The 68,475-nt window shown below is 47.1% G+C and overlaps 3 protein-coding genes, 1 long non-coding RNA gene and 1 pseudogene across 7 annotated transcripts in view; 3 read left to right on the top strand and 2 right to left on the bottom strand.

Annotated features, from left to right (window-relative positions):
- Positions 1 to 5,115, top strand: part of LOC132214780 (pulmonary surfactant-associated protein D-like) — an 8,944-nt gene extending 3,829 nt beyond the window's left edge. Inside the window, exons 3-8 of the mRNA XM_059662215.1 lie at positions 1 to 93; positions 334 to 450; positions 726 to 842; positions 1,225 to 1,341; positions 1,918 to 2,001; positions 4,555 to 5,115. The exon at positions 1 to 93 is cut by the window's left edge and continues 24 nt beyond it. Coding sequence (XP_059518198.1) covers positions 1 to 93; positions 334 to 450; positions 726 to 842; positions 1,225 to 1,341; positions 1,918 to 2,001; positions 4,555 to 4,934 — 908 coding nt within the window. The 3' untranslated portion in view covers positions 4,935 to 5,115. The remainder of the gene's footprint in view (positions 94 to 333; positions 451 to 725; positions 843 to 1,224; positions 1,342 to 1,917; positions 2,002 to 4,554) is intronic.
- A 14,639-nt stretch (positions 5,116 to 19,754) lies between these two features.
- On the bottom strand, positions 19,755 to 22,306 carry LOC132214779 (mannose-binding protein A-like; annotated as a pseudogene).
- Positions 20,025 to 20,987, top strand: LOC132214782 (uncharacterized). The gene is made up of 2 exons (XR_009448350.1): positions 20,025 to 20,124; positions 20,763 to 20,987. It is a non-coding gene; the product is annotated as an uncharacterized LOC132214782 (long non-coding RNA).
- A 6,239-nt stretch (positions 22,307 to 28,545) lies between the features above and the next one.
- Positions 28,546 to 30,106, bottom strand: LOC132214773 (keratin, type II cytoskeletal 7-like). The gene is given in 2 exon segments (XM_059662198.1): positions 28,546 to 30,015; positions 30,017 to 30,106. Coding segments are annotated over 2 exon segments (1,419 nt in total). The 3' UTR covers positions 28,546 to 28,686.
- A 27,484-nt stretch (positions 30,107 to 57,590) lies between these two features.
- Positions 57,591 to 68,475, top strand: part of LOC132214774 (pulmonary surfactant-associated protein D-like) — a 79,981-nt gene continuing 69,096 nt past the window's right edge. Inside the window, exons 1-7 of one of the 4 annotated variants that reach the window (XM_059662202.1) lie at positions 57,608 to 57,973; positions 60,014 to 60,212; positions 62,926 to 63,042; positions 63,761 to 63,877; positions 64,638 to 64,754; positions 65,355 to 65,417; positions 67,194 to 67,747. In XM_059662202.1, coding sequence (XP_059518185.1) covers positions 57,971 to 57,973; positions 60,014 to 60,212; positions 62,926 to 63,042; positions 63,761 to 63,877; positions 64,638 to 64,754; positions 65,355 to 65,417; positions 67,194 to 67,573 — 996 coding nt within the window. In that variant the 5' untranslated portion in view covers positions 57,608 to 57,970 and the 3' untranslated portion in view covers positions 67,574 to 67,747. Of the gene's footprint in view, positions 57,974 to 60,013; positions 60,213 to 62,925; positions 63,043 to 63,760; positions 63,878 to 64,637; positions 64,755 to 65,354; positions 65,418 to 67,193; positions 67,748 to 68,475 lie in introns of those variants that run through there. The other 3 variants (XM_059662201.1, XM_059662200.1, XM_059662199.1) reach the window with 3 other exon arrangements.

The following is a 68,475-nucleotide window of genomic DNA, read 5'->3' as shown; positions in this document are numbered from 1 at the left end:
TGGGGATGCCTGGACCTGCTGGCCCAGTTGGGCCCAAAGGGGACAATGGATCTGCTGAAGAACCTGGACCGAAGGGAGACTCAGGGCCACGTGGTGAGCAGTGGGTGTGGACTGCAATGCCTGCCACTAGGCCATGCAGGAGGATGCACATACCCATCCCAGGAAGGAGGGTGCCCTGCGGGTGGTGCTGTGTTCACGCAGGGAAGGCAGTAATACTGCTGGGCGGCGTCTGTAGGATGGTGCTGTTCTCTGACCTCTATGACTGCTCTCACCTTCTCACGCTCTCTCCCTTCCAACAAGACTCCGTGCACTGACTGGCTGGTCCTTTCGCAGGACCTCTGGGACCTTCAGGTGTGCCCGGGGTGGCTGGAGCAGCGGGTCTATCAGGAATGCAGGGGAATGTGGGACCACAAGGTGAGCCAGGCCCCAAAGGAGAGCCTAGGCCCCAAGGTAGGAGGTTGGTGTGTGGATGTCCGGAAGGGAGAGGGAGGAATGACAGTGGCAACCTATGATGTGACCTGAGGATGCTCAGCGTTCCAGGGAAGCCAGGCCACCTCCACTGGCAGGCCTTGCTGTGATCCCTGCCCCCCGAACCCCCACATCTGGAGGATCCCAGACAGTGGAGTGCACAGCCCCCCAGTTCTCCTTTTCCACATAGAGCCAAGGAAATGATCCAGGCTGCACACACTCTCAGCAGCCTTTGTCCCAATCTCTTCCTTCCTCAGGAGAAGTGGGTGCCTCAGGCGTGCAGGGCTCTGCAGGGACAAGAGGGCCCCCAGGTTTCAGAGGAGAAAATGGTGCCCCTGGTGAGCGTGGAGCCCCTGGGATTGCAGGGCCAGCAGGTGAGTGATGGGAAAAGCTGGGCGGGCCTTCGGGCCTCCTGTGTCCACCTGAAGCTGCGGAGGCCTGTCCCTCCCCCATCACCCGCCAGCTCTGAGCTGCAGCACTGGGCCTTGGAGAGTCTGTGCAAGGAGGTGCCTTGCTGGGCTTGAGCTCTGTAACTGGAGAGAGTGCGGTGTGAGAAGCAGGGACAGTCTGCATCTTGGGAAGGCCGGGTGCGGGGTGATGGGTCAGTACTCTACAGAGAGTGTGCGTGGCTGGCTATGGGACAGACTGTATGTGGGAGGGTGTATTGCTGGACAATAGCACAGCCCATATGCTGGGAGGGGGAAAATGGGGGAAAATGTGTGCTGAGCTCACCCTCCTCTTCTTGTCTGATCTCAGGGCCTGCAGGACGTTCGGACCCACAGGGACCTACAGGCACCAGGGGCCCCCCAGGACTGAAGTGGTATAGAGGTGCTTCTCGGGAGAGAAGAGAAAAGGGAGAGCGTGGGCTTCCAGGTAAGGTCACCTCCCCTGGATCTGGGCGCCCCACTAAATTGCAGAGGGAGGAGGCCCTCTGCTCAGTGATCAGCCCATTTTATGGGGGGTGTGAAACTGGGAAAGGCTGTCAGGCTGAAGACAGGAAGATGAGGCTCTGGATAGACCCTGTGCTCAGGGACGGGCCAGCCTCAGCAGCTTCCCACCTGATCACTGGGACAGCTCAGCTCTCTCCCAGTTCATGAGAGAGCTGTGAGCACCAAATAACCCAGGGATGCGGAGTACCTGAGGGTTGTGCAATCCACCCCCCTTTCAGGAATGTGCTCTCAGACTCACAGAATGTGCTGTGAAATGCCATCTGGATCAGAGTTAGTCGGGTGCCAGCACCTGCTCAGGGCACAGTGTGCTCACTACAGAGCCTCAGGGACCTGTGGGCAGCAGGGGCAGCTGTGTCAGTGGCTGTGGACTTCCTGGGGTCCAGCCCCTTACCCTCCCCCAAGAAAGCCTGTCACTGAGCACCCTTACCTAGGGACCCTGACTCTGAGATGATCCCTGACTGTTAGGGACTGGTCTTCACTGAGCCTCTCTCTCCTGCAGACAACGCTGATCTGAGGCGGCAAGTGAAGGCCTTGCAGGGGCTGGTAGGACGCCTGCTGGGAGCCTTCCTTCAGTATAAGAAAGGTGAGTTCCTGGACCTGGACCTGAGCCAGTCGCCAAGGGCAGGCCCCAGGCGGGGTCTGTGTTTGGGTTTGGAGTTGGCCGGGCCTGAGGCAGGCCTGGTTCTAGGATTGGGGGCTCTAGGGTGGTAGTGGGTTTGGATGATGGGCTGGACCTGGGACTGGGGCAAGACCTGGGGCTAAGGTAAGTGTGGGGCAGAGCAGGGCAGCCACATGGTCCAGGAGCTGGAAGCAGATGCCAGGGACACGGAGCAGGGTGTGGCCCCTACACCAGCTCAGTGGGCTGGCGCCAGCATGGTCAAGGCTACCAGCTCCAGCCCCCACCATCACAGGCACCTGTGACCCGAGCCAGATCAATGCCGCAAGCCCAGTGCAGTTCAGACCTTCCCTCCCGCCATCCTGTGCTGGTCCCTGGACACCCCACTACCCAGGATGCATTTCTTATCTCTATGGGGCTAGTTGTGCAAACCCTTCAAGATGTTGCTGCCTAGCCCACAGCAGGAGCAACTGCAGACACTGTCCTGAGAGTTGGGGCTGGGATGCTGTGCTTGCATTCAAGGCTGTGAAGGCCTGACCTTGGCATGTGGCCACTGAGAGTCTCACCTGAGACAGGCCCTGGGTCCGGCAGGGGGCAGGCTGCCTCTGGACTCTGCCCAGTGCTGGGCTCTCCCACTCCGCCCTGGGTGTTCATAGTGGAGACTCTTCCCTACTTGAATGCTGAGGAGTCAGAGGCTCCAGCAGCACAGCCCAGTGCCTGTGCCTGTGGGCATCTCCACCTCAGTCCCTAATTTGCCCTCCTCCTCTCCGCTTTCCCCATGTCAGCTTTGAGCTCAAATCATTCAGCAAATCTCATTGATCCAAAGAGGAGTTTCTGAAGGAGGAGAGCACACAGGGGTGAGACAGAGGGTTGGCTCCTACCTACCTAAGGCCACTGAGTACCCACATACCAAGGGTGAGGTTTCAAGCATTTGGTATGTCTCCCTCTCTCCACAAACATGCATGTGCACTCCCTCCCTCACATGCACACTGATGCACAAGAGAATTCATGATGACCTGCCACACATATGTGTATTACACACATGCCATCACTCATCTCACGACATCTACACCCACAAGCATACACACATATTCACACACACCAGGTGGGCCTTCAGTGCTCCCATGTGCCTTCAGATGGACATGTGGCCATATTCGTGTATGCACACACAGACCCACCTGGGTGCATGTAGTGAATGGCAGATGAACTCCTGTCCAGGGCTGCTCTGGGCGCCCTCCTGAGCCTGTGAAGAGTCTGCCCCCTGACACTGGTGGAAGGGTCACAGTGGGTCGGGGTGCAGCCTGGGCTCCTCATCAGCCCTTTGGAGCTGGAGCACAGCCCTCTCAGCAGCCCTGAAGGCTTCTATGCATGAAACCAGAAGAAAAGGAGATGGAAAATGAGCCCGGCCAGCGTGAACCAGTGGTTGAGCATTGGCCTATGAACCAGGAGATAATGGTTCGATCCCTGGTCAGGGCATGACCCCCAGTAGGGGGTGTGCAGGAGGCAGCCAATCAGTGATTCTATGTCATCATTGATGTTTCCTTCTCCCTCTCCCTCTCCCTTCCTCTCTGAAATCAATAAAAATTTATTAAACCGCACACACACACACACACACACACACACACACACACACACACAGTTAAAGGGATGGAAAATGAGATGGACTGAAAAGCGGTGTTGAATGTCACACAGGTGTGCTTTTATAAATTGTATTCTCATCTTAGAGATGAGGAACTGGAAACCCCGAAAAAGGAAGTGATTTTACCTTGTCCACCTGGACAGTCATGGCCAAGGCGGGGCTGAATGCCTGGCCCTTTGACTCCCAGACAGGCCTCTCTCCAGCACTGACTCTCTCCTGCCCCTGACGCCCATGCACACCTCTCAGCTGTCCTTGTCCTTTCTCCCAGCTCTCCAGCCTCCCCCACATGCACACCTGGAGGCCAGCACTGGGCGCACACAGTGCAGAGATTAGCACAGCGCTGCCCTCAGATGGCCCACCTTCTCCTCTTCTTTCCCACATCCACACCCGGCACGGACCTCCCTGTCAATGCCACATGCCCTGCTGTTGTTCAGGGTCCACAGTGAGATCAGAGGGAGCTGCTTCCTTGTTTCCAGCACTCAGAGGCCGCGGTGCCATTTCGCTGCACGACGCCAAAGCTTCCCAGTCCCACCCAGTACCTGGGAAACCGATTCAGCCATGCAACATGGGTGCAATAGAAAGAGCACATCTCAGCTCTAGTGTGAGATCAGATAAGGGTGACCCCCAACTCTACATGTGATGGTCACAAGAAGTTGAGCCTCTTACTTAACCTCTCTGAGCCCAGTGTTCTCACCTGTAACTAGACAGGCAGATCCACCTCCCAGAGCGCACCGCAGAACCAGGGTCTCACCTTTGTCCTCCCTGGTGCTCTGAGGCCCTATATGGGAGGCCTGGGGCTCTGGTTGGAGCACAAAGGTCTCAGAGCCATGGAGCTTTGGCAGGGGCCCCCAGATCCCAACCTGACTGTGCTCTCCTCCTAGTGGAGCTCTTCCCCCACGGCCAAGATGTTGGCCAGAAGGTCTTCAAGTCAGCAGGCTTTCTGAAAACTTTTTATGAAGCATGGCAAGTGTGCGCACAGGCCGGGGGGCAGCTGCCCTCCCCACGTTCTGCAGCTGAGAACCATGCCTTGCAACTGCTGCTCGAGGCTGAGGACAAAGGTGCTGCGTTCCTGAGCATGACTGACTTCAAGAAAAAGGGCTGGTTCACCTACCCAGGAGGGAAACCCCTGGTCTATTCCAACTGGAACCCCGGGGAGCCCAACAACGATGGAGGCAAGGAGCACTGTGTGGAGATGTACACCACCGGCAAGTGGAATGACAAGGTCTGTGGAGTGAAGCGCCTTGTGATCTGCGAGTTCTGAGCCCTCGGGGTGGGTGGGGCATCTTTGGTCCAGGAACCTGGCCCAGACACGTGTGCTGCCCACATGACAAGGAAGAGCTGACAGCTCTGTGACCGGGCTTCTGCACAGAGCCCTGGGATGAGGCCAGCCAAGGGCTCCCATGGAACTCCTCTCTCAGAATAAAATACGAAACTGGCTTCACTGGCTGCTCTGTCAGAGGAAGAAGGGTGATCCTGCTTTCCCAGTTGCAAGGGATAAAATTAGGCTCCAAAATCCAAAGGCTCCTCCTCAGCCCTCTGCCTCCTCAAACTGTCAACCCAGCTAGTCACTCCCTGCTCTGCCACTCCCTCCTCCGCCACTCCCTCCTCTGTCACTCCCTCCTCTGCCACTCCCTCCTCTGTCACTCCCTCCTCTGCCACTCCCTCCTCTGCCACTCCCTCCTCTGTCACTCCCTCCTCTGCCACTCCCTCCTCTGTCACTCCCTCCTCTATCACTCCCTCCTCTGCCACTCCCTCCTCTGCCACTCCCTCCTCTGTTACTCCCTCCTCTGTCACTCCCTCCTCTGCCACTCCCTCCTCTATCACTCCCTCCTCTGCCACTCCCTCCTCTGCCACTCCCTCCTCTGTCACTCCCTCCTCTGTTACTCCCTCCTCTGCCACTCCCTCCTCTATCACTCCCTCCTCTGCCACTCCCTCCTCTATCACTCCCTCCTCTGCCACTCCCTCCTCTGCCACTCCCTCCTCTGTTACTCCCTCCTCTGTCACTCCCTCCTCTGCCACTCCCTCCTCTGCCACTCCCTCCTCTTTCACTCCCCAGTCTGTAACTCCCTCCCCTGACACTCCCTCCTCTGTCACTCCCTCCCCTGACACACCCTCCTCTGTCACTCCCTCCTCTTGCTGTGGTGTCCCCTTATACCAGTTCCTTGTCTTCCTCTTTTGCTAGGCCCTCCTCCTCTTGATCACTTAATGGTGACCTGCTCAAGACTTAGCTCTCCATTCTCTCCTCTCCGCACCCTCACTTGAGGGATGAGCTCATTCTGTCCAGGGCTCAGATCCCTGGCACCCACATTACATGCCTGCTCAGGACCTCCCGGAGCCCCGGACCCCTTGGCCAATGCCAGCTGGAGCCCCAGGGCTGGGCGGTTCCAGTGGCTGCTCCTTGTTTCAAGGCCTGAGCCCCGGAAGGTGCACAGCGCCATGGGCTGACCTGGCAGGCCATCTGCCTCCCTGGCTGGACTGTGTGGCTCAGTTGAGTAGCCTCCTCCACATCCCTGCACACCAGGACCTCATTCTACCCTGTCATTGTGACTGCCTGTCGGCTCATGGGAGGGAGTCCCACCTGTACATCCCCATTCCAGCTGAGATCTCAGGCACAGAGGGTCCAGCCACGCTCAGGCTCACCCCAAGCCCTGCCCTGGCCTCATTCCAGGAGGTTCTTCCCCAAGTTGCCTCAGGGACAGCTGGCCAGTTCCTGCTCCTCATCCCACAGAAGGGGTAGGGCGAGGGGGTGGGGGGTGGGGGGCGTTGCCTTGCTCAAGGCCCCAGGTGTGTCAGGGCTACAACTTGGTCATGTGAAGGGTCATCTGACCCAAACCTTATATTTGTGGCCTGTCAACTTTTAGACCAAAGGCCACTGTATACCAGATGATTTTAATGACACTTGTTTTTAAGAAATTGGAAGGACACCTGGATGAAGCCCAGGCTCATAGGAGAGGCAACAAGACAGGAAAGCAGCCCTCCTTTGTTCCAGGGACAAGAGGCCACACCCCTCTTCCCACCACTCAGCAGCCAAACCTCAGATGTAGGACAGCAGGTCTGAAAGCAAAAAGCCACACGTAATAACCATGGTGTCAGATGGGGTCGAGATTGGTCAGGATGATCACTTAGTAAGTTATGTAATGACTATCCACTGGGATGTACACCTGAAGTTAATATAATACAGTATGTCACCTACAATTTAAAAATGGAAAATAATTTAAATAAAGTGATTATTGACAGGTTTAAAAAAAGAAAAAAAGGAAAAGAACAACCACAGCACACAGCTCAGTCTCTCTGCTAAGACCTTTTTCCTGTTACTGAAAAAAAAAAAACCCCAAGTCCTGGCAGCTTCTGAAATATGTCAGTTATGCAACAGGGAGCAAATAATCTTCAATTCAGGAGTCAGACCTGGACACCAATCCACCAGGAAGCTTAGAAAGGCATTTCATTGCAAATAGAAAGGAAAAAGCAGTGGGTATGGTTTAAGCCCAGGGAGGCATTTTTTGTAAGAATGAAGAGTTCTGAGGTGGCTCAAGGACTCGGTGCACAAGCAGCGCTGTGCGGTCTCCCTGCTTCTGCCTCTGCATCCGCGCCTCTCTTCCTCCTTCTCCCACCACCTTCTTCTGCTTCAGGCTCTGAGCTGCCCAAGCACAGAGTCATGTGTCACACAGAGATCAGAAACGCTTGCTTGATATCAGGTCAAAATTCCTGTGGAAGTGGATCTGCCTGTCTCAGATGCCCGCCTTCTGGCCCAATGGACTAGGCCTGAGGGTGGATCACACAGCACAGTATGGCCATTGGGACCCATGGAAGGTCATGGTGGTCTGGCAGTCCCTCTAAAAGTGACCACTTCCTATCCCAGCTCGGAAGGCAACCTATTTCTTTCACAAGAGTGGAGGGAAATGCCATAACTGACTCAATAGGGAGAAACGATGTGTCCTGTGGGGTTGAAGGCCAGGATTGTTGAGACCCCGGGCCCTAGGAGAAACTTTAGATCCACCTCAGCATGGGTTCTGGTTCGCTCTCCAGCGCAGAGAAGGAGTAAGGAGGGTCATTTGAGTTCTGTAGACACAGTGCATTCCAATGAAAGCCAAGGACTAAGGTAAGTATTTCAGAAAAAAACAGGTTTTAACCCTTTCTTGGCACAGAGACCTCTCCTACACTCACATTCATGGGCAGAGGTGAACACGGGCATTAAACATCATTAGCCCTGCCCCACCCATAGTAGCCTTGGTCCCTAGTGAAGTAGCCTGGGTGCCAAGTGAAGCCAGGAATGCGTGACTCTGACCTCTCAGGAGATGCTATGACCCCCACAGTGCCACGTGATATCCTGGGAGCAGCCTGGGGTCCTTCCACGTGTGGAGGGTGACAACCACAGCAGCTCCATGGATAAGCCCCTGCTCAGTTCAATGGTATATTCTCAGATCACCTCCTGGTTCTCAACCCTCTTGCTACTCAACCAACCCACTTCCCATTATGAACGGACAGTGGGGTGCACTCTGATGTTTGCTGGTGTTAGGATCTTTTATTTTTGTTCTGAATTCCCTCGATAAAAAACACCGAGAACTGAGTTGCTTAAGTTCGGGGCAGTCTCAATCACTCTTGTCTTCGGATATCCTTAACTCAAGGTTAATGGTGTGCTTGACCTTTTCAAGCTACCGGTGTTTATATATTAGAGCCAACAACCCAGGCATCTACTAGAGGGGACAACATATTTATAAGCTAAATATCTATCCAGGCCCCTCGTCATACCCTCATAGATGCTATAAGCCCTGAACAGCCCTGATGTGAGGGATAAGCTGAAGAACTGTGTTCCTGCACACAATAGGGGTGCTCAACAGGAAGATTTGAAATGAGTGGATGATAGTAAAACCTTTTAACCAGGAGAACAGAGAGTCATGACTTTGTACGATCACCAAGCTACTGAGAGACCAAGACACTTCTTATTGTCCACACCGTGTCTATTAGGCCCCCTGATGGCCAATAGCAGGTGTCTTCTCAATGGCTTTACCGTTTTTGCTTTTGTGTGTCTGTGAATATTTCAATCTGAGAGACCTTATGAAGGCTGGCCTGTGACCTCTGTCGCTTCTGGGTAGAAGCAGATAAGGGCAGTTGCACTGTCTGAAATGCCCTTTTCTCTGCTGTCATGGTGGGTGCAGCAGCATTGGTGCTTGTAACATGTTGTGTAACCCGGCATTCCCGAAACCTGAGCAAATGCAGGGAAAACAGCTGCTCTTGAAGATCACTTGGATGGATCTACCTGGACCTTGAGTGAGATTTGGAGGTTGTCACTGCAGCATACGTACCCCATGTTTACTGCATAAATTTTGAATATTAACCTACTTGACTTTCAGTTACCTAAGCAATATAGTCTCTCACAGGCTGCCTGACTCAAACAAACTTGAGCCACAGAGGGACTCACAAGGGCCCTCCTACCTGAGCAAAACGGTACTTTTCATATTTGTTCATAAGAAGACAGTGAAAAAATGAAAGAGTTGAATGAATGAAATCCTGAATTCCTATTTGTAAGCCTGTTTGTACAGTTGAATAAAGTGTTTTCAAGACATTTCTAGGCCCATTGACCTTAGGAAATAGCACAGTGACCCCACTGCCAGCCTCCCTGCACTTTTATTAATTCCCTGAATGCTTCATTTCATATGCAAGTGGCTGGGGTCAGGACAAGGTCAAGGTCATATGACAACTTCAGGCCAAGGGAGTGCATTCTGTGATCAGAGGGCTGGATCAGGGCAGGAAGGGGAGTGTACAAACGCTGTTGGGGTTTGAGCAAGCCCAGGACGCCTGGCCTTGGCCACAGAGGCCTGAGAGGATAGGAAGAGGATGAGAGGGATTTAAGTTCTCCAAAGACTCAGTTTCTAAAAAGAGTGAGGCTGGGAGGACCTCATCAGGAGGTCTTATGATGGAATAAACAACTTAGAACAGTCAGAAAAATTACTTAAAGTACAATGAGAATGGCGTTGGTTACTTTATGTCAAAAGGTTTTATAAAACTAACATAATTGTGATAGTGTGTTACTAACACAGGAACAGATGGGCCAACTGTAAAGGCCACCAAAACCAGGCCCTAGTATGTCTATACATATACGTCCTATATGCATGTTAAGAATAGATTACCAAGCTGAAACCGGTTTTGCTCAGTGGATAGAGCGTCAGCCTGCGGACTGAAGGGTCCCAGGTTCGATTCCGGTGAAGGGCATGTACCTGGGTTGCAGGCACATCCCCAGGAGGAGATGTGCAGGAGGCAGCTGATCGATGTTTCTCTCTCATCTCTCTCCCTTCCTCTCTGTAAAAAATCAATAAAATATATTTAAAAAAAAGAATAGATTACCAAGATTATAGGGAAATAATGAATGGTTCAATTAATAATTCTCAGTTAAATGGTTAAGCATTTAGAGGAAAAATGAAATCAGATTTTTTTATTTACATATAAAATTCTAAATCGGAATTAAAATTTAAAACTTCTCTGCCAAAAAGTAAAGCAATGTAAGATTAAAATTGAAATGCTCATTTATTTTCAAAGTATATAACAGATAAATCAACAAGAAAATGATGAGTATCAAAACAGGAATGAGAACAGAAATATCTAAGAATGAGGAGAGAAAATTCATGAAATAAGATATACTGATGGCCAATAGTAATGAAACATGAAAAATGTACATTCTTAGTAGTAATTAAAGAAACTCAAATTAAACAGCAATAATCATCTAAAAATTTATGGACTAGTGTTCACGCTATACTCAGAGGAAAATGTACTTTACTTCCATTATTAAAAATGACAAAATAAACGCATGGACATTGAGTGTGGTGTTATTTCAGAGTAATTTAAAATTGGCTAATTGAAAGAAGTGAATATCCAAGAACTTAATTGTACCGGGCAGGAAACCGTTCCTGAAACATTAACTAACTTTTTATTGATAGTTCATCTCATAGTAAAATTGCTTAACATACAATGAAATCCAGTACAGTCATATTTCTGAACAGAAAAATTAAAAGTTATCAAGACTGCATTGTAAAATTTTCAAAAGCCTCATAATATTTAAATAAAAAAGGGGTGGGGGATAGTGGAATAATGCCCTGTAAGTAAAAGCCTTAATTGCTTTGAAATTTTTTACTTTGAAAATTATTTTTCATTTGTAATGCTAATAATAAGACACCCATAAAAACACACATGGTGGAGAAACTAAGATGGCAGCATAGATAAACACCGGGAAATTGCTGCTTCCCACAACAATTGATAAATGCATCAAAAACACAAGGCGGACATCATCCAGAACTACAGGAGGGCTGGCTGAGTGTAAATTCTACAACTAGAAGGAAAGAAAAGCACACTGAGAGCCAGAGGAGCTGCGGAGGTGGAGTGCAGAGGTACGGCGGCTTGCGCGTGCACGGAAAGGGTCTGGCACCTGAGGACGCGGCTGTCTTTTTGAATCCGGAGGGAGACACAAGCTCCCGATGGCTCTGAAATCCCGTTCCGGGAAGTCTCTGGGGACCCAGGACTCATACGGGGAGAAACTGGACTGTCTGGCAGCGGGCGAGCTTGAGGTCGGCTTTCCCTCAGAGGTGCTTGCAGCCATTGTCGGGACACTGGGACTCATGACTCCTTAGGGCGGGGCTGAGGCTCTGCCATAGCTGCTTGCTCCGCCCTTTGATTCCTTGAGACCCCGCCCCGCCCAGGCTGTGGCAGAGGCTTTTGCATATGAATGCCCCAGCCATTTGCAACCTGTAATTACCTAACGCAGCCCGGCAAGATAGACCCAAAGCTTCTAAGAGAAGGCCCAAGGCCCCACAGCGGCTTGCATTGCTACACAGCTGAGCATCATCAGGGCACTTCCAAACTCCAAAAAAAGGAAGGGGAATCTGCAGTTCTCTTCGTAGTTCCTGCCGTGTAACCTCAGGCAGAGGCTAAATTAGCACCTCCTTAGATCCAAGAGCCACTGTACCCAGTGGTCAGAGGGGGACCATCCAGATCACAACTCCTCAGATCCATAAGAGACACACTCAGGGGGCAGTCTCAGTGAGCACCAAAGCCCCACTGAAGCAAGTCTTGCCCCAGAAGGGTGTCTCCAGCACAGAAGTTCTCCCACTGCAGACACAGCTGATTCTCACTGCCAATTGGCCTGGAGGTCAATTCCTCCCAGTGATCCTACAACAACCAAGGCATAGCTACAACAAGACTGTGCACAAAGCCCACAAGGGGGTGCACCAAGAGTGTCCACCTCAGGTAACTGGGGAGGCTGAGCCACTGGGCCCTACAGGACACCTAGCACACAAAGCCACTCTATCAACACAGGGAAGCAGCCAAAATGCGGAGACAAAGAAACAGGTCACAAATGGCAGAAATGGAGGAAAGCAAACGACTGGATATAGAGTACAAGGCCACGTTTATAAGGTTTTTCAAGAATTTTATGGAAACCGCCGATAAATTTAATGAGTCCCTCAATAAGTATAGTGAGACCATGGAGGACATGAAAAAGGACCAACTAGAAATTAAGCATACACTGACTGAAATAAATTTAAGAATAATTTACAGAGATCCAGCAGCAGACAAGAGGATCCCAAGAATCAAGTCAAAGATTTGAAATACAAAGAAACAAAAAATACCCAACTGAAAAAGAAAAAAGAAAAGAGATTCCAAAAATATGAAGATAGTGTAAGGAGCCTCTGGGACAACTTCAAGCGTACCAACATCAGAATTATAGGGGTACCAGAAGAAGAGAGAGGGCAAGATATTGAAAACCTATTTGAAGAAATAATGACAGAAAACTTCCCCTACCTGGTGAAAGAAATAGACTTACAAGTCCAGGAAGTGCAGAGAACCCCAAACAAAAGGAATCCGAAGAGGACCACACCAAGACACATCATAATTAAAATGCCAAGAGCAAAAGACAAAGAGAGAATCTTAAAAGCAGCAAGAGAAAGAAACTCAGTTACCTACAAGGGAGTACCCATAAGACTGTCAGCTGATTTCTCGACAGAAACCATGCAGGCCAGAAGGGAGTGGCAAGAAATATTCAAAGTGATGAATGCCAAGAATCTACAACCAAGATTACTTTATCCAGCAAAGCTCTCATTCAGAATAGAAGGTCAGATAAAGAGCTTCACGGATAAGAAAAAGCTAAAGGAGTTCATCACCACCAAACCAGCATTATATGAAATGCTGAAAGGGATTCTTTAAGAAGAGGAAGAAGAAAAAGGAACTCTTACCATTTGCCACAGCATGGATGGAACTGGAGAGCGGATAAATACCACATGATCTCACTCATTTGTGGAATATAATGAACAACATAAACTGATGAACAAGGACTGATCCAGAGACGGAGAGGCATTGATTGGACTGTCGGGCTTTGGAGGGAAGTTAGGGGAGGGTGGGGGTAAGGGGGAAAGATCAACCAAAGGACTTACATGCAGGCATATAGGCCTAACCAATGGACACGGACAACGGGGGGGGGGGGGGTAGAGGGTAACGTGGGGACAAGGACACATATGTAATATCTTAATCAATAAAAATATATTAAGAAAAACACACATGGTGTCAAAATAAGCTAAAGGAAAATCATTTGGGCAACAATCAAAAGGATCCCAAGTCCAATTTATAAAAGATTCCTTTATTAACCTTTGGTCGAGAATGTTTGTATATTTCCAGAAAACTCCTCCAAGCCCATGTGGATTCTTGCAACAACGGAATCTGAGAGAGGAACCGACAGGACTGCTTCAGCCACAAAATAGCAGTGGCCCCAGAACAACAGAAGAGAAACAGTCCAGAAATGAAGATAGTGAAGATGTCTTGCCATACCAGCAGTTAGCAGCTCTGCGTCGCTGCAGGTTGCCCAGGACCAAACCAGAGAAGGTCGGGTACAGTTCAAAGGAACTAATAGTAGCAGGTTACTAGAGGCTTAATATTGTTGCAGAGGCTTGTCTCTCACCTGGAGATTACTCATGGAAGCATTTTATCTGTATCTGTGCTGATATTGGACCAGTCTACATTCAGGGAATGGTATTAGCTGCTGCATTAAAAGAGCTGTTATACCTCAGGCATTAACCAATTTTACAGATGGATTCAATTCTGGAAAGTCTGGATCTACTGCAGCAGGGGAGCAAAGTTCCTTCAAACCCTTTATATTTCAGCACAATGAGTAAAAATACAGCTCTTATTTATGCCTTGACAGATTTTGCTACGGAGCCCATCAACCTATAGTGATAGTACTTATGTGGTAAGTATGGCCAAAATTAATGAAACAGGTACTATAGAGCACACTAATTCGGAGGAACTCTTTCATTTAATTTTCAGCCTTCAAAAGGTTATTTGAGAACAACAATTTCCATGTTTCATTGGCCATATTAGATCCCATCTGGCCTTCCAGGTCCCTTGGCTACAGGTAATGAGGAAGTAGATCGCCTCATTGCCTCAGTAGAGAAGGTCACTCCATTTTCCATGGCACAGGCCTCTCATGCCCGTCATTGTCAAAATGCCTCTGCCTTGCGCAGGGAACTCCATATTTCCTGAGAGCAGGTTCGCCAAGTTGTTGAGCAATGCCCTCAGTGTGTGTTATCCACATCCCTGTGCCAGCATTAGGGGTAAACCCCTGAGTACTTAAACCTAATCAAATCTGGCAAATGGATGTCACTCAATAGTGGAAAGAGCCAAACATACTCTTATGCAATGACTAAAACAAAAAGGGGAGACGGATGTTATGTGTCACCTCAAAACAAACTCAGTCATGCTCTTTATATTTTAAATTTTTTGAATTGGGATGCAGAGGGTTGTACAGCAGCCAAAAGGCATCAAGCCTCTTGTACAATAGCCTCCACCAAGTTAGCTTGGTGGGAGGAAGCACAAACAAGGTAAGAGTTTTACCAGATCCAGTAATGATGTGGGGAAGAGACCATGTTTGTATCTTTCCAGAAGGTGCTTCTAACCCCATCTGGGTGCCAGAGCGAGCAGTGTGTTGCGACCATGGACCTGGGAGGACAGCTCATCCCGCCGTTCAAGAAGCTGAAGATCACACCTCTGGTGATGATGCCAGCTCAGCCACTGGCCCCAAAGAAGGAGAAAAGCAGAAGGCAGCTGGCCAAGGCCAACCAAGAAGCTAGTGTCCCCACATGGGGTCAACTGAAGAAGCTGACCACTGATGCTCAGCAAGTGGTGAAAGAACAGGGGGTTCAGGTAACCTCCTCCAACCTTTTTGTTGCTATGCTGGTGCTTGTCAGCTGCCAGGTAGGTATGGCTGAAGCAGAAACTTACTGGACTTATGTTCCAGACCCCACTTTGGTCAATCCAGGCACCTGGACTGGGGAACCAGTGCCCGTATTTACTAACAACACTAATATGGTCGGGGGTAGCTCTGACAAGCATATAACTTCTTCTTCCAAGGTGATTATACTTATAATGGCTTCAGTGTGGAGCTCCCTATTTGTTTATCTAAAAGGGGGACTTCAGGATGTTTGCAGCTTGGCCAAGAAAATAAGAGGGGAAAACCAAGATGGCGGCATTGGTAAACACCGGAGATTGCTGCTTAGCACAATCACTTCAAGAATACAACTAAAAGACCAAACAGACATCATCCAGAACCACAGGAAGGCTGGCTGAGTGGAAATTCTACATCTAGAAGGAAAGAGAAAAGCATACCGAGACTCAGAGGAGGTGCGGTGTGGAAGTAAAGTACAGAGGTATGGAGGCGCATGCGGAGAGGGCTGGCAGCTGAGGACACGGTTGTCTTTCAATCGGGAGGGAGTGTCAAGCTCTGAGCTCCAGTTCTGGGCAAGTCTCTGGGCACCCAGACTCATACGGGAGATACTGGACTGTCTGGCATCGGTCGGAACTCGAGGGCAGCTTTCTCTCGGAGGTGCTTGCAGCAATAGCCAGGACACTGAGAAGCGGTGCCTCTGAGGGCAGCCATAGCTGCTTGCTCTGCACTATTGATCCCCTGGGATCCTGCCCTGCCCAAGCCACACACGGAGGCTTTTGCATATGAAAGGCCTGGCTATTTGCAATCTGAAAATTATCTAACAAACTGCAGCTGGCCCAAGGCCCCACGACAACTCGAATTGCTTCACAGCTGGCTCCTGCTGGATAGCCTCAGGCACAGGCTAGATTTCACCTCCTTAGAGATTCAGGAGCCAGTGTGCCCTGGGGTCAGAGTGGGACCATCCAGATTGCAGCTCCTCGGATCCATAAAGGACACACTCAAGGGGAAGACTCAGTGAGCACCAAAGCCCCACTGAAGCAAGTCTTGCCCCGGAGGGGTGTCTCCAGCACAGATGTTCTCCCACTTCAGACACAGCTGATTCTCACAGCCAAATTGGCCTGGAGGTAAATTCCTCCCAGTGAAAAATACAACAATCAAGGCTTAACTACAACAAGACTGTGCACAAAGCCCATAAAGGGGTGCACTAAGAGTGTCCACCTCAAGTAATTGGGGAGGCTGAGCCACTGGGCCTTATAGGACACCTAGCACAGAAAGCCATTCTATCAACACAGGGAAGCATAAAAAATGTGGAGACAAAGAAACAGGGCACAAATGGCAGAAATGGAGGAAAGCAAACGACTGGATATAGAGTTCAAAATCACACTTTTAAGGTTTTTCAAGAACTTTCTAGAAACTGCCGATAAATTTAGTAAGACCCTCAAAAAGTCTGGTGAGACCACCGATAAATGTAGTGAGACCCTCAAGAAATCTAGTGAGATCCTTGAGGTTTGAAAAAGGACCAACTAGAAATCAAGCATACACTGACTTAAATAAAGGATATTATGCAGAGTTCCAACAGCAGACTAGAGGATCACAAGAATCAAGTCAAAGATTTGAAATACGAAGAAGCAAAAAACACCCAACCAGAAAAGCAAAATGAAAAAAGAATCCAAAAATACAAAGATAGTGTAAGGAGCCTCTGGGACAACTTCAAGCGTACCAACACCCGAATTATAGGGGTGCCAGAATAAGAGAGAGGGCAAGATATTGAAAACCTATTTGAAGAAATAATGACAGAAAACTTCCCCTACCTGGTGAAAGAAATAGACTTACAAGTCCAGGAAGTGCAGAGAACCCCAAACAAAAGGAATCCGAAGAGGACCACACCAAGACACATCATAATTAAAATGCCAAGAGCAAAAGACAAAGAGAGAATCTTAAAAGCAGCAAGAGAAAGAAACTCAGTTACCTACAAGGGAGTACCCATAAGACTGTCAGCTGATTTCTCGACAGAAACTTTGCAGGCCAGAAGGGAGTGGCAAGAAATATTCAAAGTGATGAATGCCAAGAACCTACAACCAAGATTACTTTATCCAGCAAAGCTCTCATTCAGAATAGAAGGTCAGATAAAGAGCTTCACAGATAAGAAAAAGCTAAAGGAGTTCATCACCACCAAACCAGTATTATATGAAATGCTGAAAGGTATCGTTTAAGAAGAGGAAGAAGAAGAAAAAGGTAAAGATACAAATTATGAACAACAAATACACATCTCTCAACAAGTGAATCTTAAAATAAAGTGAATAAATAATCTGATGAACAGAATAAACTGGTGATTATAATAGAATCAGGGGCATAGAAAGGGACTGACTATTCTTGGGGGGGGGAAAGGGGTACGGGGGGTGCGGGAAGAGACTGTACAAAAATTGTGCACCTATGGATGAGGACAGTGGCGGGGGGGGGGCTGAAGGCGGAGGGTGGCGTGGGAACCGGGTGGAGGGGAGCTATGGGGGGAAAAAAGAAGAACAACTGTAATAATCTGAACAATAAAGATTTAATTTAAAAAAAAAGAAAATAAGACGCCCTATGGAGGCGCAAACATTGCTAACATTGCAGGCTCTTGGGATATGGGAAAATATATTCAGACAGTTACTAAACGGGGTTTCCTAAGGCCACCTGATGGCTGTCTGATAAGCATCCCCCGCTCCGCTCCTGCCCTAATAGCACCACTACTGAGTTGGGAGCTTTTCCTCAATGGCAAGATTGCGCCAATCCTGTACCAGTGAGACATAATATTTCTGGCTCTGACTTGTATGTATTGGATTGGTCCCACAGGCTTGATGCTAAATATCCCTATCATGAGCCTATGTCACCAGGAGGTTTTTGTAGGTAACACCCTGACCACGAAAACAGGAAATTTACAGAAAGATCTGACATTTAGCCACTGCCCTTGACTTTCTTAATTTTACTGGCTCTTTCTTAGCTACTACTAAAGGAGCATGTTCATTGAGCCCTTGCTATGGCTCATGAGCCTGTGTCCAGGCCCCATATGTATTGGTAACTGGAAATGTGAACATCACCAGATTGGACACCCATTATGCTGTCCAATGCCATTACTATAACCTTACCAGCGGAGTTTCAAGACATAACCTGATGAAGATATATTAATTTTAAAGCAGCCTTCTTTTATTATGCTTCCTACCAACATAACAGGAAAATGGTATCATGATGTGGGCCTTCAGGCATTGCAGGAATTACACAATCAGCTGTACCGGGAAAAGGGTGCTTTGGGACTTATTATTTTTGGTATTGTTACCCTAGTTACTGTTATTGCATCTGCTGTAACTGCTTCTCTTGCATGGACCCAAAGCATCTAGAACACAAAGTTTGTCAATGAATTGGCTCAGAACACCTCAACTACATTTCATGATCAAGAAGATATAGACAAAAAGCTAGAAACAAAGCTAAATGCTTTGGAAACTACAGTGATAGGACTAGGTAATCAATGAGAAAGTATCAAGATTAGACAGCAGCTGCAATGCCATGCTGCTTTTACATGTATTTGTGTGATTTCAGCCTGCTATAACAGTTCTCTATGGGATTGGAATAAAATCAAGATGCACCTACAGGGAATATGGCATCATAATAATATCAGTATAGACTTAGTGTCGCTACACAAACATGTGGAAGCCATTCAGAATAGTCATGATGAAATTATATCTCCAGCAAAACTGGCAAAAGAATTGCTGGATGATTTAAAAGAATTTAATCCATGGAATGTGTTAAAAAACACCGCTTGGTACCTAATTGGATTCTTTTGTGTACTACTAATCTTATCCTGCTTTTTTTCAGTCATCAGCAAGCTCCTGCGATCTGAAGTCCAAAGGCTCCAACTATATGTCCACAAGATACGTTTAAAAATGAAAACGGGTGAGATGTAGAGGGCCCCCTGGGAAGGCACATGGGCATTTTTCCTTAATAATTGTCAGCTGAACCCAAGGCGACTGGCAGAGCCCCGTCTTGGATACACATCTTACCAAAAAGGCAGGAGTGTTCTCAGTTTTGACTTTCATCTTTGCCCAGGTGTCTGGGAGTGGGTTTTATTATGTAAATCCAGCCACTCACCAGGAATGAGTAGGACTCAGGCCCTCCCAGAAATGATGTAACTTCCTGGTATTTGGGGTATAAATTAAACATGCGGTTCCAGTACTGGGTCCCTGTCCATGACTCTGTCTCTCCGTCAGAAGTGGATGGCGGTCCCACCCGGTCCCAGCTTTTTCCTTGTCTCTTTCTTCCATTTCTCAAACCCGCCAGCCGCTTCTACTCAAATAACCAGATCACTCTCTTTCCGCACTGGACGGGGAAAAGACAGACCCCGCCATAGTCAGGTATTACAGTAGGTGAAGGGTTTTCTGGTGTAGCACATGAGCAACTAAAGACATATCCATGTCACAGATAGCACTGGGCTAGCCATGGGGAAGAATCGAGAGCATCAAGTGGTGGCAGCACTTGGACAAAAGGAACTGGATCTCTTGGAGGCTGATCCACTGCTGACTGACACAGGTGTGGCCCTCCATGGGTCCCTGTGATGGGCCGCAGTGTCCTCACTGAGAAAGGACAGGGCTAGACTGGGCCCTTTCCATGGTTTGACTGTGTCCCAGTGCTATGCTCTTAGGCAAGACAGTGGGTGTCCTCTGCCATGAAATGGACCAGAAACCCTCATGTCAGCCTCTTTTCACTCCCTAATCCCATAATCAAATCCATTTTCCTTGCATCCCCACCAAAGAATGAGTCAACACTGGGCATGAGAAAAATATCACGGAATTTTCTTGTAGGGCAGCAGAGAGCTCAGCAGAGCCGATGAGGGGTTGAGGGACCACCTCTTCAGGCTGGGAATTCACAGACAGCCACCAAGGAGGCAGAGCAGGAGACGTCATTCCAGACAGAGCCCATCCTCTTGAAGGCACACACAGTTCCCCCCTGAACCAAAGTCATTAGGCTCATCCTTCTTCCAGTTGCTATAGGTCAGCCTCCCTCCTGTCACATACACAAACTGACCTTGGTCATGTCATCTGTGATGCCCAGGAAGGCATGGTCATTGGCCACGTCCATGATGGCTTTGTTCTCCTCAGCGTTCTTGGGGGTGGCCACGATGGCTTGGAACTCAGCGCACAGAGCCTTCAGTTTGGAAAAAGGCATCCTTTCACCGTTGGTCACAGAGAGCTTCTTTCCAGATCTCTTGCCCAAGGAGAAGGTTAGCACTGAAATCACAAAGGATGGGTGGGGTTGACTTGGCCTGGAGCTCAGGCCAGTAGGTGACCACGCCCTTGTTGGGGAGTCAGGACTCTGAAAAGGAGCCCATGTGCAAGCCCCTCAGGTCAGGTCCTAGTGAGGAGGAGCTCCTCAGCGTAGGGGAGGCCCTAGCAGAGCCCCTCCTCTCCTGGGGGCGCCTGTCCTGGAGACAGTCCCCCAGCACAAACTGCCCCAGTGCAGGTGGACAGGGAAATAGGCATGGGCCCCGCTGCCAGGCTTGGATGCCAGGATAGAAAGGGGCAGGGACAGCCATCTGAGAACAGTGGGTGCTGAGGTAGGAGCAAGGATTTGGAGGCAGCAGACCTCCATGCGAGCTTTTCTTTGCTGCTTCCCACCTGGGTGATGGTGAATGAATTACCTACAACTTCTGGACCTATTTTCTCTCACTTGTAAATTAAATAAGTGTAATGCTTACAAACAGCAGTGATGAGAGGACAGAACGAAACCATGTTATGAGAAAATGCCAACCTAGCACAGGCCCTGGTATATAATCCGTGTTCACAATTGTTAGTTCTATTCCACCTCCTGAAAGCCCAGAGCAAGGACAAAGGGAGAGCGGGAACCCAGGGGGACAGGAAGAGGCTTACATTTTTGATGCGGTCCAGTTCCGCCTCCAGGCTCCTCAGCTCTCTCTCTAAGTTAGCCAGCTTAGTCTCCATAACTGCAAAGCAACGGGAGAAGGGCATATATTGAGAGAAAGACCCTAAATTCAAGAACAGAGTATTTTGGGGGGAATGAAAGCTTATTAAGAAGTATGCTAATTCCAGAAAAAGAAGAAAAAAGGAAGCAAAAAACAAAAACAAACCATAACTGTATTCCTTCTCAGAGATAATTCATAACTCTTATAAATTGTAACTCTGAAACTAGTAATAACAATAGCAATAACGGTTAACTTGCAAAGTATAGCTCTGGATCCTTTTCTTCACATACTGCTTAAATACTGTAATATTACATTCATTTATAGAAAAGACCGAACTCATTCTTAAAAAATTTTCTTAATCATGCTTTTATTTCTTATTGCAGGCAAGCTCTTTAATCTCTATTATAAAAACCCCTTGGCCGTGACGCCATCACACTGTAATGACCAAAGACTGGTCACCATGAGGCTGTGTGTCCGATAAGGCATGCACTGGTGGGCGGGGCTGCATGCCTGGCTAGGGGCACACGGCTGGGCAGGGACTTGATCTGGGTCCCAAGGCCGGCTGGACTTGACTCTGGGTCCTCCGACATGGCGCCGGAGGTACTTGGGGGAGTTCCGCAGTGCCTTGGTGTCACTAATATTCTTATAATTGTGATGGGCTGGAGGGCAAATATTTATGTGAGGTCATCACTATTGTTCTGTTGTTACTAATTACTTTATTTCATTTAGTTTCTCTATTCATTACTTTATTGCACCAGGGATCTTATGAAGCAGACCATCTTCATGCCACTCTTGTGACAACAGACTTAAACCCAACTCCTTAGGGAACTGGTTTCCTCCCTCGCATCCTGGAGCCTGGCATTGGCTGATCCAGCTGAGGGAGCTGATCCATCTGCAGGGGCCACGAGGGGTGGCCAGCAGGGTAGCAAATCTGTTCTCAGGCGCCTGTGGGAAACCCATCAGGCCCCAAGTAGGACTGGGGGGAGTGAGAGTGCTGGGTCAGGAAGCAGAGGGGAGGTCTGCCAGTGGGGCAGCGGAGAAGGGCCCCTCCCACCTGGCCCTACAGCTCCAGGCCAGGCCCCTCAGCCCACGCCATGCTGAGATGAGCTCCTTACCTGAACTGTCTCCACGATCTCCTTTTTGGCCCTTCACTCCTTGTGGCCCAGGAGCCCCTCTACTTCCTGGAGGCCCCAGTTTCCCTGGAGGGCCCTGCAAGCCTCGGAGCCGCTGCCCGGATGGAAGATGAAGGACATGTGACCCAGTGTCTGTCTCTCATTCTCTTCCTCCAAAAGCTCAGCACTAGATTCACGTTGACTCCAGAAACCACAGCAAACTAGTTGTGACCTGAGAAAGAAAGACCTCCTGCCTCCAGCGCCAGCTGCCCCGGCTGCAGATACCGCCTCTTAGGGACAACCACACACCACCGATTCCTGCGTGGAAAGGTGGGAGCCAGGTCACAGCAGTGTCTTTGTTTAGTAGAGAATGACAATGTACAGAAATTATCCTGAGTGATTCGTGCCCATCATAATGTAAGGGGAGCCTGCTCATGGCTCTGTCCCAGATCCCTCTGGGGAGTAAAGATTCAAGAAGTCAGACCAGCCTCGGGTACCTGGTTCTCCTTTTTCTCCTTGGCTCCGTCTCGCCCATCTTTGCCTGGGGTGCCATTGGTGACCGGGATGCCACAGGCAATCACTGAGCAGGCCTTCTGGGCACCTTCACAGGTTGTGGGTTCTGAGAAGGACACTGTCACCACACACAGAAGGGTGGGAAGTGATACAAACCACAGCATGGTCCTCACCTGGTAGTGGAGGGAGTGAGGGAAAGAATTGCATCTCATCCCGTGTAGCCAACATCCGCTACCACCTCTGGTGAGCTGGCCCCTGTGCTCGGGACACAGACACACCAGCTTTGACTCTGAGTTTCTCCCAGGCTGCTAGGGAGACAGACAACTTACACATTCCATTCCAAAACCATATATTTTTTTTCAACTTAATTAGAATTCTTAATTCTTAGAAAACTTAACTTGTAGTGACATCAAAAAGCAAGTAATTAGCATTTTTTGGATTGATAAATTTATGAATACATTTCATAACTTCTAGAAACAGTGATTTTTCATTGGCAAGTAGAGTTACATTTTCAAGAGACATACTTCAAATAAAGTACAAAACATATTTATTCACAGATTCAAATTTATTTGTTCTTACCAACTATATGAGATTTTAAAGTTAATTATTACCCAAGCCATTTTCTTGACAAATTTTGTATCAGCGATCAATAACATGAACTTTGTTTTGTAAACCCAGGCAAAACAAACATGTATTTTATGTTAATAACTTTGAAAGACCTTCACTAAACTTAAACCACCATTTGGATTCTTGGTGATTATTGCATTCGATTAGTGTGTTGCTTAATTCCCTAGTGTTTTTGCAAACTTCTAAAAAGGCTGGAGATGAGGGAGGGTATTAGGCTTGGACAACTTCCACCACTTCAGGTTTAAAAGTGTCACTTTTTGCCTCTCCCAGTGGAGTGGGGCAGTCACCCCTACTGCTCCTGCTGCCCACACAGAGTTAGAGGGAGGCACCAATTCCTGCACTGTCCCAGGGACCAGAGCATCCTCAGGGCCCCCAGAAGAATTTAGGGTGCTTAAAAGAACCATTTTATTTTCCTCTTAGAATATGTTTTATTGATTTTAGAGAGAGAGCGGAAGGGAAAGGGAGAGAGAGAGAAACATCAATTGGCTAACTCCTGTGCACCCCTACTGGGGTGGAGCCTGCGACCCAGGCATGTGCCTTGATCAGGAACTGAACTGGTGGTTTTTCAGTTTGGGATGATGCTCCACCAACTGAGCCACTCTGGCAAGAGACCCATTTTCTTTATTTTCCTTTCATTTGCCAGTGGCAACTTTCACACCACTGATTCCAGGACCAAAAATAGTCCTATTGGCGTTTTCCAGGTGGTCCCCAACTGTCAATCAGGACTGCCACCTAGGATTTCCCCACTACATTCACACCACCTCCCATCCTGCCTCCACCAACTGGACTATGGGACATGTTCTGCAAAGAGCTGAGGTCTGAGAGAAACATCAGTGTGTTGCTGGCTGATTTTATTTTTCTTATGATTTTAGAGAGCAAGAGAGAGAGATAGAAACATCAATGATAAGAGAGAATCATTGATGGCAGCCTCTTGCACGCCCCGTGTTTAGGGACTGAGCCCACACCCCAGGCATGTGCCCTGACCAGGAATGGAGCCTGGGACCCTTTGGTCCACAGGGCCTAAGTTCTATCCACTGAGCAAAACCGGCTAGGTCTTGCCTGCTGGTTTTAAAGAAATAAACCGGAGCACTGGCTATGAAGGACCTGGGTTCATTAGACTTATGTGGACACCGGTATGGCCTGCAGGTGCAGTGTTCCGCATCACAGGCTTTCACAGTTCATGGTTATAAGAGTCCAGAAAACAAAGCAAGCAGGTGTGGGCAGGGGCGGGGTGTACCTGTGTGCACACTGTGTGACATCAGATGCCAGCTGTGTCCCTGCAGTCTGCAGTCTGGGCTCACACACGCACCAGGCCCCCAAGGTCCACGGTCCACTCCCAGACGGCCCTCCTCAGAGCCGCAGGGTGCGAGGCTCACACACCGCACACTGGTGCCTGTTATGGGGTCTTCCCACAGCATAAAGGACTCGGGGGGTATGCCGTGTAGCTAAGCTGAAAATAAGAATCTGAAGTAGGAGATTTTTAAAAAAGCTTTGATGACTGAGGGAGGAAGATTAACCATAAGGCTGGCAACTTAGGGCCTTTGTTGACCTTTGCCAATGAGATTGAAATAATGGAGTAGGCACAGAGGCTCTAGTGACTGGAGTTGAGAAAAGAATGTAAAGCAAGGAATTGAAAGTCTGCTGGAAATGTTTTTTGGAAGCAGCTTGATAGAGGAGGCGCAGGGAAGGGTGCCACCTGGTGTGAATTCAAGGTACTGAGAGAAAAAATAAAACCAAAAAAAACCTCATGTGAACTCTGGATTATTGCGGGGAGGAGGATGCAGCGAGGTAAATTAGTTTGGGTTTAACCTTATTTTGGTTTGCTCTCTTAGTCTCCAAGCTCCTTCAACACTTCCAGCTTCACAAATGTCGCCTCTCCTTCCTCAGAACACCCAGTGCGGCCCAGATGCTGGCTGAGCTCTCCAGGCCTCTAACTCCTAGCAGCAGCCAGGACCCATCTACAGGCAGGACTCACAGGCCCCCATGAGGTCATCTGCCCATCAAGGCTGTTCCTGGTGCTTATCCTTCATTTTGGTTGGGGAGGCGTGATCTATGCTGGAATCAAGTCAGAAACTCCCTCCGCCTGCACCTCAGCCATTGACTTCCCCAATTAAAAATCGTGCTTTCACCTGCTCTATGTTCCTCTGGGCATATTCCTCTTCTTAGAGTTGGACCTCAGGCAAGTTCATCTCTGTGCTTCAGTGTCCTCAGGTAGCCAAGACCCTTGTGATTTCAATGCCCCTATTATTTTGGCAACTAGAATGAAATAATTTAATTCTTTTCTTTCTTTTGAAATTTATCTATTTATTCTATTAAATTTATTGGGATAACATTGGTTAATAGGATCATATAGGTTTCAAATGTATATTTCTATGATACATGATCTTTACATTGCATTTGTGCCCACAACCCTTCGTCAAATCATATTCCGTTACTATACATTTGGCTTTTTTTTTTTTTTTTTTTTACCCTTTACTACCCTCCACCTTTTTTTGTCTGGTAATCCCCATAGTGTTGTCTGTGTCTATTAGTTGCAGTTTCATATCTCATATATAAATTAAATCATATTGTTCTTAGGTCTCTGACTTTCATTTTTTCTTTTTTAATGTATTTTTATTGATTTCAGAGAGGAAGAGAAAGAGATAGAAACATTAATGATGAGAAAGAATCATTGATCGCTGTCTCTTACACACCCTACTCTGGGGATTGAGCCCGCAACCTGGGCATGTGTCCTTACTGAGAATTGAACTGTGACCTCCTGGTTCATAGGTCAACACTTAACCACTGAGCCATGCCGAACAGGCCTGACTGACATTTTTTTTGCATAGGATAATATTCGGAGGATCAATTCATGTTATCACAAATGGCAGTATTTCATTTTTTCTTATTGCTGAGCAGTAGCCATAGTATGTATGCACCACATTGTTATCCAATCCTCTATCAGAGGACACTTGGGTTGTCTCTATGTCTTGGCCACCATGAATAATGCTGCTATGAACACAGGGGTATATATATCTTTGTGAATAAATGTTTTTGAGCTTTGGGGGTAGATACCCAGAAGAGGGACTAATATTTAAGAATTATTCTTAATTCTTTGAGAATCATCCATACTGTTTTCCACAGTGTCTGTGCCGTTTACATTCCCACCAGCAGCGAATGAGCGTTCCTTTTTCTTCAGAGCCTCTCTAACACTTGTTATTACCTGTCTTGTTGATAATAGCCATTCTAACAGGTGTGATGTGGTATCACATTGTAGTTTTTCTTTGCATTTCTCTAGTAGCTAGTGCAGTTTAACATGTTTTCATATTCTGTTGACTGTATGTCTTCTTGGGAGAGCTGCTTGTTTAGGTCCTCTGCCCATTTCTTCATCGGATTGTTTGTTGGATGGTGTTGTCTGAGTTCTTTATGTATTTTTGGTATTAACCCTTTGTTGGAGCTGTTTGCAAATATCATATCCCATTCAGTTGGTTGCCTTTTTGTTTTGTTGTCAGTTTCTTTTGCTGCACAGAGCTTTTTAGTTTGGCATAGTTCATTTTATTTATTTTTTCCTTTTCTTTCCTTTGTGGTCAAATTTATAAAATGTTTTATGTAACCAAGATCCCTATGTTTAGGACCTATGTTTTCTTGTATGCAATTTATTGTTTGAGATCTTATATTTAGGTCTTTGATCCACTTTGTATTAATTTTTGTACCTGGGGACAAACTGTAATCCAGTTTCATTTTTTTGCATCTGGCTCTCCAACTTTCCCAGTGCCATTTATTGAAGAGGCTTTCTTTTCTCCTTATGGTGTTTTGGGCTCCTTTTTCAAAAATTATTTGCTTGTATATCTGTGGTTTTATTTCTGGGCTCTCAATTCTGTTGGATTGGTCTGTGTGTTTGTTTTTCTGCTAATTTCGTGCTGTTTGGATTATTATAGCTCTGTAGTATAATTTGAATCCAGGTAGTGTTGTACTTCTGGCTTCATTCTTTTTTCTCAGGAATGCTCTGGGTATTAGGGGGTCTTTGTGGTTCCATACAAAGCTGATGTTTTTGGTTCTGTTTGTTGAAAAAAATAACTTTGGATTTTGACAGGGATCGCATTAAATCTATATATTATTTTGGGTAATATGGCCATTTTAGCTATATTGATTCTTCCAATTCATGAATACGGAATATCTTTTCATTTCATTGTGTTTTTTTCAATGTCTTTTAATTATGCTTTGTAGTTTTCAGTGCATAGGTCTTTCACATCCTTTGTTCAGTTTATTCCAAGGTATTTAATTCTTATGGTTCAAATTGCAAAAGGACTTTTTAAAAAATTTTTTAAGGTTTTATTGTTAGTGAAAATAGTGGAATTTTTACATTGATTTTATATCCTGCAACTTTCAGTTTTACACCATTGAGTATGATACAGGCTGGAGGTTTGTCATATATGTTCTTTATTATGTTGAGGTACTTTCGTTCTATACCCATTTTATTGAGTATTTTATTTTTATATATTTATTTATTAAATTTCTTTATTAATTAAGGTATTACATATGTGTCCTTATCCCCCCATTACCCTCCCACCCCACCCCACTCGTGCCCTCACCCCCTGTTGTCTGTGTCCATTGGTTAGGCTTATATGCATGCATACAAGTCCTTTGTTTGACCTCTCTTCCTTACCCCACCCTCATTTATTGAGTATTTTAATCATAACTGCATGTTGTATCTTATAAAATGTTTTTTCTGAATCTATTGATAACATCATATGACTTTTTATCCTCTATTTTGTTACTGTGGTGTGTTACCCTGATTGTATATGCTGAGTTATCCTTGTGCCCTTAGAATGAACCCCACTTAATCATGATGTATTATTTTTTTAAAAAAATGTTTTATTTCATTTCATTCCCTAGGATTTTTTTTTTTTAGGATTTTTGCATCTTCATTTGTCAGTGATACTGGTCTGTAGTTTTCTTTTTCTGTGTTATTCTTGCTAGGTTTTGGTATGAGGGTTAGGAAATATTATAAAATGTGTTAGAAAGTATTGCCTCTTCTTCAATTTTTTGGAAGATTTTCAGAAGAATAGGCATCAAATCTTTGAATCTTTGGTAGCATTTACTGGTGAAGCCATCTGGTGCTGTACTTTTATTTTTTGCACGGCTTTTGATGGTTGTTTCAATCTCCTCACTGTTTATCAGTCTGTTTAGAGTTTCCAATTCTTCATGTTCACTTTAGGGAGGTTACATATTTCTAGAAACATATGCATTTATTCTTGATTATGTGGCATATAGTCTTCCATAATATTCTAGTGTGATCCTTTGTATATCTGTGATGTCTGTGGTAACTCCCTCTCTTTCATTTCTGATTTTGTTTGAGTCTTTTCTTTTTTTTCTTAGTGAGTATAGCCAGGGGTTTGTCAACTTGACTCATCTTTTCAAAGAACCAGTTCTTTGTAATAACTTTTATTTTATTTTTTTTTCCAGGTGCTGGCCATGGGCTCACCCAGGCTCAGAAAGAGACTGTTTATTGGAAGCTGTTCTCACATCATTCTGTAGACAGCTTTGCAGTCTTGGGGCCAGGGATGGGACCAGGGTGGGACTCTCTTATGACTCTGGGGGGAAGGGATATGGGTGTCCCCACACCTGGGGCTCAGTTGAGGACACTCCTGCGAGTGCCAGATGTGGTCCTCATGGAATAGGCCTTTTGGGTTCCACTTGAGAATCTCAGGGCATTGCTGCCCATGGTCCCCCCAAAGGCTAGCCCGCTGCCACCACTGGTTCCCCTGTAGGTCAGCCCGCTGCCGCCGCCACCGGTGGTATTTATCACAGAGATATTTAGGGCTCCCACTCCATCTCCGGTCAACCGGCCCTCCTCGCCCTCCAGCAGCTTTCGGTAGGTGGCAATCTCGATGTCCAAGGCCAGCTTGGTGTTCATGAGCTCCTGGTACTCCCGGAGCTGCCGGGCCATGTCCTGCCTGGCTCGCTGCAGGGCAGCCTCCAGTTCCTCCTGCTTGGCACGTGCATCCTTGAGTGCCATCTCCCCACGGTCCTCAGCCTCAGCGATGGCAGCCTCCAACTTGGCACGCTGGTTCTTGATGTTGTCGATCTCAGCCTGCAGCCTCTGCATGGCCCGGTTCATCTCCGCAATCTCATTCCGGGTGTTCCGGAGGTCCGCCCCATGCTTTCCGGCCTGGGCCTGCAGGGTCTCTAACTTGGTCTGGTACGCGGTCTCGGCCTCAGCCCGGCTGCGGTTGGCCATCTCCTCGTACTGGGTCTTGACCTCCGCGATGATGCTGTCCAGGTCCAGGGAGCGGCTGTTGTCCATGGACAGCACCACAGACGTGTCAGAGATCTGGGACCGCAGCTCTGACAGCTCCGTCTCATAGAAGGTCCTGAGGAAGTCGATGTCCTCATTCAGGGCATTCACCTTGGCTTCCAACTCCACTTTGCTCATGCAGGCAACATCCACATCCTTTTTCAGCACCACAAACTCATTCTCAGCAGCTGTGCGCCGGTTAATTTCCTCTTCATACTTATTCTTGAAGTCTTCCACCACGTCCTGTGTGCTCCGAAGCTCCATCTCCAAGCGACTCCCATCCATCTGCAGAGCCTCAAGCTGCTTCCGCAGGCCAGCAGTATAGGCTTCAAAGATGCCTGGGACGCAGCTGCTCTTGACCGACTTCTGCTCCTGCAGTAGAGCCCACTTGGTCTCCAGCAGCTTGTTCTGCTGCTCCAGAACCCGCGCCTTGTCGATGAAGGACGCGAACTTGTTGTTGAGGATCTTGATCTGCTCACGCTCCTCTTGGCGCACCTGCTGGATGGAGGGGCCAATGTCCACCTGCATCGGGGCCAGCAGGCTCTGATTGATGGTCACCTGGTGGATGCCGGCGCCCACCGGCCCCCCGTAGGTGGAGTGCATGGCCGCGCGCGGCCGCGGGGCTCCCAGGCCGTAGAGGCTGCTGCTGCGGGAGCCCCCCGGCGTGCGCTGAGCTCAGGCGCACCTGCGCCCCGCGCCCCGGGAAGGTGGCGGAGCGCGAGCTGAAGACCTGGGAGCTGAAGTGGCTGGACATGCTGGCGGCACCGGGCTGGACTTAGCAGTGGGCGAGAGGGAGCCGAACTCGCTCCTTTGTAATAACTTTTTGTATAGTCCTTTTGCTCTTTATTTTATTCAATTCTGCTCTAATTTTTATTATTTCCTTTCTTCATCTGATTTTGGGTTGAGTTTTTGTCTGGAATGTCTCTCCAGTGATGTCAGTGGGGTATTAAAATCCCCTACTATGACTGTCTGTCAATCTCTCCCTTAAAGTCCTCCAAGAGGTTTTTTTTTTTTAATGTATTTGAGTGCTTCTATATTGGTTGGATATTTGTGTAACAGGTTTATATTCATGTCCCAGCATCAAGAAGGGTTCAGGAATCTGGAAAAGGGGCTGTGCGCAGATGACATAGGAATCCAGAGACTAATAAAGAGTCTGGAGACAAGATATAATTTTGAAAGGCATTGGGGGTCAGAAGACCTTCAGCTAAAGGAACTGAAGAGTGTCCCTCCTTGTCTAGAACCCTTGCTTTTATTAACACAATTTGTCCTAAGGCAAGGTGGAGCTAATACACTTCAAAGGGTACAGAAGCATTGTCAGTTTGGGGAATAGCCTACGGCTGTTCAGGTGTTTGGCCAGTAGGAGGCAATAACATGTAGATTAAGATGCCCTTTAACTGTCTGGCAGCCACAATCAGTTTCCTGTTCAGGTTTGGGGGAATGCCTTTAGCCATTCCCAACAGGTGACTACATGAGTGACTCAACCCTGTTGAGTCCCCAAGTTTCATTAACCTTTTGATGAAACTCTTGAAATTATGACATGCTGGAATTGGTTCCCGGCAATATTCTGTTGTTGGGATGATCACTTTAGTATTATGTGTTATGCCCAGATTTCAAGATCCCCAAAAAACCACACCAGGGAGCCAGTCCGATGCAAAAGCAGAGGGTTCTGTATCGAGCTAGCTAACTCGACCCTGCCTCTCAGCCGACGCAGCAACCGGAAACAGAATGCCCCCACCATAGGAAAAACAGGGTTTTAATAGGGGGTGGAGTGAGGGGAGGGGAGCTGACTGTGGGCCCTGCTGATTGGCCAGGTGCAAGTTGGGTATTATTACACAGGATGTGGTCATCTCTATGGCGCGCATGTCCCTTGATTGTCATTGGTTAGTTTAAAGAAATCCCGGCTTCCGGGAAGAAGGTACTTTCCTGAGCACATGGCGGCTGCCCCAACATGGAGGATCTGGGGTAAGATGGAGGGCATAGCCCTCGCCCTTTCATTATGTAGTGACCTTCTTTGGCTCTTGTTATAATATTTGTTTTGAAATCTATTTTGTCAGATATAAGTATTGCTACCTCACTATTTTTTCATTTCCATGTGATTGGAGAATTTTTTTCCATCCCTTCACTTTCATCCTGTGTGAGTCTTTTGTTCTGAGGTGGGTATCTTGTAGACAGCATATATATGGCACATGCTTTTTTTTTTTTTTTAATCCATTCAGCAACTCTATGTCTTTTGATTGGAGCACTTAGTCCACTTATATTTAAGGTTATAATTGACTAGAGGTCTGGTGCATGGATTCATGCACCGGTGGGGTCCCTCATACTGGCCTGCGGGGACTGGCCAAAATCAGCTCTCTGACATCCCTGAGGGGTCCCAGACTGTGAGAGGGCACTCTGCAAAGTTGCTGTTGCTCAGCAGTTCCTGCATTGAGCGTCTGCTCCCTGATGGTCAGTGTCTGGTTGGCTGGTTGCTTAGGCTTTTATATATCTAGACTAGATAGGTACTTGTTTATTGTATTTATTGCCATGTTTAGTCTTTATGCCTATGTTCCCTCCCTTCTCTCTGTTTTTCTTCTTACAACAGTCTCTTCAGCATTTCTTGCAATGCTGGTTGGGTGGCAATAAAGTCCTTTAGCTTTTTGTGTTTTTGTGTCTGTGTCTGGGGAGCTTTTTATTTCACCTTCAATTGTGAATGATAGCTTTGCTGGATAGAGTAGTCTTGGATTCGATCCTTGCTTTTCATGATTTTGAATACTTCATGCCATTCACTTCTGCCTTATAGTGTTTCTGTTGAGAAATCAGCTGACAGCTTTATGGGAGCTCACTTGTAAGTAACTGACTGTCATTCTTTTGCTGCCCTTAAGATTCTGTCTTTGTCTTTAAAGTTTTCCCTTTTAATTGTGATGTATCTTGATGTGGGTCTCTTTGTCTTCATCTTTATTGTGACTTTTTGAACTTGTATGACATTTCCTTCTCCAGGTTAGGAAGTTTCCTTTCATTCTTTCTTCAAACAGTTTCTTTCTCCCTTACTCACTCTCCTCTCCCTCTGGTACCCCAATTTATGGGTATTGTTATGTTTCATGTTGTCCCAAAGTTCCCTTACACTATCCTTGTGTTTTTTTTTAACTCTTTCTTTTTTGATGTTGCTCTGTTTGTTTTTCCTACATTGTCTTTAAGTCACTGATTCTACCCTCTGCTTCATCCAGCCTACTTTTAAATTTTTTTCATTGTATCCTTGATGTCAGCTATAGTAATCTTCATTTCTGATTGGTTCTTATTCATGTTTTCTGTGTCATTTTTCATGTGAATGTAGTTTCCTCTAAGTATTTTGTAGTTACCATTAAGGTCCTTATAGTTCTCACTAAGTTCCTTTTAGCATCCTTATAACCATTACTTTGAACTCTACGTCTGATAAATGGCTTGCCTCCATTTCATTTGGATCTTTTTCTGGAGATTCCTTCTTTTCTTTAATTTTGAATTTGTTTCTTTGCCTTCCCATTTTAATTGTCTCTTTGTATTTGTTTTCATTACTAGAAGGAAGTGCTATGACTCCAAGTCTTTGTGGGATGGCCTTATGTAATAAATGTCCTATGGGACCCAGTGGTGCAGACTCTTTGATCTCCTGAGCCAGATGTTCTAGGACTGTTTCTTGTGTGGGTTATTTGAGCTGTCCTGATATAATTGGGTCTTTGTTGTTGTTGTTAATCCTCACCTGAGAATATTTTTTTCCATTTAGAAAGAGTGGGAGGGAGGGGGAGAGAGAAACATTGATGCAAGAGAGACACAATTAATTGGTTGCCTCTCCACATACCCCATCAGGGGCTGGGGACCGAATCTGTAACAGAGGTACATCCCTTGTCTGGGAATCAGAACAGTGACCCTTTGGTTCATGGGCCAACACTCAACCACTGAGCCAAACCGGACAGGGCTGTAATTGGGTCTTGATTGTTGTTCTTCCTTTTATTGGTGGGATCTTCCCTCAGGTTGGCTGACTGTGAGGCTTAGCCCTGACCACATTGTGCAGGCTGTTTACTGGTTCTGACAGAACTAAACCAAACAAGAAACCAAACAACTGGGGGGAGGAGGGGAGTTGGGGAGAGATAAATGGGGGAAAAAGGAGACATATGACATATGTAACACGGTATGTAATACTTTAAACAATAAATAATTTTTTAAAAAAAGTAAAACACAAACAAACCAACAAAATGTTTTTTTATGTGTCTGCAACAAGCAGAATCCGAAGTAACCGCTTGAGCTAAAGCTGACCCAAAATGTTTTTTTAAAAAAACCCCAAGCAAAGCAATGCAAAAGAACCAAACAAAAACAGCAAAATCAATCACAAAAGAGAGAATTAGGAAAGAGAACAAGAATAAAATTAAATTAAATTTAAAGAAAACAAGAATAAGTAAGGGGGAGAAAAAATATGAATGGAAATAAGGGAGAGAAAAATAAGAATAAAGTATACAAAAAGGAAAACATTAAAAAAAGGAAAAGGATTATGAAAGGGAAAAAATAAGTGAAAGAAGAAAAAGAGAAAATAGAGTAAGCAACTGAAAGAGAAAAGTAAGAGAAATGAAAGAAAAAGAGAAAAAATAATACCAAAACATGAAAAAACATAATGAGAAAAAAAGTGGGGTTTGACATGGCAGAGTTTAGTGCCTGCTTGGATCTCCCTTTGCATCCTGCTCTTATGTTGTCTAGACTGATAGTTTTGTATGCCAGTTCCTGGCCTCCTGGGAGGTACTTCGGTGCTAGCCAATGTCAGAAGCTGTCCACATGGGACTCTTGGCAACTTATTCAAAGCTTCAAATGATGCACAGTTTGTGGCTGCCTCCACTGTGCTTGCCTGCACGTGGTAAGGACTACACTGAGCTCCAAGGGTGGCTATTAGCACCACAGAGCCCAGGGGAAGGCCAGAATATATACCAGGGCACCTTGGGATCTGCCTCTGCCTGCCTTTGTCTGCCCCTGCCTTCCAGGCAGCTATCAAACTTAGTCACTGAAAAGGCTGTTTCTGAAAGGGCTTTTGGCAGAATCGATGATGGGACCACTGGATCTCCTGTGAGAGGGAGGTGCCATTCTGACTCCAGGGTTGATTGTGGCTGTGTTCCCCCCTCCCAGAGCCACATGCTTGTGTCTGTACTAGAACATTTCCCTTACCTTGGCAGAGCAGAAGCCCTCTTAGGCAGGGCATTGGGGTCTGCTGGAAGGTTGGAGTTTATATCAGCTCTCTCATGAGGGAGAAGGGACAGTCAGGGTCCTGGGAAAGTGGGGTAAGTGGCCTTGCCTCAAAGCCAGTCACTAATGCTCCCTGAGACTTCCCAGGCATTGCCTCTGCTGCTGCCTTCTCAGCTAGGGTCAAGATACAGGGTGGGGTTGAAGCATAGTAATGATCCCTCCTTGGGAAAACTGCTGTTTTGAAGTTCTCTGCTATTTCTTGCTAATCACTTGTTCCATAAGTCAACTCTGTTATTTTTGGACTGTCTCTTATTCTGTAAAAATAACTTTGTTTTTTAGCTTGAATAATAGAAAAGATAAACTTAACTGTCTGACCTTGCAAGCTAGCCATTTAACATAAGGGGCTGATACGTTGATACTGATAATATTCCCATGCGAGCTGCCTGTATAGATATGTACTCAAGGTTACAAGTTGTCTGTATAGATATGACAGGTGTTTGTTAGATATGATATATACTCAAGGTTACAAGTTGTCTACAAAATAACTTACACAAAGACCTAGAAAGATATAAAAAGGGAATGATCCTTACTTTGTTCAGAATTTGACAGAAGTATTCTGTTCTGAACCTGCGTGCAATAAAGATGACTCCTAACTAATTGTCTCATTAAGGTGTCTTGTCTAGCTCACTGATTGACAATACAACATTTGGAGGCCCCAGCGAGATAAGAGACAGGCGTCTACCGGCACCTAGTCTCAGATGCCTGGGACAGACAGCCTCCCTGTCCTGGCTGCCCGGTCCTGAGGATCTCTAGGGGGAGGTACCATCTTACAAAGCTTTCCAGGGCCCCAGAGATGCTTGGCAGTGGTATTGACAGCCAGACGGAGGACACCTGAGCTGCTCCCCAATAAATTAAAGGATTTGAGCATTTGGCTTACTAATTAAAAGGTTAAAACTTCAAAAAATTAATAAAAGTATAAAAAAGAAAACATTCCCTTTCAGTTGGAGGGCTTCCAGTGTCTTGAACTTTCCTAGAGCAGCTGAAAAATTTAACCCCTTAGATTAAGGGGTGGGCCAAGACACCCGGAAGATGCCCTGTTCTTACTTGCAGAGAAGCCTGTGGGAAAGGTCAAGGTCTCTGCCAGGAAAGAGGACAGGTGGGAAGGCAAGGACCTGATAGGCAAGTCACCACCAGAGCGCTTTGCTATTTGAAAACTAGTCTCTCCCTGCAGCCACGGGTGTGTTTGGCTCACCACTAGGAACCAAGCAGAGGTGAGAGACTGTTATGGCAAGGCACTATAACTGGTAAACAGGGTTAACAGGACAGGGTAAAGGGAAGGCACTCTCCATGGACCGGAGAGCCTTCAGGGCTTTCAGACTCTCCTAGAGAGGAGGAGTCTGACTGAGGGACTGACTGAAACCCCACTGGGCTGGGAGGACCTGAGGCCACATGTTGAACTTGTAAACTACAGTTTGCTGGGGAGATGTGTAAAGGTTAGCTGCCTGTGTGCAGCAAACAATTTTCTCCCGTGCCAGAATGCATTTTAGGGAAATTGGACAGCCTGTGTTTGTGGCTAGAAAGAAGATCCGGCTGCCACATATAACCCTGACAGTGGCCTGCAGAAAACTGTATAATGGGCTTATATAATGCTGTGTCTTCATGGACATGACCCCAGAGAGACAAGGACAATTTTGCTTTGTGTGGGAAGGTCAAAATTGGACTTTAGTCACCTCCCTGAAATGTTTGCATAGCCCTACTATGTGTCATGTTTGGTAGCAGAAAATTTGGATGCCAAAAGTGGCCACAGTGCCAATATTGTACTTCATTATGTCAATATGTTATATTAACCTTTGATTCTCTTACAGATCTGAATACAGCTGCCAGAAATTACTATAGACCTGTGCCAGTCTACGGACCTTAGTAGTCTTTGGGAGTAACTGGCAAGTGTCCAGTTTCCCACAATAAGTGTCATTGTTATGGCCCTATGTTATCTGTCCTGGAAGAGGGTTATATAGGGTTGAATCCCAAAAGAAGTAAAGGGCACCTAACTGGTAAAAGAGCAGGTGCCCAAATGGGCAAGGAAAATCCAAAGATCTTATAGCAGGTCAGTATAGTTTCCTCCTTATATAATTCCTCCAAAATTTGGCAATACTTAATAAATAAATCATGGCAATACATTTCTTTGCATAAATTCAATAAGACCGGTTTTCAATAGTGGTTTTATTGACCAAAAACTTTGACTGGAGTATCATGTTTTAAAGAGCCCTGTCTGAACTCTGAAGACTTGAGCGCCATGGAAAAGGCCTGGTATCCTGCTTGGTAGCCCTGAAAATGGATGGTGCTGGAACATCAGGCCCATACCCTACTATCACTGGCGGTTGGTCAGAGTAGAAGGGGGGCAATAAGGGCACCTCTGCATCCATGGACCCCCACACACTCTGGACCACAAAGAGTAGGAGGGCTACTGAGATGGGCCTTAAAGCCTAGGGCAGTGGTTGGCAAACTCATTAGTCAACAGCCAAATATCAACAGTACAATGATTGAAATTTCTTTTGAGAGCCAAATTTTTTAAACTTAAACTATAGGTAGGTACATTGTTATTAACTTAATTAGGGTACTCCTAAGGCTTAGGTAGAGCCACACTCAAGGGGCCAAAGAGCCATATGTGGCTCGTGAGCTGCAGTTTGCCGACCATTGGCCTAGGGCATGGGCCCGGGTAGAGCCACTGCAGGTGAGGAATTCACCTAACTCAGCAGTTATTGCAGGCAGGCCTGATGGCAGCTAGATGGCTTGGCTTCCTGGCCCTATGGGCACATTAAGATTCAATCATGAAATTCCAGCAGGAGTGGCTAGTTACCATTCTTATTATGTTTATGCAAACAATCAGGCCAAATTAAATACAATAGATAAATAAGTCTTGATTTAGCTCTTTTAATAAACAGAAGGGTGATTTTAAGGAGAAAAATTCTATTTCAATAGAAGTTATTAGAACTGAAATATTTTCTTTCCCTTTCACCAGATCATTTGTTATAACTCTTGCTATTCTAATTGCTCAATAATACTAAATTTTATAATACAGCTTGTCTCCACCAGGTCACAAGCCCACCTCCTTCTGTGCCTAGGCCTCATTGTCCCTCTGACAGACAGCAAGGACCCCTTGGCTCTGAAAATAAAACTCTGCCCCTCTTCAGCATGGAAGTAGCCAGAGGAGCCCCACCGATGTGCATTTTCCCTAAAAGAATTCAAAGCCAGGATCCTTGAGGTAATATATTAGGCAGTGAAGCAGACATGAGCAGAGCAAGGACGATGGGCCAACTGCCACTACCAAATGTAACTAAGTCTTTCCACCTCTATGTATATGAGATAAGAGGCTTAGACTGAACCATCTGGTCTCAGACACTCACCTGGGGGGACATTAGCACAGAAGGCCAAATTAATTACCCTTATTCAGGCTCTCCTGTAGGCAAAAGACAAATCAGTAACAATTTATACTGATAGCAGGTATGCATTTGCAACAGCTCACATACACAGTGCTATTTACAAGGAACGGGGACTTTTTAACTTCAGCCGAGAAGGACATCAAAAATAAGAAAGAAAGAAATTCTGGCACTACTAGAAGCCATCTAACCACCTAAGATAGTGGCATTGATCCACTGTAAGGGGCACCAGAAAGGGGACTCCTCAGAAACAAGAGGGAACCGAGCTGCAGACAAAGTGGCCTGGGAGGCTGCCCTAAAAACCAGTGGGGCCTCTACAGATTCTAGTGACTTTTCCAGAACCTGACCTACCCAACTAAGACAGAAACAGCCACTCCAGGAAATAGTCTCCAGATTTAGAAAAAATTAATAAAAGCTGAAATCCATAACCAATCTTTGCTCAACTCCTTATAGGCTTTACAGTCCACCCAAAGAGCTGTCCAGAAGCATGTCCAAGATGCCCTGCTGGTACCAACTTCTGATCCGGTTCATCCCTTCCACCCTGGTGACTCTGTTTGGGTAAAGGAATTTACCACTCAAGGACTGACTCCTACCTGGAAGGGACCACACTCCGTCATCCTGACCACCCCTACGGCAATCAAGGTCAACGGGTCCTAACGTGCTTCATCACACCTGGCTCAAGGCAGCACAGGCAGAATGGAGACTCCAGGACTCTTCAGATCCTCTAAAAATAAAACTTTCACATGCGCCATGTTATTAATTATCTTTATAAGACTCGGTAAAGGAAACCTCAAAGCTGACTGGGTTAACAATGTTAACAACCCCCTCCCCAACAACGACCCAAAAGAGTCAATGATTTGACTCATTTACATAAAACCAGTGGGGAATGAACCACAGTAATGATTCCTCCTTTGCAAAACCTGCTGTTTGAAATGGCTGTTTTGAAGTTCTCTGCTATTTCTTGCTACTCCCTTGTTCCATAAGTCAACTCTGTTATTTTTAGATTGTCTCTTATTCTGTAAAAATAACTTTGTTTTTCAGCTTGAATAATAGAAAAGATAAACTTAACCGTCTGACCTTGCAAGCTTGCCATTTAACATAAGGGGCTGATACACTGATACTGATAATATTCCCATGTGAGGTGCCTATATAGATATGTACTCAAGGTTACAAGTCGTCTGTATAGATATGACAGGTGTTTGTTAGATATGATATATACTCAAGGTTACAAGATGTTTGCAAAAATAACTTACACAAAGACCTAGAACACTGGTTCTCAACCTTCCTAATGCTGTAACCCTTTAATACAGTTCCTCATGTTGTGGTGACCCCCAACCATAAAATTATTTTCATTGCTACTTCATAACTGTAATTTTGCTACTGTTATGAATTGTAATGTAAATATCTGATATGCAGGATGTATCTTCATTGTTCGAGACCCACAGGTTGAGAACCGCTGACCTAGAAGGATCTAAAAAGGGAATGCTCCTTCCTTTGTTCAGAATTTGACAGAGGTATTCTGCTCTGAACCTGCACGACATAAAGATGACTCCTAACTAATGGGCTCATTAAGCCATCTTGTCTAGCTCACTGATTGATGATACAACAGGGTGAGCAGGATTCTAGAAGATGGGGTGAGTTGTATCTAGAGCAGTGATGGAGAACCTATGACATGGGTGTCAGAGGTGACACGCGAACTCATTTTTTTGGTTGATTTTTCTTTGTTAAATGGCATTTAAATATATAAAATAAATATCAAAAATATAAATCTTTGTTTTACTATGGTTGCAAATATCAAAACAATTTCTATATGTGACACGGCACCAGAGTTAAGTTAGGGTTTTTCAAAATGCTGACCCGCCGAGCTCAAAAGGTTCGCCATCACTGATCTAGAATGTGGGGTAATTCCCTTTCCCCAGGCTGCTGCTGTGGGGAGGGGCTTTCATTTCTCAGGAAAAATGACTGCTATGATATGGGTGGGGGGTGAGATAACCAAGCACAGGTGTCCTGGCAGCCACTCAAGGCAATTTCCCGACCTGATAATATTTACATTGTTTACCAAACTTTACCTTTGATCTGCCTGTATACATTGCTAAAGGGCAAATGTGTATTGAGAGTAAATAAAAAGCAAAAGGGACCCTCTTCAAGAAAGAGGCTCCCCCTGGCCCCCAATGCCTTCTAAATTCATATTTCTTGTATAGTATTTTCATTTGTGTGTCAGCCCCTCCTTCAGATCCTGAACCCTGCCGTGAAGGTCATGGCAAGGTGACTCCAGTCCACACCACCCTCCCTCTGCTGGATCCCAGGGTGAGTCACTGAAAATGAAAATCCTGTGCTCTGATCCTTCCAAAAGAAGTGGTTTTGTCTCTAACAGGCCCCATCTCTTCCTGGTGAATATAAGCCTCACTGCTTTTCACCACTAGATGCTACATGGCAGCTGTTCCCAGCTCTGGTGCTTTGGACTGGGGAGCCCAACCTGGGTGCAGGCCTCACTCCTCTCAGGAGGAGACCCCCACAGCCAAGATATCACTCCACACCATTGGCCTGGCACCTGTGGGAACTGGGCCATCCCTCTCATGACCCTGCCCTTCCTACCAGTCTTGAGGTGGTTTCTGCCTTTCCTTAAGAGTCTCCTCTTCAGCTAGTCTTCAGTTGGTAATTCAGGGTAATGTCCCCCAATTAATTTTTATTTCCCAATTGGTTTTTGGAGGAGGTACAAGAAAAATACACCTTCCCTGCCACCATCTTGAAACCCCTGGCTTTTTTCCCACTTTATACCCATGGTTCTCTCTATCTCTCTATTTCTTTTTCTTCTTAAAGCAGACCTTTTAACGTTTCTCTCAATGTTGGTTTGGTGGTAAAAACTCCTTTTTATTTCTTTGGTCTGGGAAGCTCTTTATTTCACCTTTAATTTTATTTATTTATTTACTCATTTATTTTTTATCCTCACCCAAGGAAATTTTCCCATTGATTTTTTAGAGACAGTGGAAGAGAGAGGGAAAGACAGAGAGAAAATATTGATGTGAGAGAAACACATTGATTGGTTGCCTGCAGCACGTGCCCTGACCAGGGCCCGGTCTGGGGAGGAGCTTGCAACCAAGGTACATGCCCTTGAGTGGAATCGAAACCGAGACCCTTCGGTCTGCAGGCTGACGCTCTAACCACTGATCAAAACCGGCTAGAGCCCACCTTCAATTTTAAATGATAGCCTTGCTGCATAGAGTAGTCTTGGTTTCAGATTCTTGCTTTTCATTACTTTGAATACTTGATGCCATTCACTTCTGGGCGGAAGTGTTTTTGTTGATGGATCAGCTGACAGCCTTATGGGAAATCCCTTGTAGGTAACCAACTGTCTCCATCTTGCTGCCTTTAAATTTTCTCTTTGTCTTTACCTTTGCCATTGTAATTATGATGTAGCAGGGTTTCTTTTGGCTCATCTTGATTGGGACTCTATGGGCTTCCTGAATTTGTGTGTCTTTTTTCTTCACCAGGTTAGGGAAGTTTTCTGTTACTATTTTTTCCAACAGGTTCTCTATCCCTTGCTTAATTTCTTCTGCTGGTACCTCTATGACAGTGATGGCGAAACTTTTGAGCTCGGCGTGTCAAGATTTTGAAAAACCCCAACTTAACTCTGGTGCTGTGTCACATATAGAAATACTCATAATTTTTTTTTTGATATTTGCAACCATAGTAAAAAAAGTTTTATATTGTTGATATTTATTTTATATATTTAAATGCCATTTAACAAAGAAAAATCAACCAAAAATATGTCTAAAATGAACAAAAACAGAAAAACGATGTACATTTAGGAAAAAATAATCATAAAAACAATGGTAGTCAAATGGTACGAAAACTAGAAATTAGTGACTTTTTTGGTGCTGAAGTTTGCTAATTCTTTGATTGCAGGTTCATACTTGGTGCACTTCAAGGCCAAGCAAGTGTCACTAACTTCATCTGTTAGCCGGTTTCTTTTGCTCATTTTAATGTTATTTAATGCTGACAACAAAGTCTCACAAAAATATGTTGATGAAAAAATTATTAGCAAAACCATCGTAAGATTTTTTTATGCCGTTAAAAGTGTCAGGTACTCTGTTCCAAGTACTCAAAATTTCTTGTTCGTAGTTGCACTCTTCATTATTCAAACGATTTCGTTCCAGATTTTCAAGTTTCGACCTTAAGTTGACAAACACATGAGTCCAAATGCTACCTTGAAAATCTGCAAGTTGCATCTCTAAATCATCAATTTGCATCCATTGGAAATCCTTTAATTCCAAAGAACTGTAAACAACTACATCCGGATACTTAATTATTTTAATGGTCTGTTCTAGGCTTCTAAATTGGTCGAATCTTTCACTGAACTGTTCAAATAACGAGTTTACTATATTCTGGTACATAAGTATGGACTCCATTACACTCGTTGTAGTGGCCTTCTCGAAATACTTTTTTATCCAAGGAAAATACTTATAAGTTTTAGTTTCAATATCTCGCTTGAAAATTTTAAGTTTACTTTCAAAAGATTTGATGTATCCAAACATAACGTCAATACTTTTGCCAAAACCTTGTAATTTTAAGTTCAGTTCATTCATATGAACAGAGAGATCTGTAAAAAACATCAGATTGCTGACCCACTTATGATCATTGATCTGAGGAAAGTTTGCCAGATCCTTCTTCTCAATAAATACCGTAATTTCTTCAAAGCACTCCACAAATCGCTCAAGTACTTTACCTTGACTCAGCCATCTCACATTATTGAACATCAGTAGTCCACTGTAGGTTGAATCAACTTCCTATAAAAGTGCAGAAAATTCTTGCTTGTGAAGGGGTCGAGAATCTATAAAATTCACAATTTTTGTTACAACTGACATTAAATCATTCAATTCTGAGAATCCCGATTTGGCACACAACACCTCCTGATGGATAATGCAATGAAAAGGTACAAGTGGATGTCTAATAGCTTCCATAAACAATTTCAGGAATCCCACATTTTTCCCCACCATATTTGGTGCCCTATCTGTCGTGACTGACACAATTTTAGAGATATCAATGTTTAGGTCACAGAATGTTTTTAAAACAACCGTACATATTTTGTTTCCTGATGTACTTATTGGCACTGATTCTAACTTTATCAACTCTTCTCTCATTGTGAGACCATCAGAATATCTAGCAATAATGGCAAAGCGAACATTTGATGTGACATCAGTAGTTTCATCAAGAGAAATCAAAAAATATTTACAACTATTTAAGTCGTTTTTTAATGGATGTTGTACGTTTTTGTTAAGATCTATTATTCTGTCTTTGATAGTATTTCTACTGAGTGGTAACTCAGAAATTCATTTAATAATATCATGTTTATTTTTCATATCGTGAAATAGAGCTGGTGCACATCTTTTTTTTTTTTTTTTTTTTTTTTTGCTGGTGCACATCTTAGAAATGTTTCCTTAATAAATTCTCCGTCACTGAGGGTTTTTCCATGCTGAGCTATGGAGTGAGCAGTACAGTAACTTGCTGATGTTAAATTTGTAGAGCATCTTACAAATTTAATGATGGACTTTGATTGACTTTTATAGAGGCGTAGCTGCCTAGAAATGTATTCCTTCCTTTCATTGATACTTTTTTCGAGAGCTGACAATGTTTAGTTTCAAAATGTCTCTTTACATTTAACATTCTGCTTACTACCGTTTCATTACACAGTATGCACAATAATCTGTTGTTTCTGTCGACAATCCAGTACATCTCAGTCCATATGTCTTGAAAGGGTCGGCTACTGCTACTTCCACTTCCTTTATCATTTAATCTTGCTTTTTTATTTTTTTTTGATTCTCCATCATAAGGATGCAAAAATAACTAAATATAAATCACGGCGTTTTTTATAAAAGGTTGATAGGTTTCTTACCTATTAACTTTTTGCAGTGTTGTTGCACTGACTCCTGGTGCAAAACAATTCAAAGATAGTATGTATAACCAACAAATATGTGGTGCTGTAATCAATTATTCGACATGCAGAATGTCTCCTTGAGCACTGTTGCACTGTATATCTTTTTCTTCTAACCCTGTCTCCTAACGAACATGGCGATCAAGTGCGTCCGTTTGCCGAATGCACCCGAACGCACGGGAAGCTTACCCGAGGCACGTGTTGACAATAACGAGGCCGTTTCCAGAATTGGGCATTTTGTGACTCGAGTAAAAAAAAAATGTCATGAGTAAAGATTAATCTCTTTATAGTGCAATTCTTAACCTTTTCATATTAATGTCAATATTGGAACAATGTATCTTGGATGTTTTCACTATGTATCTTTGCTACGCAACACCGATGTACATGTTTACATCCGGTTTTAGAATTGCATTATTGATCATGAGTAACGTGAATAATAATATTACTTGAGTGATGCCCAACTCTGGCCGTTGCAAGAGACAAATATTTGAATTATGCATTTTTTGTCTCTGTCGATGCATGTCACCCAAAATAAGTTCGTGTATCACCTCTGACACGTGTGTCATAGGTTCGCCATCACTGCACTATGATGTGGATGTTGTTACCTTTCATGTTGTCCCAGAGTTCCCTTAAGCTATCCTCATGCTTTTTAATTCCTTTTTCTTTTTGCTGCTCTTATGGGGTATTTCTTTCTACCTTGTCTTCCAAATCACTGATTTGATCCTCTGCTTTATCTAACCTAATTTTCATTCCTTCTAGTGTATTCTTAATATCATTCTTCATTTCTGTTTTTCCACCTCCACTGCTCCCCCCTCCTAAGTTCTATGGTCTTTTTTTCATGCTGCTGTAGTTCTTATTAAGTTCCCGAGCATCCTTATAACCATTGCTTTGAACTCTATATCTGATAAATTGCTTGCATCCATTTCATTTAGCTATTTTTTTTTCTGGAAACTCTTCCTTTCCTTTCATTTGGATTCTGTTTCCTTGTCTCCTCATTTTGGCTGTCTCTTTGTGTTTGTTTCCTTGTATGAGGGTGAACAAAAGGGGCTGCATGCTAACTGACAAGCTCAGGGAAGGCCTGCAAAATCAGAGACCTAGAGTAACCACAAAGGATGGTCTGAAATTAAACTTTAACTAAAAAAGGTTATAGTGGGTGGTCATGTCCTAGGCCTGACAAAGATCAACTTAGATCTTTACTGAGCCCATTTCTTTTTGCATCTAAGATAACATATCTGTGAAAAGTCTGGTTAACTTGTACCAGTGACTTCCCTTTTGTTTTCCAGACCCCTCAGGGCGCAACAAATGGCACCAGGACTTTCCCTCATTGTTATTGTTATCAAGTTAATCGTCAACTGTTAACTATGTTAAACTATCCTGTATCCACCTATGTAAAAGAAGCACATGTCCATCATTTCACTTTTTATCCTATCCCATGATTTCCTCCCTTTGCTTTCTCCCACCTCCTTACTCTATCACCAATGAATTTCATGAAACCCACTTTTTCCTTTTGATGGTAATTTAGAAAAACAAGGTATGAACTCCCCATTCTCCAGAACATTATCTCAATTCCTTGAGGTTCTGTTTCCTGCCATATGTTGACAGTTTGGCTCAAATAAACTCACAAAAATTCTTTAAGGTTTTAATGGTTTTTTACGTTAACATGAGATAGAGCTGCTGTGACGTCCCATCCTTGTGGGGTGGCCTTATGAAGTAGGTGTCTGTGGGTCCCAGTGCTGGTCTCTTTGTTCTCTCAAGTTGGGTGCTCTAGGAATGTCCCTTGTGTGGGTTAAGTTGGCCCATTTGAGTTAAGCCTCCAGGCTGGGTGACTATAGGGGTAAAGCTGGATCGCCAGGTGTTGAAGTATGGTACCTATTTGCTTTGTTTAACAATGGACAGGTTATTTTGATTTTCTGAATTGTATAAATCATCCCATTCGATTGAATGCCTTATTGATTGTAACGTGACTATCCCATTGATTGTGATCTTACTGGTTATCGAAGCACATTCTTCTGTACCTGGGAACGAGGACAGCACAATTATCTCAAAACTGAGGGTTCCAGATAATGTGTTTCAGTGACTCAGTGGTCCTGAGACCAGGACAGCACAATTACTCTAAACTGTCCTGACAACTCAGTGGTCGGGAGACCCTAGGGCTCTAGATAATGTGTTTCTATCAACTCAGTGATCCGGAGACCCAAAACTGTAATTTAAATAGCATGCCTAAGTTTAACCCAGGTTACCCAAGATGATGTATTTCTGTCAATTCAGTGACCCCGAGAACCGAAACTGTAATTAACATGCTTAATTCTGCTTCTGTAATCTGCTCTTTTGTGAGCCAGGCGCCACATTCCAAACCCTGGGATGTAATCAATACCTTTGTGATTTTTGCCTATATAAGTCTGGTTTTGCCACCATCTTATTGCTATGAGATTTGGGAATGGCCCCTCATAGTCCCGGATTGCAATAAACGTGACTCTTTAATTTGACTTCTTGAGGCGTCCTTCTGAGATTCGCGGGGTACATTACAACAGTATGAGATGCTCTGCAGGGGCTGCCCTCTCAGGCAGGGCTGTTCCCAGCAGAATCTGGTGCTGGCCGGGATCCCCCTTTGGGTGAGCCACTTGTGTGGCTAGTTGTGATGAGCTCTAGTGAGGTCTGAAGGCCTTCCCTGATTGTGTTGGTTCTGGGTCCACTGCGGTGGGTTTCATGTGCAGGTTACCATCAGTCACTGTTTGTGTCTGTGTGAGCTAGACCTGCATGTGTGTGTGAGGGGCCGATTTGTGTAAAAGGTTCAGCTTCTCCCAGCTTAGAGCTGCTGACAGACCTGTCTCCAACAGTCGGCTCTTCTTACCCCTCTGCCCCTCCTGAGCTTGCATCAATGAGGGGAAATTAGTACCTGTTTCAAAGCCAAACCCCTCAGTTTCTGCCTGGGTTTCCAACTCTAGTTCCCCCTAGAAGGGCCTGCTGTAGGTTCAGGTTGGGTGTAGCCAGCTGTCTCCTCTTTAAGAGGAAGTTCAGCCACCTTGGCTAAGGGGTACAGACCAAAGGAGTCTCCCCTTGAGGATGATACTGGCCCAGCCTGCAGGGATGGGCTAAGCACTTCTTCCTGGTCCCAGGCAATAGCCTCTGAGAGTCTCACACTTTGCATATCCTCCCCTCTGAGCCACTCTCCCCTGACAGAATTGCACCCATTGGGGATATTTGGGACTTGGCAGGGCTGATCCAAACAGTCTCCCCTTGGAGATGATGCTGGCAACCTGTAGGAGGCGGGGCAGGCACTCCTTCTCCTTCCTGGGTCATTAGGGGAGCTCAGATTTGCTTCCCTGCAAAGCAGCCTCAGAGACCAGCCCTCGCTCCTTTGGCTCCCAGACAGAAGCCTCCTAGGGAGACACAATCCAAAAATCCCAGCTCTGTGCAGCTCCCTGGAGCCCTTGCACCGCCAGGCCAAGAAGGAGGAGTGAAAATCAGCTTTGCACAGCACTCAGGTTTCTCCATGTGTCTGTCTCAGCAGGGCAGGGCTGAAATTCTCAGCTACTTTCAGCTCCTAGCCCAGCTGGACAGGCCGACATTTCGGCTCTCCTGCACCATCGTACCAGCAGTATGGGCCGAAAAGTCCCGGTCCTGAGCTAGTTCCCTGTGCCTCTGCACCCAACAGGACGGGGCAGGCCTAGGAGCTCAACAGGTTGGGAAGCGGTGCCAACTGTGTGTGTGAGGTGAGAGAGACCGTTCCTCACCACCAGCCCACAGAGTTTAATCACGGACAGCCTCTTTCCTTAAAGCCTTTCCAGAGAACAGAGGGCCCCTCACAGTCACTGCTGGGTGTGAAACCCAAGTATGGCCGAGTCCAGAGCAAACTCCAGGCTGGTGCTGCAGCAATGGGAGCGCTCCTTCCCTCGGATGGTCGGTCGGAGCCTCCCAGGTGGACAGGATCCCCACTGATTCCCACCACCTGCTGTACATGGGCTCCACTCCTGTCTCTGTTGCTCTGGGTTGGGGATCCCTGCGTGGGGTTGAGACCCCACATTCCTAGGGGGAGGGAGTTTTGCAGCTGTGCTGTCCCTGAGGCTTCTCAGCTGTCCCCGCATGAGGGGGATCTCCCTTTTGGCATCTCCACACCTCTTACCAGTTTCTACCTGGCTTTTCCTGGGCTCGTTGGTTCTACTATTTCAGCTCAGCTATAGTTTAGTTTGTTTTTCAAGTGGATTGCTCTGTAATTTAGCTGTAAATCCGGTCTGACTCTGGAAGCAAGTGACACAGCTTCCAGCTACTCTACAGTTATCCTGGAATCCCAGCTACTCTACAGTTATCCTGGAATCCCAGCTACTCTCATTTGCTTATTTGACAATCCGACGGAAAAGAGGTCAGTGCCTCTGACTCAATAGTCAGGTATTTCATGTTTGAAAGATTCTTGCAGGGCACTGTTTGACAATTGCTGCCCTATAGGAAGCATGTCAAACTCACGGCCAACATGTTACATACCTGGTTTACTTATTTAAATGAGGTGCGTGGCCCGCAGGCCGGGAGTTTGATATGCTTGTCCTATAGTCTAGCACTGATAAGAAAGGTAATGGGTCTGCTGAGCTGCAGTTTCAGCAATGATGTGGGCAAGCACCTGGGAAACCAAAATCAGGCTGCAGCTCAGCTCTGACCAGAGTGCAGCTACTGAAGTCCATGAGGGGCTGCAGGTATTGCTGAGGCTGCAGCATAGCCTCAGTGCCCAGCAACCTAAGAAACTGGGAGATCTTCCTAGACCTCATCTTTCACACAGGGAGGTTCATGGTCATCTGCATGAAAGCCATTGTCATCGTCATTTGAGATCTGACTCTTCTCACCTTTGTTGGTGTAACTGAGTGTAGGGAGCTGATATAGGGTTAAGCCTCGGACTGACCTGTGGGCAAAGTCACAAACAATTCCCAGCTTAGAGGGCACAGTCCTCTTAGCATAATTAGGCTTGACCTTGTAACACTCCCTAGATCTTATCTGGGAAGCTAATGGGCTGAGGAAGTGCAGGAAGTATAACCATGGTCAAAACAAGTGAAACTCACAAGAACTGTGTAACTAATGGAAACCACTACCTTGTTTACCTCTCACTATAAAATAAAGGCTCAGCTTGCCTTGGGATCTCTCTCTCTCTGTGGCCTCAGCCAGGCACAGGGAAGATCCACGGAGACTAAGGAAAGCTAGAGAGTTCTGAACGCTGTCTCTGTGTAAAACATTCTTCGCCGACTCCGTCCACACCTTTGGGAACCCCTGGACCGCTGGGGCTGGACCCCAGCATATGGCGCTCGAACAGGATTCCCCTAGGTAAGCCCCCCCGCACTCGGGACGGATAGGACTCCACCGTAGGGTGCTGCAGACCCCCCTATAGAGAATAAGTAGGGTAAGTGGGTGGACAGTACAGAACTTAGACTGAGAAGATGGGCCATACTGAGTCTAAAGAAAGAAGACTCTGTATTGATCTTTTAACACATATGTTTGCTACCAGAGGATTTAAGGTTACTCCCAGTCAAACAGAATGTTTTTTACAAGAAGTCTGTACATGGTTTCCTGAGGAAGGAACTGTTAATTTAGAAACTTGGACTAATGTAGGAGATCAATTAAAGGATTATTACAGATACCAAAGATCTGAGGAGGTCCCAGCAGATATCCTTTCCCTCTGGAATTTAATTCATGACACCTTGGCACCAGAGGCAGAAACGGTTGGACTTTCTCTAAATAGTCCCTCTGCTCCACCTAGAGAGGACACATCATTATTGTCTCCCATTCAATCTAAGAGCAGTTTAAATATGCCTACTGATCGGAAGGAGAATAAATATCATAAACATGACCCTTGGTCCTTCCCAGTCAGTAAAGAGGAGAAAAGCCCTCCCATTCAAAACAGGCTCCCTAAATCAGAAAGGAAGCCTAAAACAGGTCCTGCGGCTCCTACGAGCTCCATGTCTAAATTTCAAAAGGCGATAAGAGAAGCTGAAGCTAGTGGAGATCTTGAATTCTCACTCTGCTTCCCAGTCGCGTATGAGAATGAGTTTGGTGAGGACGAAAACCCCACCTGGGAGCCTATACCTTACAAAATACTTAAAGAATTAAAGTTGGCCTGCTCTGAATATGGACCTCTAGCTCCTTACACACTAACCTTGGTAGAAGCCCTATCCAGTAAATGGATGACTCCTTATGATTGGTCACAGGTTTGTAAAGCCTGTCTCTCAGGAGGCGATTACTTATTATGGAAAACTGAGTATGATGATCTTGCTAAGAGAGCTGTAGCCACTAGCAGAAATTCCAGTGGAGAAATAACCCTAGACATGATAGTAGGAGAAGGTGATTATATCACGGCTCAGGAGCAAATGTATATGCCCAAACAGGCACTTATTAAAGTAAACAGTTGTGCAGTAAATGCCTGGAAATCCCTACCTTGTACAGTAGGAAAAACAACCACCCTTACAGAGGTTAAACAGAAGGTCGAGGAACCGTATCCGGATTTCCTTTCTCGGCTCATACAGGCAGTCAAGAGAGTAATCACTAATGAAGAGGCAGCCAATATCCTAATCAAACAACTGGCTTTCGAAAATGCTAATAATACCTGTCAGGCTTTATTAAGGCCGATTCGCAGGACGGGAACTATAAATGATTTTATAAAACAGTGTGCTGATGTAAGTCCAGCATTTATACAGGGTGTAGCTATAGCTGCAGCCCTCAAGGGAGAGACATACCCTCAATATATACAGGGCATAGGACAAACCAGCAATAATATAGGTAATAAAAGAAATATGAACTGCTACTCTTGTGGTCAATCTGGACACTTTAGCAGAGGATGCCCAACTAAAAATAGTAATACTCAGGCTTCTCAACAGCCTGGAAATACATCAGGGAACAATATTAATCCTCCAAAAACTATTTGTCCCCGATGTCAGAAAGGATTTCATTGGGCAAAGGAATGCAGATCGAAATACAATAAAAATGGTCGGCCTTTAAACTCTACAAATAGCTCCCAAGGAGGTTCTAGCCCATCACCTCAATCGGGAAACTTGAGAGGGGGCCAACCCCAGGCCCCCGCAATAACAGGGGCATCAACCCTCAACCCCTTTGCAAATTTCAATCAGTCAGTAACCTCTTCAGGGCAACCCCAGGCAGTGCAGGATTGGACCTCCGTTCCACCACCCACGCAATACTGACCCCAGACTCGCAGGTAACAGCCATTCCTACAGGTGTGTCTGGGCCGCTGCCTGAGGGAACTGTAGGTTTAATATTAGGACGGAGCTCCACCTCGTTACAGGGGATCTTAGTCATCCCAGGAGTTATTGATGCAGACTTCACAGGAGAAATACAGATTTTACTTTCCCCACCCACCACAACTATACAGATTCAGCCCAACCAGAGAATTGCCCAATTACTCCTGTTATCAATACATAAAATAGGAACAGCTATTACCCAGGAAGCCAGAGGGGCTGGAGGCTTTGGATCTAGTGATGCAGCATTTTGGATACAAGAAATCCATGCTGCTAGACCTACAAAAATTTTACGAATTCAAGGAAAACCAATTGAAGGTCTATTGGATACAGGAGCAGATGTTTCCTGCATAGCAGGGAAGGATTGGCCCTCTTCGTGGCCCACGCACACCACCCCCACTTCCCTAATAGGACTAGGCAAGGCATCTAATGTAAAAAAGAGTTCTCAGATTTTAACTTGGGCTGATGAAGATCAACATTCAGGAACATTCTGTCCCTATATAATTACAACTATCCCCTTTACATTGTGGGGAAGAGATATCTTGTCTCAAATGGGAGTTCTGTTATATAGCCCCAATGATAGAGTAACATCACAAATGGTAGACATGGGATTTAATCCAGAAAAGGGATTAGGAAAAGAAAAGCAAGGAAGACTATATCCTATAGAAGTAATACCTCACACTCCTCGACAGGATTTATAATTGGGGCCATTGCCCTTAGGACTGCTGATCCCATAGTCTGGAAATCATCACAACCAGTATGGGTTGAGCAATGGCCCTTAACATTTGAGAAAATAGCAGCAGCCCGACAATTAATTGATCAGCAATTAGCAGAGGGACATATAGAGCCATCAAATAGTCCTTGGAACACACCCATATTTGTAATAAAAAAGAAATCAGGCAAGTGGAGGCTTTTGCAAGATCTTAGAGCCATAAATACCACCATGGAAGATATGGGCTCCTTACAACCTGGATTGCCCTCCCCTGTGGCAATTCCACAGGAGTATTGTGTTGTTGTTATTGACTTACAGGATTGTTTTTTCACTATACCTCTTCACCCGGCTGATTGTCAAAGATTCGCATTCAGCATACCATCAGAAAACTTTAAACAGCCTTATCAGAGATACCAATGGAAGGTTCTCCCACAAGGGATGAAAAATAGTCCTACATTATGTCAAAAGTTTGTAGATCAGGCATTGCAAATTATTAGAAAGAAATTCTCAGATCTATATCTTATTCATTATATGGATGATATTTTACTAGCTCATAAAGATCGGGCTACTTTACAGGAAATTCTTACTCAGACCGTCCTTGCTTTAGAAGAACATGGTCTAAAAATAGCCCCAGAAAAGATTCAGACTGAACCTCCTTTTTCCTACTTAGGTAGAATATTACATACCTCTACTATCACCCATCAGCCTTTACAATTAAGAAAAGATCATTTAGACACATTAAGTGATTATCAGAAACTATTAGGTGATATCAACTGGGTCAGGTCATATCTAAAAATAACCACTCTTGACCTAAAACCTCTATTTAACATTTTAAAGGGAGATTCTAACCCTAAGTCTCCCCGACAATTAACCGTAGAAGGAGAAAAGGCTATAGCAAAAATAGAACAGGCCATCAATAAACAGCAACTACAGTATCTAGATTATTCCAAGTCTTGGACCTTAATTATTCTAGCCACTAAATATACTCCTACAGGATGCTTATGGCAGGAAGGACCATTAGAATGGATACATTTACCTGTCACTCCTAGGAAAATTGTAACATCCTATCCCTCCCTAGTGGCCACTCTCATTGTCAAAGGTAGACAACGCAGTATCGAACTCTTTGGAAGAGAAGTTACTGATATAATAATACCTTATAAAAGAGAACAATTAGACACGCTATTACAATTTGAAGAAGAGTGGCAAATAGCTCTAGGTAACTTCCCAGGACAAATTTTACATCATTTACCAAGATCACCCATATTGCAATTTCTCTCCCTGCATCCGTTTATATTTCCTATTAAATGTTCAAAAGAGCCATTATCACCTCCTGCCTCCTTAGTATTCACAGATGGTTCCTCTAATGGTAGGGCAGTAACAATCATTGACTCAATAACCCATGTTCAACAAACCCTAGAGACATCAGCCCAGAGAACAGAGCTTTTGGCAGTCATTTATGCTTTTGAACAATTGCAACAGGTTCCCTTTAACTTGTACACTGACTCTCAATATATAGTTAAATTATTTCCTCATATTGAGACCGCCTCTCTCCCACAAGGAAGAACAGCCATTTTCTCTTTGTTAACTCAGCTACAAACTTGCATTCACAAACGAGAAAAGGCTTTCTATATTGGACATATTAGAGCTCATTCCTGCCTACCAGGACCCTTAAGTGAAGGAAATTATCAGGCGGATTTACTAACTCGCCCAGTAGTTTGTACAGCTCTAGAAGAAGCCCGGCGGTCTCATGCCATTCACCATCAAAATGCTTCTGCTCTCCGTCTATATTATCGCATATCTAGAGAAGCTGCTCGAAGTATTGTGCGTGACTGTGGCCATTGTCCTACTCATTTTCCTAGCCCTGCTACTGGAGTTAATCCAAGAGGACTTAGACCCTGTGACTTATGGCAGATGGATATTACTCATGTCCCATCTTTTGGCAAACTTTGCTATGTGCATGTTTGTATTGATACCTTTTCTCATGTTATCCTTGCTTCTGCACGTACAGGAGAAGCCTTTAAAGATGTAAGTCAACATTTATTTCAATGTTTTTCCTACCTAGGAATACCAAAGGCACTTAAAACAGACAATGGGCCTGCCTATACCTCTAGAGCTTTTAAAAACTTATGCTCTACATTTGGCATTGCACATACTACAGGAATACCCTACAATTCTCAAGGCCAAGCAATAGTAGAAAGGGCTCACCAAACTTTAAAAACACAAATTAAAAAATTACAAGAAAATGAGTTTAAATATTCCTCTCCTCACCATGTTCTACAACATACTTTATTTGTAATTAATATACTAAATGTAGATTCTGAGGGAAATTCCCCGATGTACAGACATTGGAACCCAGATCTAACTAAACCTAAAGCCCTCGTCAAATGGAGAGACTTGCTTACTGGAGCCTGGAAGGGACCTGATGTAGTTTTAACCCGGGGGAGAGGATATGCTTGTATATTTCCACAGGACGCAGACTCACCTGTGTGGATTCCAGACCGTCTAGTCCGACCTTATGTCTCACCACCCTAGCACACCTGAACAGTGCCTGTCTACAGCTGATGTGCAGCCCTGAGCTGGAACCACCTGTCCGTTGGAAGGATCACGTGTGCCTCCTTTTTGTCTGTCCATGTGTCCCAGCTTTGCCCCACATCTCCTATCCTTTTTCTTTTTTTTTTCTTAATCTGACTACTTGCTTGCTGGTTCTTTGGCCTTTCTCCTGCTCTCCTGAACACAGTCTTTTCTAGAATCTCCCTACCCTACTGTTCCAGGAAGGGCACCTCCCTTTTCTGCCGTGACTGGGAGTGTTTGATATATGCCCCATACGTGGAGTTGTCTTGTACCAAGAGCCTGACATCCTGGGCTGAGAAAGCCCTGTCCCAGGCCCACAGCTGTTGCCTGAGTTCTCTGTTCTTGCTGAGGTCACGGTGGCTGGTACCATGGATCTGTCTCTCGCCCAATGGTGTAAGCTGGGCCCTCTCTGGAGAAGAAACCTGGGTTTCCCAAGATATGTGATCAATGCCGGGGCCCTGCCAGCAGGCGAGGGGACCCCAAGGCAGTTGCTGGGCATGGAGGCCACAGGGGCATAGGCTACCAAGGAGACAGAACTGAACCTCACATCACCCTACTTGGCCCAGAGATGGCTGGTAGTCAAAGACGGGTAAGACCCCACAGGGTGGGGCAACCTAAGACAGGCACAGCCGGGGGCCAGTAGGAGAGAACTTGGGGTTCAACAGAGGTGGGGCACAGATCCTCACCCCCCCAATTGTGCAGGGGCTTGAACACTCGCCCCTTCTGAGGAAGGTCTCCTGCCCCCATGGCTGCTTCTCAATTCCCATGTCCAGCCCAGATCGGGACCCAGATAACAGAAAGAGACTTGGCCCAGCTCAGATCGGGAACAGAAAGAGACTTGGCCCAGCTCCAATCGGGACCCAGGTAAAGACAGAGACTTGGCTGACAGCAGCTGCCCTCTCACTGCAACAGGACTTGTTTCCCATTTCTACCTTGGACCACAGGGAAAGGGGCAGCTGAAGGAAAGGGCTGTGTCAGGATGCTGCCTTCTTCACTTTCTTATTCCTCTTTTTTCTAAACACTTCGATGCCTTGTAGTTCTTTTGCTTTCTCTTCTTTTTCTCTACTATCCTCCATCTCCGCCTCATCCTCCTACTCCCCAGTATCATCCATATCAGCTGACCCAGAGGGCACAGCTGACTCCTCCCCAGACACCGACACCACCATCAAACGTGGCCCTGATGGACCCTTTGATCCAGCCGTACAACACGGTGACACTTCGGGAAGCCCATCGCCAGTGACATCGCCCGCTAACCAGATCAACAAGGACAACCAAACCACCGACTTGGGGTCAGCTGAAGAAGTTAACAACTGAGGCCCAGCAGATGGTAGAAAAGCAAGAAATGGAAGCTACTCTCTCAGCCAAGTTGGAGGACTCTTGAGCAAATCGGCAAAAGAAACTTTCATTTGGTAGAAAAATGTTACTGTGGTTTGATTTCTCACTTATTGCTGTTTTGCATTGCCATTGTTTTATTATTATTACTAGTTTTAAAAATGTTATGTTCAAGTTTTAAAATGCTTTGGGTTTTGCATTGGCATTATTTTGTTATTGCTTTAATAGCCAGAATTTTGTTCTTGATGCTTAAGTTTTACTGTCATTATGGTAGCTTAAAAACTCTCATTATAGTAGCTTAAAAAATAAAAGAAGGGTGAGATGTAGGGAGCTGATATAGGGTTAAGCCTCGGACTGACCTGTGGGCAAAGTCACAAACAATTCCCAGCTTAGAGGGCACAGTCCTCTTAGCATAATTAGGCTTGACCTTGTAACACTCCCTAGATCTTATCTGGGAAGCTAATGGGCTGAGGAAGTGCAGGAAGTATAACCATGGTCAAAACAAGTGAAACTCACAAGAACTGTGTAACTAATGGAAACCACTACCTTGTTTACCTCTCACTATAAAATAAAGGCTCAGCTTGCCTTGGGATCTCTCTCTCTCTGTGGCCTCAGCCAGGCACAGGGAAGATCCACGGAGACTAAGGAAAGCTAGAGAGTTCTGAACGCTGTCTCTGTGTAAAACATTCTTCGCCGACTCCGTCCACACCTTTGGGAACCCCTGGACCGCTGGGGCTGGACCCCAGCAACTGAGGAAGGCAAAGGTTATCGTTGTAACAGGAGTGTCTGGGTTGGGTCATAAATAAAATTAGACTCTGTTGTAATGTGGAGATAGACAAAGGAAACACTATAGTTTGTGTTGCAGCGGGATCCCAGGGCATTGAGAGGGAGTACTTAATAGGCTAGGAGGTAGCAGTTAATAGAAGCTAAGTTGCAAACAGAGAAAACATATAGGGCTTCTGAAATAAAAGTCACCATAAATAGGAGTTTGTGTAGCTACCAGGATCAGACTTGTCAGGTAGGCTCTGTGCGGAGTGGAGAGCAATGGTTCGGTTCAGCCTCCATGCTGATCCAGATCTCTGGGAGGCACAGGAGCATCCTAGGATGGGGACGTTAATAATGAAAGAGTTTTATCATTTGGGGCACAAGTGGCTCTACTATGGGATCCTCCTTCAATAAATTGCATTATGGGAAACAAGACCCTCTCCTACCAGCCGAGGAAACTGGCATTAGAGCCTCTACAACACACAGGGGATGCCACAGCAGCAATAACACCCAGGAGCAGTTGGCACCACCAATGGAGTGGCCAAAGGAGACCACTGCCGGCATAGGCAGCTGGTGTGTGAACCGAGGCAAAGGCTTGATGCAAGAGGTGAAGTCACAAGGTTCTAGAAGGGGGCGGAGATGACAGCGACAACAGTAGGGCAGGCAACTGCCCCATGGCCACTGGAAGTCAGAGTTTCCTGGGGGATGCCCGCAATAATGTATCAGCAGCTCAGGGGTCCAAACTGCTTCCTAGAGCAATACACAGAGGAAACACCAGCTAAGGAAGTGGAGAGATGAAGGCAAGGATGTAAGGACTCCATCCCATAGAAAGCAAGTTAGGGGCTCTCCAACATCTAGACCAGGAAGCAAAAGAGTGCCCCCTGCAGGTGGCAGCTCCCCAGCCACTGTCCTCACAGAATGCTGCAGCCTCTGCAACCCCTCTAGCTCCTCCACCCCTGCCCAGAAATGCCAAGAAGCTCCCAGCTCTTTCCCACTATCTGGGCAGTAATGTTGTGGTGAAGGACAAAGAGAAGTTGGTACAGCAAGCCCTGCTCTTGAAATATGCAAATGCATATGCTTCTGTAATAGTTGTAGGTTATTATGCAACTTGCTTCCTCATCTGCCCCTCACTCTGCTTCCCTGGCTTTAGTTTTCTCAGGAATTCAGATTCATGGAAATCTGTAAAACCCAGACATTGATGATGCCGCTGAACTCACAGGGATCAGTGAGGTGCAGATGAGGTCATGGACTGAGGGTGCTCTGTAAACTCTAAGGTGACATGTGTGTAGTGGCAAGTTTCCTGAACCCAGATGGGGTGAGTGTGAGTCAACAAGGAAGAAAGTTGTCCAAAAGAGTTCTTAAAAGACCAACACCGCGTGGCCCAGGTTGCAGGGCAGCATAAATAGCCTGAGCCTGTGGGCCAAGGAAGCGCTCATTTGCCTGGAGACCCCAAGCCCTTGTGGAAGCAATGGTGAGTCAGTGCCGACTTCTCTTTTTGTTTTCTCTGTGTCCAGCGAATGTCCCCCTGCCATTTGGGGTGCTCTAATGTACTGGTGTTGAGGAAGACAGGGTCTATGTAGCTCTTCTGCTCTGGGAGTTGTGGGTGTGGGTGTGGGTGTGGGCGTGAGAGGGCAGCGTAGTGGGGAAGAAGGACCATTCTTCTGGCCCTCACTCTGCTTCCTTTGCTCAGTGCGAGAATTGCCTTCTGTGCTGGGGGAGGGTGGGTGAGTGGGATATGACACCCACCCGGACCCCAGATCCATTGTCAGGAAGCCTGAGGTGGGAATGCAATTTCACCTTCTCGCTTGACTCTCTCAACCCCTGATTTCTTCAGAAAGGAAGGTGGATGAGGAGAAACAGCCCCGGCATTCCCAGGCCCGGGTCAAAGTTTATCCTGGTGCCACCTGCCATTTGGACATGGATAAACATGCTTTCCTCTTAGCTTCAAATCTTTGTTTTAAAAATACACCCACTAGACAAGTTTACTGATTTCCAATTAATTTTTGAGGAGTCATTTTTCCATAATACTTTAGTCTGACATTGAGGCATAAAGGGAACACTATGTGGTTTAAGGGGGTTTGGCTCTGCCGAATACCGCTATAGGCCCAGCGAAGAGGCCTCATCCCAGTCCTAGGTCTTCAACCCTGTGAGGTGGCTCCTGCCCATGCCCCTTTCTACTACTATGAGCTGTGTTGCCCTCTGTGCCATCTTGAGCTGTTGGGCACAATGCCTGTTGCTTTTCATTCTTCCGCAGATGTGGGCACAGGGCCCTTGAATTGTGGCAGCTGCACACCAGGGGGCAATGCCTTGGCTCTGGCTGGAGCCTTTGGTGCTCATGGCTGAGCCTCTGCCCCAGCAAGGGCCACGCTGCTGGCCTGTGAGCTTGGCTGGTGTTTAGAGACTCCCATGATGCCCGAGGAAGTGGTAAACTCAGAATGAGAAAGAACTGGTGCCAACAGGGTCCTCCGCAGCCCAGAACCACCAGCAGGTGGAGAAGAAAGCACTTCTGTGGCCAGGAAGGCCCTCCACTGCCTCCCCCTCAGGCTGCCTGGTGATCCCTTCTCCTTTGCTCCATCCCTCAGGCTTGTTCTTAGCCTCTGCACTCCCGTGGGCGCTTTCCTGGCTCCTAACTTTATAGTTGCTCTGAAGAGGAAAGAAGCCCACCATTTGGAGTGACCAGGTCCTGCACCCACCCTGACCTCTCTTAGCTGCAGATTCCCTCTCACATGTCACTGGACACCCTATTGAACATCTGTTTTTTCTTCCCCTAAATCCACCTTTTCCCTGATGGAGCTCACCTCACATGCCCTCCTCCACAAGGCCCCTCTCCCAAGTCGTCCCAGGTGGAAGGGCAGCACTCTAGGCGTTCCTGGGTCTTCCCAGCTATTCTGAGAACTTTTTCTGGTTTCCATCTGGAACTTTCTTCATGGCGACAGCATCTAGTCCAGGAATGGCAGACCACCTGGCAAACATGTAGCCATGTGCCCATCTTGTGTTAGGACACATGTCCCTGAGCATTCTGGCTCTTTTCAGACAAGCACTGAAACCGCCAGTGCTGGTCCATCCAAGGCTACAAGTGACAGTAAATGGGTTTGCCCAGCCACCTTGCTGATACAGAGAGGGAGATGGAGGTTCAAAGAGGGAACTGTCCTGCCCAAAGGCACTTCATGAGTCCTTCCTGATGTGACAGGTGGCCTCAGTGAGGAGTTCTCATCCTAGCCGTGCTGATGGCAGTGAAAGGGAAGTCACTAGAAGGGACAAAACGGGGCATCTGAGAAGAGGTAGATGTTGCTGATAACCATTCAGAGTTCAGCTGGGTAACTCATGCCCTCCCAGGCCAGGCTGTATGGCCACCTTGTTCTAAATTGCTTTCAGAGTCCTGCTGCTCCTGATCCCACAGAAGGGGCGAGGCGGTAGGAAAGTGCCTCTCTGACTCCAGGCACTGGGCTAAGCACTAACCCTTGTTCTGGAACCAAGAGCACGTCCTTTCTATTTCTATCCACCCTTGAAGGCCATGCTTCTTCTCCTCTCCGTGCTGGTCCTGCTCACACAGCCTCCAAGGTCATGGGGAGCAAATGTGAAGACCCTTTCCAAGAAACCTTTGATTGATAATGGCACCCCGGTCACGTGGAGCCCTGTGGAGAAAGGCCTGCCTGGTCGTGATGGACAAAATTTGAAAGACGGCCGCCTTTGCAGGAAGGGGAATCAAGGTAGAGCTAGGACTGTGGGCTTGTCCTGGTGGGCATGGGTGGCCACTGGAATTGTAACCAACTCAGCAACTCTGGATCTTCTGCCGTGGAAGCCCTGGAAAGGAAAGCCCACCTCCTTGGGGAGAAGTCCCCTAGACATTCAGTCCACCTAGAGCACCTTGTTACCAGTCGGCAAATGACAGGCTGCTCTGAGCCCCGAGGTGTTATGCCCCTCCCCTAGCTGTCAGGATTCCGCCCCTAGGATCTTCTGATTCCTCTCACCCCAACAATGAGCAAATCGTGGGTAAATGACTGGTATCCGGGACCCCATAAAACTAAGCTGCGGCACTTACAATTGTTCATTGTGGTTGAATGATTTCTGTGCAGTGTGTGAAATATTTAACTAAATTCTACTGCCTGAGAGGTGGGCAAAGATGAGGCCCTGTGGCCCCACACTCAGGCCTGATCAAAAGGATTTACCTAAATGCACTACAGAGAGGAGGAAAGGGAGCTCATGTTTTATAACTGGACATTTGTAGATTTTGACCTTCACCCGTTTTGCCCACCACCCAGATCCCTTCTTAGGCAACCACCAATAATCTGATCTCCACATTTATGAGTTCAGGTTCTTTGTTTTGTTTCTTAGAATCCAGATATAAGTGAGATCATACTGTATCTGTCTTAATTTGTATGACTTATGGCACTTAGCATAATTTCTTCAAGATCCATTCCTGTTGAGGCAAATGATAGGATTTTTTTATGGCTGAATAATATTCCAGTGTGTGTGTGTGTGTGTGTGTGTGTGTGTGTGTGTGACATTTTTATCCATTCATCCATTATCCTAATAAAAGAGAAAAATGGTAATTGGCGTACGACGATACCCTTTTCATTGGCTAATCAGGGCTATATGCAAATTAACTGCCAACTAAGATTGGCAGTTAACTGCCAACAAGATGGCGGTTAATTTGCATATGTAGGCACAATGCAGGGAGGCAAAAGGGAAAGCAGGAAGAAGCCCCCTGCCACTGACAGTGATCAGAAACCCAGGGGGGAGCTAAGAGCTGCCCCCCAGCCATGATCAGAGAATCAGGCGCCTTTGCCGCCCTGGCCAGTGATAGCAGGAAGTAGGGGTGGAGCCAGCGATGGGAGCTGGGCACGGTCGAAGCTGGCAGTCCCGGGAGCTACGGGCCCCTTGCCTGGGCCTAAAGCGGAGCCCATGATCGCGGGGCCGCTGCAGCTGCGGGTCCCCGCTGCCCGGGCCGGATGCCTAGGCCAGAGGCATTAGGCCTGGGCAGGGGCGGAGCCTGCAACCACGGGGAGCTGGGGGTCCCCTGCCCAGGCCTGACACCTCTGCCGGAGGCCTCAGGCCTGGTCAAGGGGCCAATCCGGTGATTGGTGATCGGAGGGTGATGAGGGTCAACTCCTCTGGCCGAGGCGTCAGGCCTGGGCGGGGGCGCTGAGCCGGGGATTGGGGGGATATGATGGTCCCCTTGCCCAGGCCTGAAGCCTGGGTCAGAGGCGTCAGGCTTGGGCGGGGGGTGGAGCAAGCGATCAGAGGGAGATGGGGGTCCCCTGCCCAGGCATGATTCCTGAGCCAGAGGCCTCAGGCCTGGGCGGGGGCCAGAGCCAGTGATTGCGGGGAGATGGGGGTCCCCTGTCCAAGCCTGACACCTCTGGCAGAGGCGTCAGGCCTGGGCAAGGGGCCGATCAGGCGATCGGAGGGTGATGGGGGTATATGCCTCTGGCCGAGGCATCAGGCCTGGGCTGGGGGCAGAACCAGTGATGGGGGGAAATGAGGGTCCCCTGCCCAGGCCTGACACCTCTGTCAGAGGCGTCAGGCCTGGGCAAGGGGCCGATCCTGCGATTGGAGGGTGATGGGGGTCAACGCCTGAGGGCTCCCAGTATGTGAGAGGGGGCAGACTGGGCTGAGGGACACTCCACACACACACACACACACACACACACACACACACACACACACACACCCAGTGCACGAATTTCGTGCACCGGGCCCCTAGTGAATACTATAAGTTTGTTTCCATCTCTTGGCTACTGTAAGAAATGTTGCAATGAACATGAGGGTACAGACATCTTTTCAAATTAGTGTTTTATTTCCTTTGGATAAAACCCAGAAGTGGTATGGCTGGATCATACTTTTTTTAAAAAAATTATCTTTTTAATGTCTTATGGAAACTGCATAATGGTCGCCATAGTGGCTGCACCAATTTACAATCCCACCAACAGTGTATAGGAGTTCTTCCTCTTCACATCCTCACCAACACTTGAGATCTTTTGTGTTTTTTATAGTCACCATTCTAGGAGAGGTGAGATGATATCTCGGGTTTGGTTTGCATTTCCCTGGTGACTCATGTCAGGGAGCATTTCTGATATAAAGTTTGGTCCTAGGAAGAAGAAAGCAAGGAGTCTATGATCCGGGATAAAAGCTGGCAGATCCTATTCTGTAAATCCTGGAGCCTCGGGGCAGGGAGGGTGCACTGCCTGGAAATCAGACAGTTCTTGGCTTCAGGCCCCCATAACAGCTCTGGCTGGCCTGGTTCCTCACCTGTGAAAAGGGGATGTGCACACCCGTCTCCTGGGTCACCACTGGACTGAGGAGTGTGGAGGTGGAATGTCTTACACCTGCGGAACCTGAAGGAATGCAGGGGCTGACCCGCAGGTGCTGCTCCTCCTAGGCCCAGGGCCAGGTTTATGCCCATTTCTTCTGCTGCTACAGGTTCACCAGGAGCTCCAGGGCCCATGGGGATGCCTGGACCTGCTGGCCCAGTTGGGCCCAAAGGGGATAATGGATCTGCTGGAGAACCTGGACCGAAGGGAGACTCGGGGCCACGTGGTGAGCAGTGGGCGTGGACTGCAATGCCTGCCACTAGGCCCTGCAGGAGGATGCACATACCCATCCCAGGAAGGAGGGTGCCCTGCGGGTGGTGCTGGGTTCACACAGGGAAGGCGGTAATACTGCTGGGCGGCGTCTGTAGGATGGTGCTGTTCTCTGACCTCTGTGACTGCTCTCACTGTTATGGGTTGGCTCAATGAGATAGACCACTGACTCAGAATTTAAATTTAAGAGCCTTTATTTAGCTGGCCAGCTGACCACAGCGTCTATCTCCCTCCCCCCCCCCCCCCCCCCCCCCGGGAGATTCGGAGCATGTGGCAGAGATCAAGGGTGCAGTATGATCCTTTATAGCAAAACAGTGTTAGAAAAAAATACAAAGCATTCCATTAGCTGTTCCTTAGAAGTTCACAGAAAGTTCATAAGCACAAAGGGGGGGTAAACAGAGTCACACCTGGCTGGAGCATATCATAACACATTGTTTTTCTAAGACAATCTAGCAATTTTTCTTCTGTGGTTCCTAACCCTGACACAATCCTCCATACGTCAGTCCCCCCTCCCAGCACATTCAATTTCTCATGTCTCATTTCCTCCCCTTAGCACATTCTGTAACATTCTGTAACCCTTCCATGGCTCTGTCCCCTACCATGTAACATCACCTTCTCACGCTCTCCCCCTTCTGAGAAGACTCAGTGCACTGACTGGCTGGTCCTTTTTGCAGGACCTCCGGGACCTCCAGGTGTGCGTGGGCCGGCTGGACCAGAGGGTCCCTCAGGAATGCAGGGGAATGTAGGACCCCAAGGAGAACCAGGCCCCAAAGGAGAGCCTGGGCCCAAAGGTAGGACGTTGGTATGTGGAGGTCCGGAAGGGAGAGGGAGGAGTGGCAGTGGCAACCTATGATGTGACCTGAGGATGCTCAGCGTGCCAGGGAAGCTAGGCCACCTCCACTGGCAGGCCCTGCTGTGGCCCCTGCCCCCCACGCCCGCACATCTGGAGGACCAGACAGGGGGTGCACAGCTCCCCAGTTCTCCTTCTCCACGTGGAGCCGAGGAAATGATCAAAGCTGCACATACTCTCAGCAGCCTTTGTGCCAATCTGTTCCTTCCTCAAGAGAAGTGGGTGCCCCAGGCCTGCAGGGCTCTTTAGGGACAAGAGGCCCCCAGGTCCCGAAGGAGAGAAAGGTGCCCCTGGTGAGCGTGGAGCCCCTGGGCGTGCAGGAGCAGCAGGAAAAGCTGGGCGGATCTTCGTTCCTCCTGTGTCCACCTGAAGCTGCGTATGCCTGTCCCTCCCCCATCACCCTGCCAGCTCTGAGCTGCAACACTGGGCCTTGGGGAGTCTGTGCAAGGAGGTGCCTCGCTGGGCTTGAGCTCTGTAACTGGGGAGAGTGTGGTGTGAGCAGCAGGGACAGTCCGCATCCTGGGAATGCCGGGTGCGGGGTGATGGGTCAATAGTGTACAGAGACTGTGCGAGGCTGGCTTTGGGACAGACTGTACATGGGAGGGTGTATTGCTGGACAATAGCACAGTCCATATGCTGGGAGGGGAAAAATGCGGGAAAATGTGTGCTGAGCTCACCCACCTCTTCTTGTCTGACCTCAGGGCCTGCAGGACCCCCAGGCCCACAGGGACCTCCAGGCGCCAGGGGCCCCCAAGGACTGAAGGGGGACAGAGGTGCTCCTGGGGAGAGAGGACCAAAGGGAGAGAGTGGGCTTTCAGGTAAGGTCGCCTCCCCTGGCTCTGGGCACCCCACCAGGGTGTAGAGGGAGGAGGGCCCTCTAGCTCAGTGGTCAGGCCATTGTGGGGGCAGGAGGCGGATGTGAAACTGGGAAAGGCTGTCAGGCTGAAGGTAGGACGATGAGGCTCTGGATAGACCCTGTGCTCGGGGGAGCGCCTGCCTGAGCAGCTTCCCATCTGATCACTGGGACAGCTCAGCTCTCTTCCCAGTTCATCAGAGAGCTGTGAGCACCAAATAACCCAGGGATGGGGAGTACCTGAGGGACATGCAATTCCCCCTTCCCCACTCCCCCCCACCCCCAGGGATGTGCTCCCAGCCTCTCAGAATGTGCTGTGAAATGCCATCTGGATCAGAGTTAGCGGGGTGCCAGGACCTGCTCAGGACACAGTGTGCTCACTACAGAGCCTCAGGGACCTGTGAGCAGCAGGGCCAGCTGTGTCAGCGGCTGTGGGCTTCCTGGGCCCAGCTCCTTACCCTCCACCAGGAAAGCCTGTCACTGAGCACCTTCCCTTGGGACCTGGACTCTGAGCCGATCCCTGGCTGTGAGGGACTGGTCTTCACTGGGCCTCTCTCTCCTGCAGACAACGCTGCTCTGAGGCAGCAGGTGGAGGCCTTGCAGGGAGCCCTCCTTCAGTATAAGAAAGGTGAGTTCCTGGACCTGTACCTGAACCTGAGCCAGTCACCAAGGGCAGGCCCCAGGCAGGGTCTGTGTTTGGGTTTGGAGTTGGCCGGGCCTGAGGCAGGTCTGGTTCTAGGATTGGGGGCTCTAGGGTGGTAGTGGGTTTGGATGATGGGCTGGACCTGGGACTGGGGCAGGACCTGGGGCTAAGCATAGGGTGGGGCAGAGCAGAGCAGCCACATGGTCCAGGAGCTGGAAGCAGATGCAAGGGACACGGAGCAGGGTGTGGCCCCAACACCAGCTCGGGTATGGTGCCAGCATGGTGAAGACTACCAGGCTCCAGCCCCCACCATCACAGCCACCTGTGACCTGAGCTAGATCAATGCCCCTAGCTCAGTGCAGGTCAGACCTTCCCTCCTGCAACATGTGCTGGTCCCTGGACACCCCACTACCCAGGATGCATTTCTTATCTCTATGGAGCTAGGTGTGCAAACCCCTCAAGATGTTGCTGCCCAGCTCACAGAAGCAGTGACTCCTGACACTGTCCTGAGAGTTGGGGCTGGGAAACTGCTTGGGATCAAGGCTATCAGGGTCTGACCTTGGCTTATGGCCATTGAGAGTCTCACCTGAGACAGGCTCTGAAGGCTTGTATGCACAAACCCAGAAGTCAAAGGGATGGAAAATGAGCCCGGCCAGCGTGGCCCACTGGATGAGCATTGACCTATGAAACAGGAGATCATGGGTCAATTCCTGGTCAGGGCATGTGCCCGGGCTATGGGCTTGATCCCCAGTAGGGGGCATGCAGGAGGCAGCCAATCAATGATTCTCTGTCTATATTGATGTTTCTATCTCTCTCTCCCTCTCCCTTCCTCTCTGAGATCAATAAAAACAAATTAAAGCACGCGCGCGCACACACACAAAGGGATAAAAAATTAGATGGAATGAAAACATATAGTTGAATGTCACACAGGTGATGCTTTTATAAATTGTATTCCCATCTTAGAGATGAGGAACTGGAAACCCCGAAAAAGGAAGTGATTTTACCTTGTCCACCTGGACAGTCATGGCCAAGGTGGGGCTGAATACCTGGCCCTCTGACTCCCAGACAGGCCTCTCTCCAGCACTGACTCTCTCCTGCCCCTGACGCCCATGCACACCTCTCAGCTGTCCTTGTCCTCTCTCCCAGCTCTCCAGCCTCCCCCACATGCACACCTGGAGGCCAGCACTGGGCGCACACAGTGCAGAGATTAGCACAGCGCTGCCCTCAGATGGCCCACCCTCTCCTCTTCTTTCCCACACCCACACGTGGCACGGACCTCCCTGTCAATGCCACATGCCCTGCTGTTGTGCAGGGTCCACAGTGAGGTCAGAGGGAGCTTCTTCCTTGTTTCCAGCGCTCAGAGGCCGCGGTGCCATTTCACTGCACGACGCCAAAGCTTCCCAGTCCCGCCCAGTAACTGGGAAACCGATTCAGCCATGCAACATGGGTGCAATAGAAAGAGCACATCTCAGCTCTAGTGTGAGATCACATAAGGGTGACTCCCCAACTCTACATGTGATGGTCACATGATGTTGAGCCTCTTACTTAATCTCTCTGAGCCCAGTGTTCTCACCTGTAACTAGACAGGCAGGTTCAATTGCCAGAGCGCACCCCAGACCCGGGATCTCACCTTTGTCCTCCCTGGTGCTCTGAGGCCCTATATGGAAGGCCTGGGGCTCTGGTTGGAGCACAAAGGTCTCAGAGCCATCGAGTTTTGGGAGGTGCCCCCAGAACCCCGACCTGACTGTGCTCTCCTCCTAGTGGAGCTCTTTCCCAACGGCCGAAGTGTTGGCCAGAAGATCTTCAAGGCAGCAGGCTTTGAGAAACCTTTCCAGGAGGCACAGCGAGTGTGTGCACAGGCCGGGGGGCAGCTGCCCTCCCCACGTTCTGCAGCTGAGAACGAGGCCTTGCAACAACTGGTCGAGCTTGAGAAAAATGATTGCGTGTTCCTGAGCATGACTGACTCCAAGACAAAGGGGAAGTTCACCTACCCTGGAGGGGAGCCCCTGGTCTATTCCAACTGGAACCCCGGGGAGCCCAACAATGATGGTGGCAATGAGGACTGTGTGGAGATATTCAGCAATGGCCTGTGGAACGACGTAACTTGTGAAGAGAGTCGCCCTGTGATCTGCGAGTTCTGAGCCCTTGTGGTGGGTGGAGCAGCTGTGGTCCAGGAGCCTGGCCCAGACCCTTGTGCTGCTGACATGACAAGGAAGAGCTGATGGCTCTGAAGCCAGGCTTCTGCACAAAGCTGTGGGATGAGGCCAGCCAAGGGCTTCCATGGAACTCCTCTCTCAGAATAAAATACAAAACTTGCTTCACTGCCTGATCTGTGAGAGGAAGAAGGGCCAGCCTGCTTTCCCAGTTGCAAGGGATAAAATTATGCCCCAAATACAAAGGCTCCTCCTCAGCCCTCTGCCTCCTCAAACTGTCAACCCAGCTTGTCACTCCGCCCTCTGTCACTCCCTCCTCTGTCACTCCCTCCTCTGCCACTCCCTCCTCTGTCACTCCCTCCTCTGTCACTCCCTCCTCTGTCACTACCTCCTCTTGCTTTGGTGTCCCCTTATGGCAGTTCCTTATCATCCTCTTTTGCTAGCCCTTCCTCCTCTTCTTGACCACTTAATGGCAACTTGCTCAAGCCATAGCTCTCTGTTCTCTCCCCTCCTCACCCTCACTCCAGGATGAGCTCATTCCATCAAGGGCTCAGATCCCTGGCACCCACATTACATGCCTTCCCAGGACCTCCTGGAGCCCCTAACCCCTTGGCCAATGCCAGCTGGAGTCCCTGGGCCAGGCGGTTCCTGTGGCTGATCCTTGTTTCAAGGCCTGAGCCCAGGAAGGTGCGCAGCGCCGTGGGCTGACCTGGCAGGTCATCTGCCTCCCTGGCAGGACTGTGTGGCCCAGTTGTGTAGCCTCCTCCGCATCCCTGCACACCAGGACCTCATTCTACCCTGTCATTGTGACTGCCTGTCGGCTCATGGGAGGGAGTCCCACCTGCACAACCCCATTCCAGCTGAGATCTCAGGCACAGAGGGTCCAGCCA

Source organism: Myotis daubentonii, chromosome 13 (genome assembly GCF_963259705.1).
Source record: "Myotis daubentonii chromosome 13, mMyoDau2.1, whole genome shotgun sequence".
Lineage (NCBI taxonomy): Eukaryota > Metazoa > Chordata > Mammalia > Chiroptera > Vespertilionidae > Myotis > Myotis daubentonii.
This window is presented reverse-complemented; position numbering and strand designations above follow the sequence as displayed.